The sequence below is a fragment of the Pituophis catenifer genome, unplaced genomic scaffold (assembly GCF_029215685.1).
Source record: "Pituophis catenifer annectens isolate HBS135680 unplaced genomic scaffold, rPitCat1.0.hap2 SCAF_5, whole genome shotgun sequence".
NCBI lineage: Eukaryota > Metazoa > Chordata > Lepidosauria > Squamata > Colubridae > Pituophis > Pituophis catenifer.
In genome coordinates this window covers 53669702-53741790 of record NW_027256885.1, presented here as the reverse complement: position 1 = coordinate 53741790, position 72089 = coordinate 53669702, and positions in this window count along the sequence as shown.

The following is a 72089-nucleotide window of genomic DNA, read 5'->3' as shown; positions in this document are numbered from 1 at the left end:
GACATGAATTCACATCCCCTATCTGTCATAATTTGTTTTATTCTGATATTGTGTTGTGTTTCTATGCGTTTGTAAAATTCCTTAAATTTTTGAAAGGTTTCATCTTTGTGTTTTAATGTATAAACAAACCCATAACGGCTATAATCGTCTACTATTGTCAGGAAGTAACGTTTTCTATAGGTGATTGATGGAGTTAATGGGCCAACTAAGTCCATGTGTACTAAGTCAAAAATTTTGTTAGTTGATCTAGTAGATTTTCTTGGCCTGGGACTAGTTTTTAGTTTTGTAGATTTACATACTGAGCATTCCAAATAGTTTTCACAATTTTTTATTTTGACACCTTCTGCGTGTTCAGTCATTTTTTGTACTACAGGAAAACTGGCATGTCCTAACTTCCTATGTAAGATGTGAGCACACTCATCATGAATTGGTTTACCTATTTTTGGTTTTTTTTCATTGTGTGCATCTGCGTGATCATGAGATATTTTACATTCATCATTGTCACTGTTACTAATATTTTCATCATCTGCTTCAATACAATCTTCCATATTTGAATCAATGTTATGCAACCATTTTTCCTTCGTTATCAGATAAGGTAGGCCTCCTTTAATCATCACAGTGCCTATATTTATTTTATTCTTCTCCAAAGTCGCTTTTCCCTTTGAGAAAACTATATTAATGTCAGAATCTCTACTTAGTTTTATGGCACTTAGTATGTTATGAGGTATTTCAGGTATTAACAATACCCCCTCTATTTTTCCTAGACCAGGCAAGGTTACATTTCCTCTGCCTAATACTTGAACCTTTTCTTGGTTAGCTACCTTTATTACAAATTTATCTTCTGTAAATGAAGACAATATATTTTTGTTATTAGTGGTGTGATTAGTTGCTCCAGAATCAATAAGCCAATTATTGTTCTCATTTTGCTGTATTTTAGTGTTGTCTTGTTTATTTAATCCATTCAGTGAACCAGATTTTCTATCCTTTGAATTATCTCTGCCCCCTCTATTCTCTTTGTAATTTGGTGGGCTTCTATATCTATGTCTATCTATGGAAGACTGTCTATAATTGTATTTGTTCCTATATTCTGACCTATGTCTTTCCTTTGAAATTTTGGGACAATCTCTTCTATTGTGTTCCCTGGATCCACAATTGTGACATTTGAATGTTTCATTATATTTTTCTTGGAAAGCTACTTTCCTATAAGGTTTGTGTTCTGTGTGATTGCTAGAACGATTTCTTCTTGAATTGTCTTCTGCTATCAATTTATTGGATAGACTTTCTATGGATAAATATCCTAGATTGATAGTGTCTAAATGTGACATAAAACTGTCCCATGACGAATCAAGTGAGTTGATAATAACACTTTTCATTGTTTGGTCTGAAATCACCTCCCCCCTCAAATGCAGCTCAGCTCTTATTTTGTTTAAAGATATTAAATGCTCACTTATGGAAACCCCTGGTTTCACTCTAGATGAAAAGAAATCCTTAGACATTCTTGTGGTGGTAGCCACACTATCGCTGTGAAACAAATTAAACATGCATTGAATAATTTCTGAAACAGTCAGATTAGGTTTGATGCTATGATACATTGCAGGAGACACACTAGATATTATTAAGAAAAATGCTCTATGGTGTAAACAATCTATTTTTAAAGTCCAAGGTCTTTTTGGGGGACTAGTGATAAAAAATAGTAAATTTTCCTTCATAAAGACAACCTGGAGCTGTTGATACCATTCTTGCAAATTAATGCCATCAACCCTTAGTTTTGGGAAGTCACTGGGTAAATTTCCGACATTATTTTGTCCATTACTTACGACCTGAGGTAGTCCGTGGTCTCGCAAGTGTAGAAAATTGCAAAACGGCATGGGGATGCTCGCAACGAGTCTGCGTGGTTCTCTCGCCAGTTCATGTCTTCCCGGACCGTCTGCGTAGTTTCGCGCATGCGCGTTGTCCATTTCTTCTTTGGAGTCGTCGTGGAAGGTTCTCTCCATTGCAGCTCGCTCGCTCTGCTCTGCTTCAGACGAGTCGGTCTCTGGTTCGACCTTGGGAGTTCTGACGACGGCGGCTGCTCTTCTTTTTCTTTTGGGGGCGTTGGCACTTGCTTCGGTCTGTGGTGTAGGGCGGAATCGACAAGGCTCTCTGGGTTCGGGCGTCGTCGCTTTCGAAGTCAGGATGGGAGCGGGCAGGTCCTGAGGCATCGGCTTGCTCGCTCGCTTCTTCGGTGGCTCTTTGGTAATTTTTAGTTTTGGCCCAAATGCAGCAAAAAGTGTTTTCATTGCTGATTTTATTTGAGATTTTGTTGAGTCATCTTCACTTTCTGATTCTGATTCTTCTGAGGAGTTCGAATCTTCTTTTTCATTTTCGTTGTCTGATAACGTTTTTTGCGCCAGAAATTTTGAATTGAGCATTTTGATTGGCTCTGCTTCGCTCACCTTGGAGGCCTGTTGAAACCAAGATGGCTGCCATTCAAAATTTCGCGCGGGATCACTGTTTTTCTTCTTCGTAATGACTTTCTCTGCAGTCATATCACTCACTGTTTTTGGGTCTTTAGACTTCTCATTAGTGATGTTTTTCTCTCTCGCTGCTCCGCTGTTCTTCAGCATTTCTTGGAGGTTCGCGATGAGGCTTTCATCATTCTTCTGGCTTTTTAATAGTTTTAATATCTCTGACCTGAGTTCGTTATTCTCTATTTCGATTTCCTTCTGGTCATCATTTTCGTCTATTATTTCTTCGTCTTCAGTGGTGTATTCTTCGGATTCTCTCGAAATTGCGTTTGTGGATTCGTTGATTATTTCTTGTTCTGTTTCCATTTCTTTGCTGTAGGCCCTGGTGTTGGGCCTATCTTTCTTAGACATTTTTTAAGTTTTTTTATTGAGTCAATTAACCATCCTCTGCTACCAGCTTGTTGCAATATTTTCAGGATCAGACTCAATAAAATTAGTGAGAGTTAAAGGTTTAAATATACTTCCTTTTATTTACAATAGGCATTCTATATTCACTGAATATTCACAGATAGAAGCGAGGAAAAGGGTGTAGGTGGCTCCTTATATATACAATGGGTGGAGCTATAAGTGGGAGTGGTGAATTATGAATACATTAAGAAGTGAAGAATAAGTTAACCCCTGATACCCCATTCATATACTATTTACATATTAGAGAATAAGGCATTTACATCTGACAGAAATAAAAATCTAGGTAAAACATTCATTTTAATTGCTGCAATTCTTCCCAATAAAGACAACTGTAATTTTTTCCAATTTTCTATATCCTTCTGTACCTTCTGCCAAAGTACCTCATAATTATTTTTGTATAATTTTGTATTTGAAGCTGCTATGTATACCCCTAGATATTTAACCTTTTTAACTATTTCAAAATCTGTTAATCTTGCTAGTTTATCTCTTTCAAGTATAGTCATATTTTTAACTATCATCTTTGTCTTATGTGAATTAACTTTAAATCCTGATACTTTCCCATATTGATCAATTATATCCAATATATATGGAGCCGACTCTATAGGTTGAGATAAAGTAATAACCAAGTCATCTGCAAAGGCTCTTAATCTATAATCTTGTTGTCTAATTACAATACCCTTCAATTTTTCTGAGTCACGTATCTTGTTCAATAGTACCTCCAAAGTCAAAATAAATAATAGTGGGGACAGAGGACACCCCTGCCTTGTTCCTTTCTCAATTTTAAAAGCCTCTGTTAAACCTCCATTAACTATGATTTGTGCTGTTTGCTGCTGGTATATCGCTCTAATTGATTGTGTAAAATATTCCCCAAAGTGCATTTTCTCTATTATTTTGAACAAAAATTGCCAGTTCAAACGATCAAATGCCTTCTCTGCATCCAGAAATATAAACGCTGCAGGGACTTGATTATTTTTCTCCAAATATTCCAGTAAGTTTACAATTTGTCTAACATTATATCTCATTTGTCTCCCTTTTATAAACCCTGATTGATCATTGTGAATTATTTGTTGCATAACTGGCATTAATCTATTAGCTAATATTTTAGCAAAAATCTTATAATCAGTATTCAGAAGTGAAATTGGCCTGAAATTCTCAGGTTTAATGGAATTTTGGTCCTCCTTTGGAATTAGTGAAACAAAGGCTGTTTTCCAAGAAGGTGGTACTCCTCCTCCTACTTGTATTTTATTAAATAGAATTTTTAGTGGTTCTAACATTTCAGATTGTAAATGTTTATAATAAACAGCTGTTAGTCCATCTGTTCCCGGAGCCTTACCTATTTTTAATTGTTTAATTGCCCCAACAATTTCCTCGGAAGTTATTGGCTGATTCAATCTCTCTCTCTGTTCCAGCGTTAATTCAGGAATCTCCATCTTTAAATATCTATCAATATCAGCATCTTGAATTGCATCTTTAGCATATAATTTTGTATAAAACTCCAAAAAAGCCTTTTTTATTAAATTCTGTTGATAAATCTCTTTACCTCTAAATTCTATCTTGTCTATAACACGTGATTTCTGTTTTTTCCTCATCGTGTAAGCCAACCATCTCCCAGGTTTATTAGCATTACAAAATGTGTTATGTCTGGCATATTGTATGCTGGTTGCTACTTGCCCAGCCATTAACATATTAAATTGCTCTCTTAAAATATTAATCATATCTTTTGCCTTTTTATCTCCCGGGTTAATTATAAGCAGTTGTTCTTTCTTTTTAATTTCCTCCTCTATCTCTTTCCGTCTATTTTGTTGTTTTAATCTATATTTATTATTCAAAAAAATTAATGTTCCTCTCATATATGCCTTACACGCATCCCATACCATCTCCATTGAAGTTCCTTTATTCATATTGTTAATAAAAAATTCTTTCATTTGTTTTTTAAGCTCACACAAGTTATCTTCATATCTAAATAAATTCTCATTTAACCTCCAAGACCTCCTTTCCCCTCTTTCCTGCTCTAGTTCCACCCAAACCGGGCTGTGATCAGTTAAAGTTCTTGGACATATCTTCGTACTCTTCACCCTAGAAAAAAGATCATTTGTAGTTAATATAAAATCAATCCTAGAAAAGGATTGATGCCTATCTGAAAAAAAAGTAAAATCGCTCTCCAATACGTTCCTTTCTCTCCAAATGTCTCTGAGCTCCATATCCTCCAAGATATCAAAAAAAGATTTAGGCAACTTAGCACGCATGGAAATTTTGGAAAGACTTTTTTTATCTTTCTGGGTATTTAATACCCCATTCCAATCACCCATTAAAAGTAAAGATCTATAGTCCCATTGTAATATTTTGGTATGTAAAAGTTTGTAAAATTTATCTTGTTGTTGATTAGGTGCGTATACTCCAATTACAAGCAGCTTCCCATTCTGTGTTGAAAAGTTTTTTATTTTTTATCAACATATTCAAATGTACAGCTTTTGTCCATCATTAATCGTTATTCATTCATCTTATTCTTTAATTTCCATTTGCTAATTAGTTGTTCGGGTCTGTTCTTCTACCATCTCCTTCCTTTATTTTAATACAACCTTTCCTTTTCTTCCCTTCTCTCTCCTCTTCTGTTTCTTTCTACTTTCCTCATTCCTCCTCTCCTTCCCTTTTCTACTTCCTCTCCTCTTTCCCCTCTCATCTCTTCTTCCTCCCTTTCTTACCCTCTCTCCTCCTCTTTCCCCCTTCTTTCTTCCCCTCCTTTTCCCATTCTTCTTTTCTTCTCTTCTCACCTCCCAACTCTCCTCCCTCCCCCTCTTTACTCCTCTCCCCTTTTCCACTCCCTTGTTGTTTCCTTTTTCAATTCAATCTGAGATGGTATTCGAGCAGCCCCAATTTCTATTCACATACATCTTCATTTCAAATTCCTTTTTTACTTTATAATTATATATCTTCTTACATTCCTGTACATTATTAATCAACCCATGTGTCATCTGGGTATAACATTTTTGTGCCCTCATTCTTCATAATTTATCATAATTTCTTCATACATACATTTGTCTTTCCTTTTTCATTTAATTTTAATATACTACAACTTAATCATCCCAAAGTTCTTATCTTTACCATGTTTATTGTCTATACTCATTTTCTATCCATTGATAAAATTTTCCCCATACAGTATGTTATAATACTCTGACTCTTCTTTCCCTTTAATTGCCAATGTCAACCTATTCATTTCTGCACATTCCAATATTTTCTTAATTACTTCTCCCTTTGTAGGAATTTTTTCTGCTTTCCAATTTTGTGCAAATACAATTCTCGCCGCCGTTATTACATGTATTATCAAATATGTGTGTTCTTTACTATACTTCTCTGAAAGAATACCCAACAGGAACAATTCTGGTTTTAAGTCAATATGTTGCTGTGTCATTTTCTCTAGCCATATTCTAATCTTTGCCCAATAGTTTCTCGCTTCTGGACATGTCCACCACATATGATAATATGATCCTGGCATCTGATGACATTTCCAACATTTAGCTGATTTATCTTTAAACATTTTTGCCAATCTTTCTGGTGGCATGTGCCATCTATAAAACATATTATATAGGTTCTCTTTATATGCTATGGCCATTGTTAATTTATAATTTCTTTCCCATAATTGCTGCCATTTATCTAACTCAATCGTATATCCAAAATTTTTTGCCCATGCTATCATTGTTTATTTGACTTGTTCTTCTTCTAACTTCACTTCAAGTAAATAACTGTACAATTTCCTAATCATTTTTCCTCAGTTCCTGTGAGTATCTCATCCAATATTGTCATTTCCAAGTAAAAACCATATAGCTTTACATCTTTTTCATATCTCGATTGTATTTGCAGCTGAGTATACCACTCCATTTCAATCCCTTGTTCATCTAATTCTTGTTTTGTTTTCCATTCCCCTGTTGCTGATAACATGTCTTTATATCTTATAATATTTCTCATCTTAATAAGATTTGGATGTACAAATGCTTCCATTTTCAAATAATGTTTCTCTCTAATTTTTTCCCATACTAGTAATAATACATTTCTTACATAGTGCCTTTGAAAATAGCTGTGCATCTTGTTCTTCCCATACCATAAAAAAGTGTGCTAACCTAGTTGTAGATCATGCCCCTCTAAAGTTAATAGTCTTGTATTTCTCAACAGAATCCATTCTTTTATCCAAGATAACGCTGCTGCTTGATAATATAGTTCCCAGTTTGGTAATCCAAATCCTCCTCTTAGTGTTGCATCTTGTAACATTTTCATATTAATTCTTGCTTTTTTCCCCTGCCATATAAATTTCAATATCATTTTATTCAAATTTTGAAATATTTCTTTTCCAATTTCATTGGTATTGTCTGAAATAAGAACAGCAGTCTAGGTAATATGTTCATCTTAATTACTGCTATTCTTCCCATTAATGAAAGTTGCAATTTTCCCCATTTTCCCAAATCTGTTTCGATTTGGCCTTTCAATTTATAATAATTATCTTCTTTGATCATTGCGCATTTTGCTGTTAATTGTATTCCCAAATATCTTACTTTTTTAGTAATCTGAATGTCTAATTTCTCCATTAATTATCTTTTCTGTTTCTATGTGATGTTTTTCACCAATATCTTTGTTTTATCTTTATTAATTTTCAATCCTGCCACTTCTCCATATTCCTCTATTTGTTCTATCAGTTTCGGTCCTACTTCTAACGGCTCCTCTAGAATAAACACTAAATCATCCGCAAATGATTGTAATTTATACTCTTCTTTTTTAATTTTTGTCCCTTTTATCTCCTCATTTTGTCTTATATTTCTATTTAACACCTCTAATGTCAGCACAAATAACAATGGTGATAGAGGACATCCTTGCCTTGTTCCTTTCATAAAATTTACTTTCTCTGTTATATCTCCATTTATTATTATTTTTGCAAATTGTTTGTTATAGATTGTCTCAATCATCTTTATAAATCTGCCCCCAAATTCCATAATCTGTAATTATTTTGTCATAAATTTCTAATTCACATTATCAAAAGCTTTTTGCGCATCTAAAACATCAATGCCATTTGTTTTTTTGGGTGTGCTTCATAGTATTCTAAAATATTTAGAATCATTCTCATGTTATCCCTAATTTGTCTTTTTGGTAGAAAGCCATTTTGATCTACATGTACAAAATCATTTAACAACCACTTTAGTCTATTCGCCATTATTGATGCAAATATTTTATAATCCGCATTTAGCAAAGAGATCGGTCTATAGTTTTTAGTTTGTTCTAAATCTGCATCCTCCTTCGGTATAAGAGCAATATATCCACGAGTCAGGTATTTTTGCATTTACTAAAAGGTCATTAAACACTTCCAGCATCATATTACTAAGCACATTCTGGAAAGTTTTATACAATTCTGCTGGTAATCCATCTGGACCTGGTGTTTTGCCATTCTTCTGTCTTTTAATGCTTTCTATCACTTCCATCATCGTTATTCTTCCTTCTAGAGCCTCTTTATATTCTTTTGGTATTTTTGGTAAATTAGACTTTTCTAAATATTGTATAATCTTCTCTTCTGATACTGTCTCTTGTTCATAAAGTCTCTTATAATATTTCTGTACCACTTTTTTTTCCCTCATTTTGGTAACATATCTGTCCTCCCTCATCTATTAGTTGATTAATTATTTTTTTTCTCCTTCTCCTTTCTCATTTTATATGCCAGCCATCTACCTGGCTTATTAGCATTTTCAAAAAAGTTGTGTTTAGACATCTTTATTTGATAAACCAAGTCTTCTTTTTCAATTAAGTTCATTTCATGTTTTTTCAAATCCATTTGGTTTTTAGTCCTCTTGCTTTCCGTATTTTTTTGTAATTCCATCTCCAGTTCTTTGTATTCTTCTTCCAATTTTTTCTCTGTTTGTCTTTTCTTTTTATTTCTTTTTCCCAAATAGGTCATTGCCAACCCTCGAATATATGCTTTAACTGTATCCCACACATTTTGCAATGAGGTGTCTTCCTTTCTGTTTTCCTTAAAAAAAGAAACCTAATTCTTTCTCTACAGATTGTTGAAACTCTTTTTCATGTAATGTTGTTTGATCCAATGTCCATCTTAATCTCTTTCTTTGTCCCTTCCATATAATTATAATCGGATTATGGTCCGCCCAAAAACTTGTTTCAATGCTTATATCTTGTACATTCGCTAATAAATCAGTTGACATCCACATCATATCTATTCTGGACCATGACTTGTGCCTGTTTGAATAAAAAGTATACTGCTTTTCTTTCAAATGTCTTTCTCTCCAAATATCTTTAATGCCTATTTCATCTACCATTGTGAGAAAGGACTTCGGGAGCGTTTTTCTAGGTTTCTTATTAACTTTTGTCATCTTATAGTCCCAATCTACTTCCCTTATCGCGTTAAAGTCTCCCATTATGCAAATATTGTCAAATTCAAATTCTATTATTTTCCTGTGCAATTTTCCATAGAATTCTTCTTGTTTATCATTTGGTGCATATATCGCCACCAACAATATTTGTTTATAGTTCATTGTTACTTCCACCATTAAAATCCTCCCTTCTTCATCAGCATATATTTGTTTAGGTTCTAGTCTCTTTTTAATGTATAATACTACACCTCTTTTGCTTTGATGTGTCAATGCGGTAAACAAATCGCCCAATTTTGGATACTCCAATAATTTTTTGTATTGCTTTCTAATATGAACTTCTTGTAGGCATACAATGTCCATTTTTAATTTCCCCAATTTATTAAAAGTTCTTTTCCTTTTTATCACCAAATTCAAACCATTAATATTTATTGATATTGCTTTGGTTTCTTCTTCCATATTTTACTTGTTACTAGTTTTTGTTGATCTTGTCGTTCTTATTTCTCTTTGATCCTCGGACTCTTTTGACCTTGCCCCCTCTCTTATTGCCTTTTCTTGTTCTTTTGTCGTCTCTCTTTTTTGATCTTCTTTTTCTTTCACCGCTTCATCTTGGACTTTAGTTTCTTTTTCCTCTCTCAATCTTTGTTCTTCTTGGGGCCCCAAATATTGGTCATAAAATAATTCCACTTTCTCTATCGAGTCCAGTCTATGTCTTTGCGCTTGCCAATAAACCAATATTCCTTCTGGTATTAACCATCTGAAATTTACTCCTTTTTGGATTACGAGTTTTGTCAGAAATTGATATTCTCTCCTCAGATCTCGCACTCTTCTGGGTATCTGTTTCAGCACCACAATCTCTTTGTCTTTATATTTTATTGGAGTATTTCTTGCTACCTGTAATATTTCTGTTTTTATTGCTTTCCTGGTAAATCTTACATGCACCTCTCTTGGCAGTTTATTTCTCATTGCATATCGAGTATGCACTCTGTATATCTCGTCAATCCCATTTAATATCTTTTCCTTGGGTTTCTCCACCACTTCTGCCAGTATCTCCACCATCACTTCTGCCAAGTTCTCTCCCTTCTCTTCTTCTATATTTTGAAATCTTAAATAGTACTCTGCTCTGTCCATTTTGAGAGAAATAATTTTTCCCCCCTGGTTTTTGTCAGCCATTATGAGTCTGTCATCCATTTCCTCCACTTTTTTTTCTGTTAAATCTGCCTTTTCCTCCACTTTCTGTATTCTTTCTTCATTCTTTCCCATCATCACCTTCACTCCTTTAAGTTCTCCTTCTACCTTCTCCGTTCTTTCTTTGAAGTCTTCATGAAAAACCTGTATCATATTTTTTAGTTCCAATTGCATGGCCATGGTATCTAGTGTCCTCTGCACTGCAGGGCTTGAAGCTGGTGTTGTGGAAGGTAACTGCGTTGTTGTCTTCTTCATCTTGTCTTGTCTTGTCTATTATAATCCACTGAATTTATAATCCAAATAACATTTAAATTTATAATCCAAATACCTAATCCACCCCGTTGAATGGATTGGTTAAAAATAGAAATCAAAAAGCTCAATCACACCCAGAAACACATATCAAAAGGTCAAAAAAAAGAAAAAAGAAGAAGAAAAAAAATGAAGAAGTAAAAAAACAAAAAAATCTGATTCTTCAGGTTCTTCTTACCTTAATCCAATTTTTTTATTTATTATCAAAATTTGAACACTCAAAAAACCAACCAGCCAAAAAAAAAAGAGGAGAAAAAAAAACATGGAAAGGAAAAAAGATACAAAACTCAATCCAGTCAGTGAAAATAGTTCAAGAAAAAAAAGAAAGAAAAAAGAGAAATCACTGTAAATGGTCAAATCCTAAGCCAAAAACGAGGAGTATAAAAGGAAATAAAATAAAATAAAATAAAAAGAAGCAAAAGAGCACAGTCACAAGAAAAAGAAAAAAGAAAAAGATTTCCAAACAGGGCTGTTTATATTGCTTCAGTTGTCTTGTTTTAGTTTCTGTTTTAAAATTTTCACAAGGCACACTATTTCAACTTCTATTAAGGCTATCTATCTCAATATGCAGTTCTTGCCAGACACAGCTGTTTCTTATCAGTCCAAGTCTACAATCTCAAGGCCAGTCCTCTCAATCAGTTTATTTAAAATAAAGTCTTTTTATTTGTGTCTCTAGATGGCGCTGTAAACCACTTTCACTCAGAAGTGGAAAAAAGATAAAAAAAATAGGAAAAGTTTTTTTTTTTTATTGCAAAAGTTTTACAATTACATTTTCACCCCTTTTTTTTCACCCCCCCACCTCCCTCCCCAAACTTCCCATCCTCCCTAACCCTCCCTAACCCTCCCCCCCCAGACTTCCCTATTATGTACTCATAACTAATAACACTGATATATAAACTTGAACCCATCCCTCCCCTTATATAATTTTTCCTCTTTGTCTCTTTACATTAAGATATTTCTAATACATTATTTTCAAATAAAAGCTATTTGATACTTTCTAGTTTGATATTTGTTCTGAACATATTCTATCCACCTTTTCCATTCCCATTCATAAGTCTCTTGTGAACAATCCTTTAAATATGCTGAAATCTTCGCCATCTCTGCAAAACTAGCCATCTTCAAAGTCCATTCCTCGATAGTAGGCAAAGCTTCATTCTTCCAATATTTACCTATCAACAATCTTGCTGCTGTTATCATATGCAATATTAGTTTTATTTCACCCCGTGTAAAACCCTTAACTATACCCAATAAAAACAGTTGTGGAGAGAATTGAATTTTTTTCTTCAAAACATTCTGCATGACCCACCATATTTTTATCCAAAAAGCCTTAACTTTCCTACAGGTCCACCAAACATGATAATACGTAGCATCCAAACATTCGCATCTCCAACATTTTGGCTGAACATTAGGGTACATACATGACAACTTTTTAGGATCTAAATGCCATCTATAAAACATTTTATAAAAATTTTCCCTCAGGTTCTGCGACTGTGTAAATTTAACATTCTGAACCCAAATTTTTTCCCATGTTTCCAACATCACTGGTTCTTCAAAATTTTGTGCCCACTTAATCATACAATCTTTAACTAATTCAGTTTCTGAATCCCTTTCTAGCAAAACATTATAAAGCCTTTTAATATGCATTGGACCTTTCTCTCTTATATGTCTAACCAATTCTTCCTCATGCAACATAATACCAGTTTTTTGGTCCTCTTTCCATCTCAATTGTAGTTGATTATATTGTAACCAAGTTAAATTAATTCCTTCATCCAACAGTATCTGTAGTGTCTTCAACTGCCATCTGCCCGCATCTGTGAAAATAACCTCTTTATATAAAAACCCCCCGAGTGACATTATATTTGTATTCCACATAGTATGACCAAGATCCAGCCATAACGGTATTTTGTAATCCCATTTGAGTCGGTGCTTCTTCCAAACTCTCATCAAAGAGTCTCTAAGTATATGACTTTTAAATACTTTATCTACTTTGTCATCATAAAATAAATAAGCATGCCATCCAAATTCAAGATCAAAACTTTCTGCATTCAGTATTCCAGTCTTTTTACTTCCAAACCAATCACTTGTTAAAGTTAAAGCTGCTGCATCATAATATAACTGTAGGTTTGGGAGTTTAAGGCCTCCTCTTTCTGGAACATCTTGCATAATTTTCAATTTCACTCTCGGCTTCTTCTCGTTCCAGACAAACTTATTCACACCCGACTGCCAAACTTTCAGTTGTTTATCACTTTTAAGCACCGGAATCATTTGAAACAAAAACAGAAATCTTGGCAAAATGTTCATCTTAACTGCTGCTATTCTTCCAAGTAAAGACAGTTGCAGCTTTTTCCAAGTCTCCATGTCTTTCTGGACCTCTCGCCACAACACCTCATAATTATTTTGAAACAATTTCATGTTTGATTCTGCAACCTGAACTCCAAGATATTTTACCTTAGGTACAATTTCAAAACCTGCCCTCCTTTCAAACTCATGTTTACGATCTTGTGTCATATTTTTAACTATCATTTTAGTCTTTTTTGAATTCAGTCTAAAACCTGAAACTCTACCATAGTCTTGTATAATGTCGTTCATCAGGATTGTTGATTCCATTGGTTGTGATAGGGTAACAACCAGATCATCTGCAAATGCCTTTATTCTATAATCCTCTTGCCTTATCATTATGCCTTTCAAAATTTTAGAGTCCCGTATTGTATTTAGCAAGACTTCCAATGTTAAAATAAATAAAAGTGGGGACAACGGACATCCCTGTCTTGTTCCTTTTTCAATTTTAAACTCTGTCGTCAAACTTCCATTAATAATAATCTGTGCTTTTTGCTCTTGATAAATTGCTGAGATCGCCTGTATAAATTGGTCCCCAAAGCCCATCTTTTTTAAAGTCTTTAGTAGAAAATTCCAATCCACTCTATCAAAGGCCTTCTCTGCATCCAAAAAAACCAGCACTGCAGGAATCTGTTTATTCTTATCAAGATATTCCAATAAGTCTATTACTTGCCTTACATTGTCCTTCATATATCTGCCCTCAATAAATCCCGCTTGGTCCTCATGAATCACCTTTTGGATTACTGGCATCAACCTGTTGGCTAATACCTTCGCATAAATTTTATAGTCTGTGTTCAAAAGAGATATTGGTCTATAATTCTCTGGTTTTTTAGGACCAACTTGTTCTTTTGGTATCAAAGATATATAAGCAGTTGTCCAAGATGGGGGTATTTTACCCCCTTGTTGAATATTGCAAAATAAATCTCTAAGTTGTCCCACCATTTCAGCTTGTAAAGTTTTGTAATACACTGCAGTCAAACCATCCGTGCCAGGAGCTTTGACTGTTTTTAGCTGTTTAATTGCTGCTGTTATCTCCTCCTCTGTTATAGGATAATTCATTCTTTCCTTTTGTTGATCAGTAATTTTTGTAACTCTCTTATCATTTAAATATTTTTCTATAAGTCCATTCTGCACCTCTTCTTTGGCATATAGTTTAGTATAATAGTCCACAAAAGCTTCTTTAATTAATTTTTGTTGAAAGATTTCTTTCCCTCCAATATCAATACTATCAATAATCCGTGCACTTTGTTTTTTCCTCAATGTGTAAGCCAACCATCTGCCCGGTTTATTAGCGTTGCAAAATGTGTTATGCTTCGCGTATTGTAGGCTTGTTGCAACTTGTTCCGCCATAAGCATTTGAAATTGGTCTTTCAAAAATTTTATAGCACTTCGTATTCTTTCATCTGTTGGGTTTTTAATAAGTAACTGTTCTTTATTCTTTATTTCCATTTCCAACTCAGATCTTTTCTTTTGTCGGAGCAGTCTATGTTTAGAATTCATATAGATAAGTACCCCTCTCATATAAGCTTTCCCAAACAATTTCAATTGGGGTACCTTTATTCAAATTTATTTCAAAAAATTCTTTCAAATGCTTTTTAAGTTCTATTGTATTTTTTTCATATCTAAACAAATTCTCATTTAATCTCCAAGAACGTCTCTCAACCTTATCCATCCCAATTTCTATCCATACAGGGCTATGGTCAGTCAAAGTTCTTGGAAAAATCTTTGTTCTTTTTGTCTTAACAAGTAGATCATTTGACAACAGGATAAAATCAATCCTAGAAAAGGATCTATGTCTATCAGAAAAGAAAGTGTAATCCAATTCATTTGGATTATGTATTCTCCAAACATCTTTTAGTTCCATATCTTCTTTCATATCAAAAAAAGTCTGTGGTAGTCTAATTCTAGACTTTGCCAAGCTCTTTTTATCTAGTTTAGAATCAATTACTCCATTCCAGTCTCCCATAATTAAAATAGATCTATAGTCCCATTGCAATATTTTAGTATGTAACATCTTATAAAAATAGTCCTGTTGTTGGTTGGGAGCATAAATTCCAATCAAAAGAATTTGGCCATTTGCTGTGAGCAATTCAATTGCTACAAACCTACCATCTTGATCTGCTTCTATAACTTTCGCTGTTAATTTTTTATTTACATAAATAACCACACCATTCTTTTTCTGCGAAGTTGAAGATATATAATGTGCTCCTAGTTTTGGGTTTATCAAATATTTTTGATCTTGAGTTGTGATATGCGTTTCTTGTAAACATATTATATCATTATTAAATTGTTTCAAATATGTAAATAATTTCTTCCTTTTCTGTGCTGAATTCAACCCATTAACATTCCAAGATAGACACTTAAAGGTCATCAGCCTCTTTCTGGAGCGCAGAGCAAAATATTTGAAGTTCATCCGAGAGCTTCGATCTCGCTCCTCCCATAGCGCCACTCTCTTGTACGGTACTCTTAACTGCCTTCTTGTCTTGTCTTTCCTGTTGTTGTTGCTTTTGTTTAAGTAGCTTGGATTGAGCTCTAGTTATACGTTGATCTTTAACTTCAGTCAACTGAATCAAATCCAAAATTGGAGAAGAATCCAACAAGGGCTCACTCAGAAAACCTCCTTCTGCACCTTGCACTATTTCTAATTCCTGCTTAGACTGTTCTTTCAATTGCCTCTCTTCACTCTCCTTAATCTCCAAAACTGTAGATGTACGTGGAGATGGTGTTCTTTCCTTAAGAATAGTACTGTAAAAGTGTTGTGCCTTCTCCACGGTATTCAACCGATATCCTTCTCCCTTATATCTAAAAATTATCCCAGCTGGTGCGTCCCACCGGAAGGGTATCTGTAAATTTTTCAATTCCTTAACAAGAAAACCAAATTCTTTTCTAGCTTTCAACATTTTAGGAGGTAATTCTTTAAAAATTTCAAGTCGTGAACCCCCCACTTGTACAGAAGTATGAAAAGATTTTTGCAGGATATCATTTCTAATTTCTCTGTCAGTAAAGTATATGACCACATCTCTGGGCAGTTGTCTTTGTCTGGCCACCCAAGAGTTCACTCTGTAAATTTTATCTATTTTATGAAATACCAAATCAGGATTAGCTTGTAAAATCTTAGCCAAGGCTTCAGAGCAAACTTGTCTCAAATCCTGTCTCTCCTCCTCTCGAATTCCCCGAAGCCGTATGGCGAATTCCATCGCCCGGAATTGTATCATAACAATCTCATCTTCAATTCTCTGCATTTTATTGTCAACTTCATCAGTTTTATAATCATTGTCTTTCATCTTAACATTAACTTCTGATTTAAATTCTTCAACTTTAAAATCAACTTTCCCAATAAATTCTGCCAGGCCAGACGCCACTTCTGATATTTTTTTGGTCACCTTATTTTGATTCTGTTTCACCATGTCTTTAACTTCATTAATTTCCTGCATAAATTCCTGATGTGATTTTTGAAGTTTATCATCTATCTCCTGTTGAGATTTTTGAAATTTATCATCCAAAGTTTTAGAAATAAATTCTTTTAAATCTCCCACATCAAATTCTTTTTTCTGAGTTTGTAGCTGTTGAGCAGGGGGAAGTTGCGTTTCATGTTTGTGTGTGGGGGATCCCCCCCCTAATGCCTTCCCTTCCTGCTTCTTTGAAGCCATCCTGGCTCGTGATCTAGTTTTTCTAAAGAGGGAAGTTCCTTTTCCTTTCCCTCCTGCACAAAGACTTCTAAAAAAGTCCCCCAGATTTGATCAAATAAGGGTTAAAATAAAGCAAAGTCCAATATTAAAAAGGGAAAAATTTCCCAGTTGTTTCTCTTATAACAAGCAAGGCAACTTTGTAGCAACTTGGAAACTTTGTAACAAAGCAAAGTAACTTCACCAATCCACACTCGCTGGCTCGTTAACTATGAGGCTAGGCGCCATGTTTTTTCAAAGCACTTTCACTCACTCGCATTTTCTCAGATTGAAAAGTCAACAAAGTGCTAATACTTGCGTTTCCAAATTTCAGGATTCAGTAGTTTCGCTGTTTATTAAAGCTGGTTCTTTCGCTTTAAGTTTCCTGCAGCCGGCTTGTTCTGCAAAAGCAGAATCGTCCCACGTCGCCTGGAGTTTCAGCAGGTTGGGAGGGAGCCACGCCTGTTCTCTCCCCAGAAACTTCCCTGGGGGGTTACAGGGGCTCAACCTGTGCCCTGCGATCTCTCCTTCTTCAATCCTGTGGATTTAGAAGTTTTCGAGCCGCTTCTTCGTCTCGAAGCGGCTCTACAGGCGGCGGGGCTGGCGGAGCTTCAAAGAGCGCCGCCGTCGCCGAAGACAAGGAAACCGGAAGCCAATAGGAAAAGTTTTATAATTATTTCTTTCCACTCAGTCTCATTAATTTTGCATAAATCCACAAATCCAAAATTTACAAGTATTCAATCAGGCTTCCTGTTCTTATTTTCTTGCTCCCCGAAGTAATTTTGTTACTTCATTCAATTCATTTCTTCTGCTTGGGTCAATCCACTTTCTTCGCCGCTAAACAGCTGAGGGTAGAGAGCTGACACATGCCCCGCTCTCCCCTCTTCTCTTTGCCCCCTTCACTTTCCTTCAAGTTGTTTCCCGGGGTTTATGCAAAGAAAACTTCAAATCAGAAAACAAAAAGAGAAGTCAGCTTTCTCACCCAGATGAATCCACATCCGTTGCCTCTCCGGTCCTGCTGTGACCGCCCCGGCTTTGTTGCAGCTCATTCAATGGCCACTTTCTAGATTGTCTGGTTGAAGGGCTGCTTCTGACTAACCAGGGAATTGCGATTTCCCTGCATTAGCCAGTCTGTGCCCTTCTTGCTCACCGTCCCTCCAAGACAGTTTTCAGTCAATAAAGACCCAAAACGACTTCGATATCAATGTTTTCTCGGGAGCATCCGAGAAAAGTGTTGTGCCATCAGGCACTGACCACGCCTCCCCTCTCCTCTTGCCATTCTGCCTCACCTTGAGTCCGGTGTGGTTTAGTGGGGGAGCAGGCCATAGCTCCAATTTCCTTCAGCTCACTCCCGTGGTTGGACATTGGATGCTTGGTCCCCACAGTAGACTACTGTCTCCTGGTTGACCATTAAAGCAGAGCTTGCTTAATGTCAAGGCTGCCTCTGTTCAATTCCTAGGAAAGAGAAATCCTTGGCTCCATAGATTTAGAGAAAAGTACTTTTACTTGGAACAAACTAAATGTAAACAGTTTAAAGCAAGCTCTGAGGCACAGAGCAGGTGTCGAGCGTCAAGAAGCACTCGACATCATGTCCATGCACCGGCAGAACATGGATACCCGGCTGGAAGGGGGGGGTTGAGCCACATGGGTGATGGTGGTGGAATAGGCTTCCGAGTAGGCGTTTATGTGCACGGGTGCCTTATGGGGTCGCGTGGGGTTAGCTTACTACTCTGAGAACACTCTAGAAAAGTGACGGCATCCCAGTACGTCCGAAGGAAATGAGGAAGTACGAGACCTTCCAGCTGAATGTAATCTGGAAGGAACTATATAAGGACTCGCTTGCAAGGGCGTGACAGCTGCGTCTTTGTTTTGCTAGCTTTGCATTCCGGTTTCTGTAAGCGCTGATTGCCACGATTAAATGAAGATACACCAGCTTGGCTTTAAGTGTGTTCTTTGAGCGTGGACACGGTCCTAGGGGAGCCGAGAGGAAGACGCAGCTCTCCCTTTTCACAAGCCGTTTTGGAGCCGCCCCCCCCCCCCGTGAAGGAAGGAACGGGATGGCAGAGGGCGTAGCGGCCGACGTGCTGCCGGAGGATACAGCGGAGACCGTGGGTGAAGCGGAGGAGGAGGTTGACGCCGGGATGGATGGGGCGGCCAGCCCGCCGGTGGTGCGGCCGAAACAGCATGAGCCCGGGGTCGACGGCGCCCCTAGTGAACGAAAGGAACGCGAACGCAACGCCCGGGGGACGCCCGGCCCAGAGACAGGTGGGATGCGTCTTCAAACCCCGCCCTATGCCGGTTCCCAGTTCCAGGATTGGAGGGAACGGCGATGGCTGGAAGACGAGGAAGGGGACTGGAGCCACTCCACTGGCCTGGGGCCTTCCACCCTAGAGATCCTACGCGACCGTTTTGGCGAGGCGAGCTTTCGCGACGCGCCCTCCTGGCAGCCATGGGCGCCCAGTATGGAGGGAGCCACCTCCTGGTCGGGAGGCGGTACGGCGGGTGGGAGTTCTGACAGCAAATTCCGCCTTGCCAGCCCGAAGCTGAAGTTGGAGGGGCGTGAACAACGCTGGGTGAGTGGAGAGCGGAGACAGGCTGTACATTCATACGGTGGGGGCGAGGGCAGCCACGCAACTTCCGGTGCCGCTACACAGCCCGGGAGAGAGAGGAGAGTAGATCCCGTGAGAGACGCCCCTCGACAGCTACCCGGCACAGGAGATAGGCCACCACAACAGCGTTACAGAGACCCGCTACCGGCATGGGGCCACGGTCCCTGGGCACCCCCCCTCCAGCAACATCCCTGGGGATTACCGCCTGTGCAGGCTGCATTTGATGGAACTGCAGGAAAGGTGGCACTGTTCCTGAGTCAGGTAATAAGCCATATGGACCTTTATGGCAGATTATATCCTTCGCAGTGGTCCATGGTCGTGGCGGTCACAGCAGTGCTCACGGGGGAGGCAGCTGAATGGGTTGCCGATTTACATAGTGAACACGCCCGCGAGTTAACAGATCTGGGCCTGTTCCTTGACAAAGGAACAGCACTTTGAAATACAGTATACAGCCCAGCCCCCTTGTAGATAGGCAACCAGAGGCCACTGCATACCAGAGCCAACTGACTTGGCCTTGAAGATAACCACAGTTGCAAAGCTGCAATGTAAATTTCTCCACAGTTCCCTCCCCCCTATTTTATGGCAGCAAGCAACAGGCTGGCTGACATCAAATGTTTGAGCTTATGCCCACAGAAGACCCAAACTATATATGTATCAAATGTAAATCATATGAATTACTAGAAGAAAAAGGGTCTAGAAGCAACTCTACCTACTCTGAAACTCAATGAACAAAGTGAGAATCCCCAAAGTAAACAAGAAGACTACAGCAAAATAAAATACAATAAGGAGCAAACAGCTTCTTTAAAAATTGACCCCATATATGAACAAAAAGAAGAACACCGATACACCCAAACTGAACACAAGAGGGAACAAACAGTTTTCGAAAAAACCGACTATATATATCAGGGCTGTCAAACTCCTGGCCCATGGGCTGGATGCATCACACGCTGGCCATGCCCATGCCTGGTTTAGCGAAGGGGGGAAAAGTCCTGATACATCACATGACGCCGCCGTGGCGATGTGAGTTTGACACCCCTGCTATATATGAACCTAAAGAGGAAGACCAATGGAAACATGTTGCTTTTAGAAGAAAACAGCAACCAAGAGCAAAGCCGCTACTATCTAACCTAGCCCACTCCAATGAAGCCCCTCTGGAACGGAACAATTGCTTTCATAGCCTCCCCCTGGAAGAAAATGTGCAGACACCTACAGTATAAAAGAGCAGCCATCAATAGTTTCTAAAAAGGAGATACAACCCAGCATTCCTGTGACAGGAAGAGTAGTATCCCAGACTTCCCTAAGGGGAAAAAAAGGCAAATATTGGTTATAGGAGATTCAATTCTTTGGGGAACAGAAACTATAGTCTGCAGACTGAACAGACAATCTAAGCAGGTATATTTTCTCCCTGGAGAAAAAAAATCAAAGATGTAACTGAGTACCTTACTAAAACAATCAAACCCCTTTCTTCTCCTACACGTGGAGACCAATGACACAACAATGAATCTAAAAACAATAACAAGAGATTACGTACAGCTAGGGAATTAAATTAAAGAATTAGGAGCTCAAGTGGTGTTTTCATCTATACTTCCAACAAAAGGCCAACATCCAATGAGGGAGCAAAGGATTGTAGAAATGAACCACAGGCTTAAAAACTGGTGTTGTCAAGAAAACTTTGGTTTCCTTTTTTTTTTTTTTAAGGAGGAGGGCGGAGCTGATGTCACGATGGTACGATGGACGATCTTGGCGCTCCAAGATCGCCGTCGATAACTCCGCCGCTGGATGGTCCAGTTTGGACCTCACCGTCCCGTAGAGATGGTGATAGTGGAGGGCACATCCTGCTGATCCCAGGGACACCACAAAGTCCTTGGTTGAGCCAGGAGAAGCCCTTTTTTCCAGCAGTGAAGAGGCAGCCATTAAGCTGCTGAAATTGGGACAGCTCCGGAACGGAACAGAATGAGAGAAAGTGTGTCAGCTTGGTGAGAGAGCTTTTAAATAGACTAATTGAAAGAACACCCTCAGGTGAAAAGATAAATTAAAATTGAAGACAGAAGTTAAGCGGTGGAATTGAGCCTGAGTCTAAGGTAGTTTTTCCTATTTTGCAATTTATTTTTATTTGTGGATGTCTATGGAGGATTCTATTTTTTTTAAATTGGACTGGACTGGATTGGATGGGAGATTTCCTTTTTACTTGCCTAATTGCTAATTTTTTAGTGCCTTTTTAGTTTAATACTATTTTTGTTTAGTTTTGCTATTTTTCTCTTCTCTCCATTTTTTATTTTGTTTTATTGTCTATTGGATATAGAGGGAAAGTGGAGGAAATAAGTAACACTGCCATCTAGTGGATTGGAACATTGTATTTTTTTTTTTTTACTGGCAAAAGAAAGTAGCAACTGTGTTACATTTCAAGGACTCTGAGCCTGTTGATAGATAAGATAGTGAGAAGAGCATCAAAGACTGTCTGCAGGATTGTTTACTCAGGTGCTCTTCTGGGAAACTATTATTGGCAGGCGGCTGAGATTTGAAAGAAGATTGCAGTGACTCTGGAAAGAGAGCTGTAAATATTAGGTGAGATCTACAAAAGAACTTTTGGATACACAGTTGTGGATTTTTCTTTTAGACAGAAAGTTTATCTTTTCTTTTTTTGGGGGGAGGGTATCATTTTTCTATTTCTCCACTTCTCCCCCCTTTAATTATTTTTAACCGGATTGTGGGTTGTTGTTGTTTTTTTGGAAGACTTCTAAATTTTTGATATATATTTTTCTTTCTTTTCTCTCCTCTTTTGATGGGAGATTATTAATGTATCCAATATCCCTTTGTTTAATTGGAATAAGGCATACAAGAGCCTGAAGAAATTTTTTCCTTCCTTTCTTTGATTGGAGATTGTTAATTTGGTCAATATCTTTTTATTCAATTGGATTAAGGCATACAAGACCCTGAATATTTTTTTTTCCTTTGGATTTTCCTTTTTCTTATTATTATTTGGGATAATATCTGTCCTCCATAAAAACGGATTAAGGTATAGAAGAACTTGAAGATTTTTTGATTGTTTGAATATTTTGTAACCATTTTATAGAAATGAGTAAAAAGGCAACAGCTATTAGTTCCTCTACATCGACTCCCTCTCCTTCACCATCGGGAGGACAATGATCAATACAGATGATGTTGCAACAGGAAAAAGAGAGGGAACGTGAGAAGGAAAAGGATGTGACAATGCAGATGATTTTGCAAGGAATACAAAACATACAATTAAGAATAGAGATTATTGAACAGAGAGCAGAAAAAATTGAACAAAGAACAGGAAAAACAGATGAAAAAGTGGAAAATATACAACAAATGATGAAGAAATATGAGGACAGACTTCAAAAAACTGAAGAAAAGGAAGAACAAAGAGACAAAAAAATTAGAGATATGGATAATAGATTGGACGAGGTTGAACGAGATAAGAGTGGAATAGGATGGGAGATGGACAAATCAGAATTTTACTTAAGATTCCAAAATATAGAAGAAGAAAAGGGAGAAAACTTGGCAGAAAAAATGATAGAAATTTTAGTAGAAGCATTAGAAATTACTAAAGAAAAGATGATGGATGGAATAGATGAGATATTTCGAGTATATACAAGATATGCAATGAGAAATAAGCTACCAAGAGAAGTTCATATAAGATTCACCAAGAAATCAATTAAAACGCAAATATTGCAGATTACAAAAGAGAAAACATTGAAATACAAGGGCAAGGAAATTGTAGTTCTGAAGCAAATACCGAGAAGAGTGAGGGAGACGAGAAGAGAATATCAATTCCTGATGAAAATATTGCTTCAGAAAGGTGTGAACTATAGATGGCTGATACAAGAAGGCCTGGTGTTTACATAGCAATTGCAAAGATTTAAAATAGACTCGATTGATAAAGCCAAAGCATTTTATGCTGAATACCTTAGAGAGAAAGAAGTAGAGACAAGAAGGGAAGAGTCACTGATTGAACTTCAAGAGGAATGCCTAGCAACGATTGTACAGGAAGAAGGCGCAGTAGGGGGCATCATAGAATATAAAGAACAATGTGAACTGAGATCTACAGTACTAGAGCAATAAACCCTTCATATAAAATATGAATATGGAAGAGAAAAAATTGATTACAATGAACATAAATGGACTTAATTTACCAATTAAAAGAAGAAAGGTATTTCATAAATTAGAGAAATTAAAGTTGGATATAATTTGCTTACAAGAAGTGCATATTAAAAAACAACATGAACAAATGTTGGTACAGCCAAAATTAGGGAAATTATTTGCTTCATTGCCGCAGTGCAAGAAAAGAGGAGTTGTTTTATATATTAGAGACACAATACCAGCAGAGAAAATTTATACAGATGATGAGGGAAGAATTTTGATGGTGGAAATAATAGATAACAACAGGAAAATACTATAAATAGCAATATATGCTCCAAATGACAATCAAGAAGATTTTTATAGAAAATTACATACGAAACTAATTGAATTGGACTATGATGATATTTGTATGATGGGAGACTTCAATGGCATAGTAGATGAGAAAATGGACTATAATACACAGAAGGCAATAAAGCAAAGTAGAAAAATTCTGCTGAAATCCTTCTTTAAGATGATAGAGGAAACAAATTTAAAAGATGCACGGAGAGAAAGGAATGCAAAAAATAGACAATATACTTTTTATTCTAACAGACATTCATTATGGTCTAGACGCAGCTGAGGTCTATATCGAGTGCTATGGGCACCTTTACCCATTCCCCAGAGCCCTAGTCAATGCCATTTCAGAAGGGCTGGAGGGAGAAGCAAAGACTTGGTCATCAGCCCTCTACAAGAATAGAGCCCCCCAACTGCAAGATGCAGATGATTTCTTGCAACTACTGCGGGCGAGGTTCGAGGAAGCAGGGGAGGACCCATATGTGGAAGACAAACTCAGAAGCCTAATGCAGAGAGGGAAGCCCATCAAGGAGCACATTCGTGAGTTCTGAAGAGTCGTGGGCACCTTGCCTCCCCTACCAGAGCGACTGCTTATCGGGACATCCCAAACCGACTCTCCAAATGGTTCCACATGGCGATGCAAGTGGAAAGGGGACTGCGCGCCAACGACATGCTAAAGCAACCAGAGGCCAGGGAAAGATACCAATCGGACCTGAGGCCACATACCAGACGGGGAACCACGGCACTACGGACTACCCAAAAACCTTTCATTCCGCGGAGCCCAATGAGGTGCTACAGATGTGGAGGAATGGGCCATCTAGCAGCAGCGTGTGGAACCCTGGGCCCGAGGCCAAACCCTCAGCCAAAGGCACGACGGGAACGGGGCCCCAAGCGAGCCACCGATGCGCCACAAAGTCTCCCCCCAGGCACAGAGGTCTTTGCCCACCTGACTGAGACAAGGGGAGTCCCGGATGATGGAGACCAATCCCCCGACTCGTATGACAGTGAGGACGAGAGTGAAGATGACCCAATGGTGAGTGGACCCATCCACCCTTTCCTTTTCCCTATATGCCTAACAGCCCCAAAAACAGGTACCCAAGAGACTTTCCAGGCCCTGATAGATTCGGGCTACACCAGGTGCCTGATTAATCTACCCACAGTCCTAAAATTGGGGATCCGAGCTAAGAAACTCAACCACCCAATTCGATTTGAGCAAGTTGATGGGACCCTAGTAGGGGGAGCCTACGCCACACACCTGACCGAGCCAGTGAAGCTAGAACTAGGGGATCACTGGGAGATGATACGGTTCATAATAGCCCCCAAGATGGCCGATTCAGTCATACTGGGACTTTCCTGGCTAGACAAGTGGGGTCCAATTATCTGGTGGCAAGAGGGGACCCGCAGATTGAGGATAGCCAAAGGGCCCCAACCTCTGCCGTTCCAACCAGAACAAACACCCCCCACACTCGAGCCCCAACGTCTCCCGCCTGAACAAAAGAAGATAGCACCGACACAAGGGCCCCTCCCGAAGGGCACCGTGAAGCAGCTGGGGCCCACATCCAACAGCACCCATGAAGCAGAGCAGATTCCAAAAGACTACCAAGTCTGTACCAAGTACAGGTGGTCATGTAGAACTTCGTTTATCAAGGTCAGTCTTGTCCGCATCGAGTCATGATCCGGTTGCTGTGCTCGAATAAAGAGAAGATTTCCTTAAAGATTGGCAGTTTGGAAATTCATTTATTCTGAGATAGCATCGAAGTCTGACAGACGGACAAGACTGACCTTTTGCCCCCCAATCCCTCCCTTTCCGATCCCCAATTATTTGCTTCTCATTGGCTATCTTCCAAGTCATTCTCCTGACTTCTTGTCTCGTCATTTCACAGGAATGTCCCCCTCCCCCCCTTCATTTCCACGGAGACCGAGCTTCAAAGGGATTTAGCAGGCAAAAGTCCAGGGCTTATCTTCCTTTCTATGTCAGCAGTGAGACGCTGACAGATATGATATGGATGACAATGGAATTGATTTCTAATATAGAAGAAATTGATATAGAAGCTAATACCTGGGCAGACCATAATCCAATGACAGTGAGATGGAAAGGACAAAGGAGAAGGTCTAGATGGACTTTAAATAATACAGTATTAAAAGAAAAGGACTTTGTACAGAAAATGGAGAAAGAATTGGCTTTCTTTTTCAAAGAAAATAGAAAAGAGGACACAGCAATGCAAAATCTTTGGGACACTATGAAAGTTTATGCCAGAGGTCTGATAATTGACTATACAAGGAAAAGAAATATTAAGAAAAGGCAAGTTTATAAAACACTAGAGGATGATTATAAGAAATTTGAAAAAGAACTACAGAATTTCCCACAAAAAAAGGACATTAAAGTGAAAATGGACATAATTAAACATAAAATGGGATTAATGGAAAAAGAAGACTTAGCACAAAAAATTAGAAGTGCTAAACAGAATTATTTTGAAGATGCTAATAAACCAGGTAGATGGCTAGCATATAAACTGAAAAAAGAGAGAGAATCAAGGAAAATAATACAGTTAGTGGATGACCAAGGACAAATTAGATTTGGAAATGAAGAGAAGAAAAATATCATACAAGATTATTATAAAAAATTATGTGAAAAAGAGAATATAGAGGAGGAAAGTGTTAAACAATACTTACACAAGGCGAATTTACCCCAGATTTCTAAAGACACTGAAATGATGCTAGAAGGAAACATAACATAACATGGCATGCCGCAAAGAGGGGGTTGCGGGGTTTTTTAAAATTGTCCTTGTTTAAACTTTTAAGGGGTTCTGGGAGGGGGGAGGGGGGTGGGATTGGAATTAGGATTGTGGGTTTGGGGGATAACCCACTAGGGGGAGAGTCGGGCTTGGCCAGGACGTTCGGCGGGGGTGGTGGGGGATCCGGAGGGGGTCGAGCTGGTCCAGACTATGCTTTCACCATCGGTACTGTGTGTGGGAGGGGTAGATATGGCGGGAGCAGGGGGCCATATCATGTTAAGGGAGCACGCACCCGCTGTCTTCAAGCGGTAGAGTGCTCCGGCCCCCAAGGCTCCACCCGTTCTCCAGGTAGTACAGACCTTCAGGGCCCGGGCCTTCGTCTGATGTTGTGCAACGCCAGGTCTGTAGTAAATAAAGCCCCCCTCATCTGTGATCTTGTTTACGAGGGGGGAGCGGACCTGGCGGGTATTACGGAGACCTGGTTGGGCCCAGAGGGAGGGGTCCCTCTGGTAGAAATGTGCCCACCAGGTTTCCACGCATTCCATCAGCCAAGGTCACAGGGGAGGGGCGGGGGAGTAGCGGTTATTATTAAAGAAGGCCTTAGGCCGAGGGAGACCACTGTACCTCAGACAGCTGGTTGTGAGTCCCTCCTTGTGAAGTGGGGCCACGGGGTTCAGATGGGTTTGCTGATCACATACCTGGCTCCCTGCCACGTGGCGGCAGCCCTGCCCGAGCTACTCAACGTTATTGCCGCGGTGGCGGTTGATACCCCCAGACTTATGGTCATGGGGGATTTCAACCTGCCATCCGTGGGTGAGGCGTCTGAGGTGGCTCGGGAGTTCATGGCTTCCATGACGGCCATGGACCTGACCCAACTAATTCATGGCCCTACGCACACCGGGGGAAACACACTGGACTTGGTTTTTGTCTCTGGACAGTGGTTGAGTGATCTCGAGATAGGGGATATAGTCATCGAGCCCTTGTCATGGTCAGATCACTCGCTCCTTCGCCTTGACCTTCGAACCGCAGCACCCCGCCGCAGGGAGGCGGAACCGGTAAGATGGTACCGCCCCAGGCGCCTGATGGAACCTGATAGGTTCCAGATGGAGCTTGGGCCAATCCCGGAGGTTCTGGCTCACGCCTCATCTGGGGACCTAGTGGCCGCCTGGGATAGGGCGGCGGCTGGAGCCCTGGATCGAGTCGTGCCTTTGCGGCCTCTGACCCGGCGCCGATCTCGCCTGGCTCCTTGGTTCACCGAGGAGCTGAGGGAGATGAAGCGCCGGAAAAGACGCCTAGAGAGCTGTTGGAGGGCTAGTCTTTCTGAATCTGACCGAACACTGGTAAGATCTCATATTAGGAGTTACCTAGTGGCGATAAAAGCAGCAAAGTGTACTCACTTTACTGCTCTTATTGCGTCATCAGATAATCGCCCGGCCACCCTGTTTAGGGTGACCCGCTCCCTGCTCCACCAGGAAGCGCGGGAGGACCCCTTGGAGGGAAGAGCCGAGGATTTTGTTCAGTATCTGTATGACAAAATCACTCAGATTCGGGCAGGTCTGGACTCCGACGGGATAGATCCAGCGAGGGTGACGGAGACAGGTCTTGAGACTGTTATCTGGGATGAGTTTGATCCTGTGACCCCAGATGATGTGGACAGGATTCTGGGTAGATTGAACGCGACCACATGTTTGTTGGACCCGTGTCCCTCCTGGTTAGTGCTGGCTTCCCGGGAGGTGACGCGAGGCTGGCTCCAGGGGATTATAAATGCTTCGTTGGGTGAGGGTGTCTTTCCCGCCGCCTTGAAAGAGGCGGTGGTAAGGCCTCTCCTCAAGAAGCCTTCCCTGGACCCGGCAGTATTGGCTAATTATCGTCCAGTCTCCAACCTTTGCTTCGTTGCGAAGGTTGTTGAGAGTGTGGTTGCGCGACAGCTACCCCAGTACCTGGATGAAGCGTCGTATCTAGATCCGTTCCAGTCGGGCTTCAGGCCTGGGTACAGCACGGAAACGGCATTGGTCGCGTTGGTTGATGATCTCTGGAGGGCTCGGGACAGGGGTTGTTCCTCTGTCCTGGTCCTGTTAGACCTCTCAGCGGCTTTTGATACCATCGACCATGGTATCATGCTGCACCGGCTGGAAGGGTTGGGGGTGGGAGGCACCGTTTTACGGTGGTTCTCCTCCTTTCTCTCTGACCGGTCGCAGTCTGTGTTGACAGGGGGGCAGAGATCGACCCCGAGGCCCCTTATATGTGGGGTGCCGCAGGGATCGGTTCTCTCGCCCCTTCTGTTCAACATTTATGTAAAGCCGCTGGGCGAGATCATCCGTGGTTTCGGGGTGAAGTACCATCTGTACGCTGATGACACCCAGCTGTACATCTCCACCCCGGACCACCCCAACGATGCCCTTGAAGTGATGTCCCAGTGCCTGGAGGCCATACGGATCTGGATGGGGAGAAACGGGCTCAGGCTCAACCCATCCAAGACCGAGTGGCTGTGGTTTCCGACGTCCCGATATAGTCAGCTGGTGCCATCGCTGGCTATTGGGGGCGAATCATTGGCCCCCACGGAAAGGGCTCGTAACTTGGGCGTCCTCTTGGACTCACGGCTGTCTTTAGAAGAGCACTTGACGGCCGTGACCGGGAGGATTTTTCATCAGGTTCGCCTGATTCGCCAGTTGCGTCCCTTTCTAGATCGGGACTCGTTACGCACAGTCACTCATGCCCTCGTCACCTCTCGTCTGGACTATTGTAATGCTCTCTACATGGGGCTCCCCTTGAGGTGCACCCGGAGGCTCCAACTGGCGCAGAGTGCGGCCGCGCGGGTGGTTATGGGAGCAACATGGAGCTCCCATGTAACACCTCTCCTGCGCGAGCTGCACTGGCTCCCGGTGGTCTTCCGGGTGCGCTTCAAGGTTCTGGTTACCACCTTTAAAGCGCTCCATGGCTTGGGACCTGGTTATTTACGGGACCGCCTACTACCATCATCAGCCTCCCACCGACCAGTACGCTCCCACAGAGAGGGGCTCCTCCAGGTGCCGTCGGCCAAACAATGTCGGCTGTCGGCCCCTAGGGGGAGAGCCTTCTCTGTGGGGGCACCGACGATCTGGAATGAGCTCCCCCCAGAGATACGGAGGATTCCGGATCTGCGCACCTTCCGCCGCGAGTTGAAGACGCTTTTATTTCATCAAGCTGGCCTCGCCTAAATCTTCTCCCTTTTAAATGTAAATTCTAAATTTTAATGGATTTTAAAATGGGTATTTTTAAATGGGTATTAATTCAGCCAAATTTATTTAATCCGTTTTATTCGATTTTAAATTTTGTATATTTATGTGTTTTACTTCATGGCTGTGCACCGCCCTGAGTCCTTCGGGAGTAGGGCGGTATAGAAATTCAATAAAATAAATAAATAAATAAAATAATAACGATGATGGAATTAACTGAAGCACTTAAAAAACAAAAAAATGGGAAGGCACCAGGCCCAGACGGACTTCCAGTGGAATACTGTAAGACTTTACAGGAATCATTGAATCTTCCATTGTTAGAAGTTATGAACGAAGTAATGTCAAAGATGGAAATACCCAAATCATGGTCAGAAGCATATATCACACTTGTCCCAAAGGAGGATACTGACCCACAACAAATCAAGAATTATAGGCCTATATCCCTGCTAAATTCAGACTATAAAATCTTCGCTTCAATACTGGCAGAAAGACTTAAAAGATATTTAAATAATTTTATACATTCTGATCAAAATGGGTTTCTGCCAAAAAAAAAGATTAGAGATAATTTGAGGATAATTCTGGACACTTTGGAATACTATGAGGCACATCCAGAGAAGCAAATGGCTTTGATATTTCTAGATGCACAGAAAGCCTTTGACAATGTGAATTGGCAATTTATGCTATTACAGCTGAAACAGATGGGCTTTGGAAGAAAATTTATCCAAGCCATAGAAGCCATATACCATAAACAAACAGCCAAAGTAATGATAAATGGAGAATTGACAGAGTCTATTGAAATACAAAAAGGAACGAGACAAGGTTGTCCACTGTCACCTGACTGGTCACAGGTCAATGACTGCCCAAGCGAACCTCAGAGCCTTCTCTTGCCCTGCTCTCCATCCCGGAGGGCCATGTATCTCCCCCCCCACCAATCCTCCATACAAACCGCCCACCCTGTTTCTGCAAAGGCAGAGCCCCCCCCGGCAGGGTGATCGAAAGAGGGGAGGGGGATGCTGCAGAAAAGGCCGCTTTCCACCCGGGCCTCTTCCTGCAGCCAAACACACCCAGCCATGTGTGCCCTTTCCTCAAATAGGCTGTGCATGGGGCGCTTGGAGAGAGAGAGAGCAAGAGAGCTCTCCAACCTCTTTTTTTGTGTGTGTGAGGGAGGGAGGGAGTGATCTGAAGCCGAGGCACCCAAACCCAGGGGCAGGAATGATTCCCATGGACCCTGCCGCTGCTTGAGCAGGGAGGATGACAGTGAGGAGGAGAAAAAATGTGAGGTTTTGCGCCAGGTGGCTGGCCCTGCAGTGGCGGCTTGAATGGCCCAACTAAAATTGTGCTCACTGGTGAATGTTGGCGTGGGGGCCTCGGCTGCAGCACTGCTCCAACCAGCCAGCCCAAGCCCAATCTGGGCTGGCTGCTCCGTCCCCAACAGCAGCTGGGTGATGCTGCGTGCAGGGCATTGAGCAGTTGTCGGCCGCATGGCTCTTTGCCAGTGGCCAGCCTGGTGAGGAAGCGCACAGCCTTGGCTCTGTACTTGGGGAAGCGAGGGGGAGTGGCGTGACAGTGGCTTCCCTGCTCAGCCCCGACAAGCGATGCATCCATGGTGTCCGCACCAGCGTCCCGAGAGAAGCATAGAAGATCACCACTTGCAAGCAGACAAGCAGAGGTAGCAAGCATACGCCATGCTGTGGGGAAAATGAGAGGCCCTGTTGTCCTGCAGAGCCTGCCTCTGCTTGAGTGGGGGTGGGAGCGAGGAGAACAGCAAGACTCAGGGAGTAGGTCAGATGGAGCTGGCTGACTCAGGGCTCCTCAGAAGCCGCCCCTGCCGCTGCCAGAAGTTTGGGTGCCTCGGCTTCAGATTGCTCTCTCCCTCCCTCACAGACACACAAAAACAGAGGTTGCAGAGTTCTCTTGCTCTCTCTCTCTCCAAGCGCCCCATGCACAGCCCATTTGAGGAAAGGGCATGCATGGCTGGGTGCGTTTGGCTGCAGGAGGAGGCACAATGGGGTTGTTTTGTTCACCACGGTGGTGCTTCGGGAGGGCAGGCAGACGTCTGCAGCTGACAACTATAATAAATATGTCTGCCTGCCCTCCCGAAGCACCACCGCCGCTGTTTGCTTTCATTTCGCAGTGGGAGAAGGAAGAAAGTGAATGGTGCCACTGCAGCAGTGCTCCAGGAGGGCAGGCAGATGTCTGCAACCAGGTGGGGAGGAAGGGCAGCGAGAGTGGCGGAGGTGGCCCCTTCCAAGTGCAGTGCACAGAGGCGGTGGGCAAGGCAGCCCCGGCGTGCCTGTTGAGCGAGCGACTGGGCGGGCGGGGGCGGGGCCACCAGGGATGATTGCTACCGGTTCAGTGAACCAATGCCAATCTTCACTACCGGTTCGCCCGAACTGGTCCGAACCGGTAGGATTTCAACCCTGGTAGGGAGTAAAGAGAAAGAAGAAGTGTTCCAATATCTCAGGGGCTGCCACAAAGAAGAGGGAGTCAAGCTATTCTCCAAAGCACCTGAGGGTAGGACAAGAAGCAATGGGTGGAAACTAATCAAGGAGAGAAGCAACTTAGAACTAAGCAGAAATTTCCTGACATTTAGAACAATTAGTCAGTGGAACAACTTGCCCCCAGAAGTTGTGAATGCTCCAACACTGGAAGTTTTTAAGAAGATATTGGATAACCATTTGTCTGAAGTGGTGTAGGGTTTCCTGCCTAAGCAGGGGGTTGGACTAGAAGACCTCCAAGGTCCCTTCCAACTCTGTTATTCTATTCTAAGAAGAAGAAAAAAAGGAAATGTTACTTATTTTCGAGGATCTGGCCCAATAACTCCAGCACACAAAACCGATGTTGGATCAGCAAGTATTTATTTACAACATGTCTATCTATGACAGGTGGTCAGCTGGAACTGGACTCCAGACCGCATGGATAGAGCTTATATACCTTGGAGGCAGAGTTAAGGTGAGGAGGGGTCCAGAGGTGAAGGGACTTGTGGGAGTTAACCCTCACAGGTCTTTGCCTCGTGGTGTGGGCATATGGGTTTATTTATTTATTTATTTATTAGATTTCTATACCGCCCTACTCCCGAAGGACTCAGGGCGGTGCACAGCCAGACAATAAAAACACATACAATACAGAATTTAAAAAATAGAATAAAATCGAATTAAATAATTTTGGCCCCGACAAATTTAAAACCCCAAACTTTTAAAACCAATTTAAAATTGAATATATAAATACTAAAAGATATTTAAAATTTTAAAAATCTTTTATAAAAGAGGGGGAAAATTAGGCCAGGCTGGCCTGGTGAAATAGTAAGGTCTTTAAGGCGCGGCGAAAGGTGCGCAGATCTGGGATCCTCCGTATCTCTGGGGGGAGCTCGTTCCAGATAGTAGGTGCCCCCACAGAGAAGGCTCTCCCCCTGGGGGCCGCCAGTCGGCATTGTTTGGCTGACGGCACCCGGAGGAGCCCCTCTCTATGGGAGCGTACCGGCCGGTGGGAGGCTATTGGTGGTAGTAGGCGGTCCCGCAAGTACCCGGGTCCTAAGCCATGGAGCGCTTTAAAGGTGGTAACCAGAACCTTGAAGCGCACCCGGAAGACCACCGGGAGGCAGTGCAGCTCGCGCAGGAGAGGTGTTACATGGGAACGCCATGTCGCTCCCATTACCACCCGCGCGGCCGCACTCTGCGCCAGTTGGAGCCTCCGGGTGCTCCTCAAGGGGAGCCCCATGTAGAGAGCGTTGCAATAGTCCAGGCGGGAGGTGACAAGGGCATGAGTGACCGTGCGTAAAGAGTCCCGATCCAGAAAGGGACGCAACTGGCGAATCAGGCGAACCTGATGAAAAATCCTCCCGGTCACGGCCGTCAAGTGCTCTTCTAAAGACAGCCGTGAATCCAGGAGGACGCCCAAGTTGCGAGCCCTCTCCGTGGGGGCCAATGATTCGCCCCCAATAGTCAGTGATGGCGTCAACTGACTATATCGGGACGTCGGAAACCACAGCCACTCAGTCTTGGATGGGTTGAGCCCGAGCCTGTTCCTCCCCATCCAGATCCGTACGGCCTCCAGGCACCGGGACATCACTTCAAGGGCATCGTTGGGGTGATCCGGGGTGGAGATGTACAGCTGGGTGTCGTCAGCGTACTGATGGTACTCCACCCCGAAACCACGGATGATCTCGCCCAGCGGCTTCACATAAATGTTGAACAGGAGAGGCGAGAGGACCGACCCTTGCGGCACCCCACATATGAGGGGCCTCGGGGTCGACCTCTGTCCCCCTGTCAACACAGACTGCGACCGGTCAGAGAGAAAGGAGGAGAACCACCGCAACACAGTGCCTCCCACCCCCAACTCTTCCAACCGGTGCAGCATGATACCATGGTTGATGGTATCAAAAGCCGCTGAGAGATCTAACAGGACCACGACAGAGGAGCACCCCCTGTCCCGAGCCCTCCAGAGCTCATCAACCAACGCGACCAATGCCGTTTCCGTGCTGTACCCGGGCCTGAAGCCCGACTGGAACGGATCCAGATACGTCGTTTCATCCAGGTGCTGGGGGAGCTGTTGCGCGACCACACTCTCAACAACCTTCGCAACAAAGCGAAGATTGGAGACCGGACGATAATTTACCAACATTGCCGGGTCCAGGGAAGGCTTCTTGAGGAGAGGCCTCACCACCGCCTCTTTCAAGGCGGCGGGAAAGTCACCCTCACTCAGCGAAGCGTTTATAATCCCCTGGAGCCAGCCTCGTGTTAGGGTTAGGCATTTATATGTGACAAAACCCCCTCTAAATGCCTGACTGAGATTTTAGGGTGAGTTAGTTGTGCGGGGAAAGCACTACATGTGGACACCCAACTTTGACGTTAAGTAAGTGTGTTGTTTGTTTTGTAGTGGCTTAGTGAGTATGTCTGCTGTTTGCTCCTCGGTTTCGCAATGTGTGGTTTTGATGAACCCAATACTTGAAAGCTGCCTGACATGCTTGTGTTTAATGTCAATGTGTCTCGATCTCTTGCCTACTGCGTCTGCCTTAGATATTTCGATGGCTGCTCTATTGTCCTCGTGGATGATGATTGGGTATGTAGGTTCAGCCCAAACATTGGAGAGCAAGTCATCGAACCAAATTAAGTTGTTGGCGGCCTTGGACAAGCATATGAATTCAGCTTCAGTGGTGGATGTGGCTACCAAGTTTTGTTTGCCCGTGTACCAATGCACGGGGCTGTTATTGAGGAAAAATATGTACCCAGACGTGGTCTTCCTGCTTTTTTACGTCCCCTGCCCAGTCAGCATCAGCGTAGCACGTCAGCATTGGCCCTTTGGAGATTTCTGGCTCCAGACATAGGCAAGCATTTGAGCTGTATTTCAAGTATCTGAGTATTCTCTTGGTGGCTTCCCAGTGGTATGTGGTGGGCTTGCCAACGTGCCTGGATAGGAGATTTACGGGTAAAGCGATGTCGGGCTTTGTCCAGTTTGCAATATACAGTAGTGAGCCTATGGTGGACCTGTAAAGAGTGTTATCGTTGAATGTTTCTGCTTCGTTATACATGTTCTTCAAGAAGTCTGGTTGCATTGGGGTTTCACTGGGCTTGGCATCAAACATGTTACATTTATATAGGAGCTCTAGAATTTTCTCCTTTTGTGATAGCCGAAAACCTTTGTCGGTTTTGGTGATTTGTACTCCTAGGTACTTGTCTACCTTTCCTAATATTTTCAGGGAGAAGTGTTTCCCTAGTTCATCAGCAAAGTTATCTCATTTGCGTGTCTGGTTACCAATGTATAATATGTCATCCACATAAACGAGGACATATTCAATGGAGTCACCTTCTCTCTTGATGAAGAAGCAGCTGTCTGCTGATGTGGCGGAGAAGCCCATTGATCTGAGGATTTTGGCTAGGCATTCGTACCACCCTTTCCCTGACTGCTTTAGCCCATATAGGCTTCTGTTCAGAAGCCATGTTTCCCCCTTTTGTGTACCTTTGCCGGGTGGGGCCTTGACGTAAATTTTCTTGTCAAGTTCCGCATGTAGGTATGCTGTCTGCACATCAAATTGGTGCACCTCGAAACCTAGGATGGATGCTATCACTAAGGCACACTTGATGCTCTCAGCTCTGACTGTGGGGGAATATGTGTCTGTGTAATCTTCTGGGTATTTTTGTGCGAACCCCTGTGCCACTAATCTAGCTTTGTATAACACTTTATTGCCTTCTAATGTCTTGATCTTGTAAATCCACCTGGTTCCAATTGGGGTCTTGTCATTTGGTACCTTGTCTGGGGTGTACACATTTAACTCCCAGAGGCTACTCATTTCCCTCTCCATGGCTTGCTTCCATTTGGTCCTTTCCTCCTGGGGTAGGTTTAGTACTTCTTCATAGGTGTTTGGGGTTAAGTTGTTAGTTTGTATGGATAGGACATAGTCCTCGAGTCTTTTGGGAGTCTTGTTCCTGTTTGTTCTAACTGGCCTGTTTGGTGGCGTTTCTGCCTCGTGTAAGTATCTGGCTTCCTTTTCTGTGAGTGTGTCTAGCTTTATGTTTGGGTGATTTTCATTCCACTCCCTGATTTCTACTTCCTGGTGTTTTGGTTTGATTTTCCCCTGTCCCCTGTTCTCCCTTGTGACTTGACCTGCCTCATCTTGTTTGCTATTGGGTTGTTCCTTTTTGGGGAATACCTCGTTTAGGTGTATCTTTGACCAGTTGGAATGTTCATGGAAAACTGCTGTTCGGGACACTATGAATTTATTGTGGTTATCTATGAACCTAAGCCCCTTGGTCCCTGGTTCGTACCCCATAAACCTCAACCTTCTCAATACTTTGTCCCCCTTGCGCCGTAGCTGTTTGGGAATGTGTACGTCTGCTGTGACCCCGAATATGTGTAAGTGTGCTATTTGTGGTTTCCTCCTGTACATTAACTCGTATGGGGTCTTGTCTATCACGCTAGACCACAGTCTGTTCAATGTGTAGTTAGAGTAAATAAGTGCCTCTGACCAAAAGGATTGTCCTAACCCTTTGTCCTCTAAGGCACATCTCATCATGGTTTGTAGGGTGCCGTTTCTGCGTTCTACCACCCCGTTTTGAAAAGCGGAAAACAGCGAGGAAGTGAAGTGTAATACCCCACGTGTCTTTAGCCAATGTGAAAAATCCCCTGATAGGAACTCAGACCCCCGGTCTGTCATTATCTGCTTGATTTTGGTGTTGTGTTGAACCTCTACCCTCTTGTAGAATTCTTTGAACTTCTGGTATACCTCGTTCTTATGGTTGAGAGTGTATACAAACCCGTAGCGACTAAAGTCATCTACAATAGTCAGGAAGAACCTTTTTTTGTATTTGATGGATGGTCTTAGGGGTCCTACCAAATCCATGTGCACTAATTGGAAAACTGAGTCAGTGGTGCGTACTGACTTTTTTGGTCTGGGTTTGGCCTTGAGTTTGGAACATTTACACACAGAACACTCAAGATAGTTCTCACAATTCTTTACTTTCAGGCCTTCAGAACAGTTAACCATCTTTTGTATGACGGGGAAACTAATGTGTCCCAACTTTCTATGCAGGAGGTGCGCGCAGTTGTCATGGATGGGCTTGCCTATCGAGGGCTTCTCCCTGTCAGATGGTTCATGAACGTGTATATCACCAGGGGTGAGTTCACGACTAACCCCCTCTATTTCCTCATTGTCACCCTTTTCGCTTTTGGTGGGTACGGGGCTCACCTTGGTGCTTAGATTGGCGATGTTCTGTCCCCATACCACACATGCACCCCCACAGACAGCCCGGAGTTAATAAGCCACATGACAAAACTCTTTGAAGATAAAGCTGGCAGCAACCCAGTGGCTAGCTGCCAATTCAGACTTTACTCACACAAAACAAAGATTAGACTGCAAGCATTCCGATAAAACAGGCAGAGTTTCAACAATACAAGGATTAATCCAAATGCAGTCCGATAAAGCAGGCAAAGTCCAGTAACGCAGAGATCATGGATTATTTCCAGTTTTTGCTCATCACAAACTGAACCGGCCACCACACCCACATTTATACCCTGTGGGGTGTGGTCCAGTGACTCAGCTAATCTCTGGCACGCCTTCCCCTCTGCTGCGCACGCTTCTCCCTGCGCCTCTGCCGAGGGTCCAGCCAGCACTTATCTTCCTCGTCGCTGTCCACCTGTGGCTGCGGGGACATGCTTGGCTCTGAGCCTATCGTTTGGCCTTCGGTGTCCTCCGGAGGCATTGCCAGAGAGGAGGGTCCTGGAGAGGGAGGCCTTGCCAACTCCTCTCCCTCACTCTCAGAGTCTGCATCTGTCGATAGCCCAGGCTCAGGCAACGGAGCCACAACAGGCGTTTACTCTTGGTTGATCATCACTGTCTGGGTGGAAGTACGGTAGTCCTCCACTGACTATGGTTCTTCCTACATTCTTACCGTCCCTAGTCATGTGTACCTTTCCTTCCTTGAATGTGATCTCAATGCCGGTGTCCGTGCTTAGTTTCAAGGTGGCAAGTATGTTGTAGGGTATTTCAGGTACAAGTAACACCCCCTCTATCTCTCCTACTCCCGGTATGTACATGTTCCCTTTTCCCGTTACCAAAACGTTGTCTTGGTTTGCCACCTTGATTATGAAGTTCTCTTTTGTGAAGGATGAGAGTAATTTTGGGTTGTATGTGGTGTGGTTAGTGGCCCCTGAGTCTATGAGCCAAATATTTTCTCTCTTGGCTTGGTTGATGGCGTGTCCCTGATCCCCAAGGCCATATAGTAAGCCTGTTTGGCTTTCTCTAGAGCTGTCCCTGTATCCTCTTCTGTCTCTTGGGTTGGGGGAGTCTCTGCACCTGTGTCTGCTGTCTGGGGAGTGCCTGTCTGGGAATCTTGGCCTGTGGTCTAGTCTGTCCCTGTGATAGGTGCAGTCCCTATCTCTTGCGTTTCTGGGACAGTCCCTCTTATAATGGTTTCTGGAACCACACAGGAAGCATTCGGGTGTATTGTGGTTTCTGCCTTGGAACTCTATCTCAGCTCCTTGTCCCATACGGCACGGAGACAGCAATAAAACACAGCCGGGCACATCAACTGTATGGTGAATGCTGGCTTAATGCTTTCGTCAGATACGAGACAACGCCAAGCTACAAAGTCTTTCAAAGTTGGCGCTACGAGCATCCGCCTCGTAACGCTTTATATCTCCACGCCCCACCCCTCATTACCCCTCTTCGTAATGATCGGGTGTTGTCCCTCAGCTGCGCCAGTGTAGTTTGGGATTGCGCTTCCGGCGTTCCTCCTAACGTCCGTAGTTATCCTAACCCAATGCCCTTCCACCCCTTCGTGTGTCGCCTTGCTTATACCCCGTGCCACCTCCACCGCCTTGCTGCTTCGCCGTAGAAAGTTGTGAGTAATATCCTCCACCGGTCCTCCACCATTTCTCCTTCCCGCCCCCTCCGTATGCCGAGCACGCCGGGCTCGACAGGCGGCTCCCCTTCACCAGGGTCCTCTCTGGAAAACACAAAGTAGATATATCAGTATTGCCCGATGGTTTCCATGGGTATTTTTTATGGAACCGGCGTATTAACCGATCAGCTGCGGTGTCTGTCACTAGAACTCAGGTGGCTTCCTCTAGTGGATATCCCTTCCACCTCACTAGGTATTGTAGTCTACCACGGTGGATTCGGGAATCTAGGCTATCCTCCACCTCATAATGTTCCCCGTGTACAGGTGGGGGTGGGGTTGGTGTGGATCTCACAGCAGTTACAGGTTTAAGGAGACTGCTGTGAAACACCGGATGGATTTTCCCTAGCAGGGGCGGAAGTTTCAGACTTTTCGATGGGGAAGAGACCTAGGTACTTGGGTCCTAATTTTCGATTAGGTACTCGGAGTTTGATATATTTAGTGGACAGGTAAACCATATCCCCGATTTTAAAGGGTTTTGAGATGGCTCGTTTCTTGTCGGCCTGGACTTTATATTCGGCTGCCGCTTTATCAAGGGCAGATCTTACTTGCGGCCATAGAGTTCGTATTTTCTCCGCCCACTGGCTAGGTGCTATTTTTGGTTGTGTAGGCCTAAGCTCTGGAATGGCAACGAAGTCTTGTCCACTAACTATTTGGAATGGCGTGTATCCAGTGCTGCGATGTACCACATTGTTATACGCCACTTCGGTGAAAGGTAAGAGGGCGGCCCAGTCTGTCTGTTGGTACGAAACATAGCTCCTTAAATAGTGTTCCACCATTGCATTAGTCCTTTCGACAGCGCTATTGGTACTGGGGTGAAACGCTGAACTAAGCCCTTGGGTGGAACCTATTAATTGAAGGAAGTTCTGCCAAAACCATGTTGTAAATTGTACCACTCTATCTGAAATAATTCTACAGGGTACCCCATGAAGTCGATAGATGTGCTGGACAAACAGTTTAGTTAATCTTCGGGCTGATGGGAGTCCAGCGCAGGGTATAAAATGGGCCTGTTTGGAAAAGAGATCGATAACAGTCCAGATAACATTACAGCCATTGCTTTGTGGCAGCTCCACTATGAAGTCCATAGCTATTTCTTCCCAGGGTCTCGTCAGCTTAGCCACAGTTTGTAATAGACCGAGAGGATTTCCAGGTCTGGTTTTCGCTTTGGCGCAGATGTTACAGCTATTGACATATCCTTCTATTTCCTGTCTCATTCGAGGCCACCAGAACTGCCATCTGGCCAAATGCAACGTTTTCAGAAACCCGAAATGCCCAGCGGGCTTGATATCATAGCATTGTTGCAGTACGTCATTTCTCAGTACTCTGAGAATGTATAGTTTTTCGTCTTTCCATGCATACCCATTCCTCAAGATGACTAATTGGCGATGTGATGCTACCCAATCATTGGTGTGTAAAGCTTCTTGAAGCTTGGTTTTCCACCCTCGTGTGTATTCGCTCGGTGCCCTATTTCCGGTGGCTATATGTTTGGCGGGTATCATGGCTTGTACAACTTCATCCCTTTGGCTGTGATATTGTGGCATTCGCGATAGGGCATCTGCCAAAAAGTTTTTCCCCACTGGAACATATTTTAAGGAGAAGTTGAACTGTTGAAAATACTGAGCCCACCGCACCTGTTTAGGTGATAACTTCTGAGGGGTTTGCAGGGACATCAGGTTTCGATGGTCGGTCCACACTTCGAATGGAACTTTCGACCCCTCCAGGAGATGCCGCCAGGTAAGAAGTGCCCACCTAACTGCGAATGCCTCTTTTCCCAAATAACCCATCCGCGCTCCGTTGGGGTGAATTTTTTCGATGTATAGGCACAGGGTTGTAATTGGCCTTGTTTGTTTGGTTGTAGCAATACAGCGCCCACCGCTACTTCGCTGGCATCGGTTTGTACTATAAATGGCTTATCCTGGTTGGGGTGTTGCAAAATTGGCTCCTTGGCGAATAATGCCTTCAAAGTATTGGAGGCTTTTTGACATTCGGTAGTCCAGATGACCTGTTGGCTTGGTTTTGGGGGGAGCCACTCCCTTTTGTCCGTAGAAGGTTGGTAAGTGGTAACGCTATATGTGCAAAGGCTGGAATAAATTGACGGTAGAAACTAGCGAACCCGAGGAAACTTTGTACTTGTTTCCTCGTCTTTGGCGCTTGCCACTCCATAACCGCCATCACCTTTTTGGGATCCATTTGCAAACCCCCCTTCGAGATTCTGTACCCTAAATAGTCCAACTCGGTGCAATGGAACTCGCATTTGGATACTTTGACGAAAGGTTTGGCGGCTAACAGTTTTTCGAGTACTTGGCGGACCAAATGTATATGCTCCTCTATAGTGTTGGTGTAGATGAGTATGTCATCCAAATATACTAAGACTCCCCGATAGAGATGTTCATGCAATACTTCATTGATGAGCTGCATGAACACGGCGGGAGCTCCTTGTAATCCAAAGGGCATCACTTTGAATTTATAGCTCCCAAGGGGGCAGTTGAATGTGGTTTTCCACTCGTCCCCCTCTTTGATGCGGATTCGATAGTAAGCCTCCCTTAGATCCAATTTAGTGAATATTCGGCCGTGGCCAATGTTGCTAAGAGGTCTTTTATTAATGGCAACGGATATAGGGGTTCGACGCTTATGGCGTTCAGGCCACGGAAATCCACGCATAATCGAAGCTCGCCATCTTTCTTTTCCCGAAAAAGGACGGGCGCTGCCATAGGAGCCCGGCTTGGTGCTATAAAACCCCGAGCTATGTTACTGTTGATATACTTCCGCAACTCTTCTACCTCCTTGGGAGTCATCGCATACATGCGGGGTTTCGGTAGTTTAGCTCCTGGGATCAATTCTATTGCACAATCGGTAGCCCGATGTGGTGGGAGGGTGTCACAATGGTCTTCGCTAAAAACGTCAGACAGGTCTACGTACGCTTCGGGGACACCTGGTACCCGGGTGTCATCTATTCGAGGTTTTGTTTGTGGGTGAACACCCCGGGTCTGATCGGTCGGCCTTTCCTCCCTTGGCTCAGGGCCTAGCTCTAGGCAAAATTTTCTATATCTGTCCTCCCACCATATGGTAGGCCTCCATTTGTCCAACCAGGCCAGACCTAATATAAGGGGTTCTATGATGCTCTCTACTACCACGAACCGGATGAGCTCCCAATGCTCCCCTATCTCTAATCTTACTGGTTCTGTCACTTGGGTCGCCGGAGATCGTCCAAGAACTGACCCGTCCATTTGCTCAAAACGAATGGGGACTTTTAACGGGGTCAATCGCAATCCCAGCTCTTTGGCCAGAGAGGCTCGGATTAGGCACCTAGTGCATCCAGAGTCTATTAGTGACCCTTGGCAAACCATGGTATCAGTGTGGGGATGCTGGAGACCAACTTGAATAATGAAGGGACGGATGGGGGCACTCACCATTGGGTCACGGTTGTCCTCCTCGTCGCTATCGCCCAGCACCACCGGTAAGTCACCAGGTCCTGTGGGGGTGCCCTCCTCCTTAACGGGGCTATCGCTATCCATTGCCACGGCCTGCGAGGCCACCCGGGACCACTCGGGTGTTATCCGTCTTCCGTCTCTGCCTCCAGGCCGATCAGGTGTGCGTCCCGTCGATGATTGATGGGGAGGAAACGGGCAATCGGCAGCTCGATGTCCAGCCTGGTTGCATCAGAAACACCAAAAAGGTGCCCTTCGCAGGGACCCAGGGGTTGAGGTGGGCCTCCCCGAATCTCGGGAAGTGGATGGCCTATCGGGTGGTCTTCGCTCCAACATGGTCCTGGCGGTCCCTCGAAGTCAGAATTCCCTCAATCCCAAATCCAGGTCAATGGCTGCCTTGAACCACTCCGTCAAATGGGGAGGTAACCCCTGATATACACAAGCCTGCCACAATTCCCTATCCAGGCCAAGGTGGAACTGGTGAACTAACATCCACTCCGGCCACGCCTGCAGCCGTCCTGCAATGGAGCAGAACTCTTTCACGTACTCTCTAGCCGGGCGACCTCTGCCATAAGGCCACCAATTCTCCTTCAGCTTGCTGGATGCGGGAGTCATCTTCAAAACGGGCCCAAAGGCCCTCTAGGAACAGACCCACATCTGTCAACTCCCGAGCGTGGTCACTGTGGAGGTTGGCCACCCAATCGGCTGCCTCTCCTTGCAGCACTGTGGTAACCGCCACCACCATGGACCATTGGGTAGGGTAAAACTGCCCGTACAGGTCGAAATAGCTGAGGACTTGACTTAAGAAGATAGCCACCCTGTCTGCGCTGCCATCAAATGATGCTTGTAGTGGGGGCGGGCCCCACATTGGTTGAGGCTGCCACGGACCCTGGCCGGGAGGTCCTGCATATCCAGGAGCGGGGTGAGCCTGAGGTGGGGGCGGCTGCTGCACCCGCTGGTGTTGACCGTCCGGAACTCGCCCCGTGCTGGCTTGTCGATTATCCCCTTGGAAAGACTGCGGGGCGGGGGCGTGTCCTCCGCCTTGGCCGACAGATCCCGGATCAGGTCCCGTAGGACGAGGATGGGTCTCTGGTTTTTCCCATTCCAGGCTTCGTGTTCTGCCTGCAGATGTACCCAAGCGCAATTTGGGGCTAGCCAGCCGGAACCGGGTCGATCTGGACATACCTGAACTGTGCCACATTTCCGCCCCTTCAGCCCATGGTTGCCACGATGGAGCGTCTCTGAAACTACTCTCCCCAAACCGCTCCCTCAGGATCTCCAGAGTAGAAGAGCCGAGGCCAGTGGAATAGCTCCATTCGCCCCCTTCGTCGTCATCCACCCAATGTCTTTCTCTCCAATGCCTAAAAGGCTCAGCCGAGGGGGTGATGGTAGGGGCTTTCCCGCCAGCCACCGCTGGGCTGCGTCACCAGTCTCCGGATGAAGGATGCCTCTCTGTTGGCTTCGTTTCAACTTCACCCGCTCCTCCGCCCTCCTCGTCTTGGCTTGTGGGCCGTTCCTTCGGCCTCACCACTGGCTGCGTCTCATCCGAGACCGCCGGTCGTGTGCTCGCCTCCTCCGCCAGAGTCTCTGCCAACACCTCCACCTCGGGGTCCGTCCCTTCTGCCATGCCAGACATCCAAACGTACCTCGAGTGTGAAACTAGAGCAAATGGAGCGCCAACTTTCTCTCAGCTCCTTGTCCCATACGGCACGGAGACAGCAATAAAACACAGCTGGGCAGATCAACTGTATGGTGAATGCTGGCTTAATGCTTTCGTCAGATACGAGACAACGCCAAGCTACAAAGTCTTTCAAAGTTGGCTCTATGAGCATCCGCCTCGTAATGCTTTATATCTCCGCGCCCCACCCCTCATTACCCCTCTTTGTAATGATCGGGCGTTGTCCCTCAGCTGCACCAGTGTAGTTTGGGATTGCGCTTCCGGCGTTCCTCCTAGCGTCCGTAGTTATCCTAACCCAACGCCCTTCCACCCCCTCGTGTGTCGCCTTGCTTATACCCCGTGCCACCTCCACCACTACAACATCTTGCTGCTTCACCGTAGAAAGTTGTGAGTAATATCCTCCACCGGTCCTCCACCATTTCTCCTTCCCGTCCCCTCCGTATGCCAAGCACGCCGGGCTCGACACTACTCTTTTGGCTGGTTTATGATCTCTGCGATTTAAGGAGCGGTCCTTCCTTAGGTTGTCCTCAGCTATCAATTTATTGGTTAGTGTTTCTAAAGTGAGGTGTTCCAAGCTAAGGCTGTCCAGCTGTGCAATGAAGTTGTCCCAACTGGAGTCTAGGGAGTTAATAATAATGCTTTTCATGCTCCCCTCAGTTATGACTTCCCCCCTCTGTATTAGCTCGGCCCTAGTGGCATTTAAGGTTAGTAGGTGCTCGCTCATGGAGGTCCCTGTCTTGTGTCTGGCTGAGTGGAAGTCTCTAGAAATTCTGGTGGTGGTGGCCATGCTCTTGCTGTAGAACAGACTAAACATTTTTTGTATCAGTTATGGAACAGTTAGGTGATGATTGATGCTGGGATATATACTGGGTGAAATGCTAGCTATCAACATGTAATATGCTTTATGGTGCAGACAGTCTAATTCAAATGTCCATGGCCTTTCAGGAGGGTCAGTGATCAGGAATAGCAAGTTCTCCCTTAAGAAGATAAACTGGAGTTGTTGGTTCCACTCTAGGAGAATTGTCCCATCTAATCTTAACTTAGGGAAGTCAATTGGCGATGTCCCTGTGCTGTGTGTGAGGCTACTTACAGGCTGTCGCTGTCCGTGGTTTTGGATGTAAGGGAACTCGCAATATGGCACGGGTATGCTTGCTGTTAGTCTGTACTGACTTGCTTCTATGTTTTTTCCTTCTCTCTTTGTGGGCGGATTCTGCGCATGCTCCGGATTCATTTTCGTCCAGGAATCACCGGGGAAGGAGCTTGTGGCCGTAGCTCCTGGATGGAGGCCCCATTCGATTGGATGGGTCCCCAGCTCGGTCTTGAGCAGTCTTAGGTGGTCGACGGGCACTCGGGACGTCGTCTGGATCACCGGGGTGCTCCTTGGATCGTTCTGGAGACTCGGATGGCCCGCGGTAGCCAGGTAAAGGTCTAGGTGGCCTGGTCCGGCGTGGTAGCTGCAGGCTGGGGCCGGGCTGAAATCCACGCCCGTCGAATGTTCCAGGTGCCTCGGTTGGGGTCGCTGGATTGGTGAGTGACTGATTTGTCCCCTGGGTTCTGGAGTGGGTCTCAGTGGCGGCATGGGGAGGTCCCCGGTGGGTCGCGGCTGGAGCGGCACCCATGTTCTCGTGGTCGCGTCCCCTGGGTAGTTTTCGGCGATGGCCTCTTGCGCGTCGGCTGCTTCTTCGGGCCCCTCCGGGGTGTCTGGGTGCGGGCCCAGTAGCCTTATTTTTGGGCCGAAGGCTGCGGTTAACACCCATATGGCCTTATCGATGTCGAGCTCGGTAGGCGAGCTTATTAGGTTAGATTCTCGCTCATCCCCATCTTTGTGGTTGTTTTCCCTAATTGCTCGCGAGTAGGCCTCGGCTCCTGCCTTGTATTTTAAATCTTGGGAGCCCATTGGTGGTTGGTCGGCCATCTTTGGTGACATCACTATCCAAGATGGCCACCACAAAAAAGAGGCTCTTTCGGCGGGGGTATGGTAAGGATGCATATTTCCTACCATGTCGGTGTTTGTGTGGTTCGGTCCAGCTTCATCCTCTCCGGTCGCTGCTCCGCAGTCCTCGATCAGGCCTCGGAGGTTCGCGATGAGATCCTGGTTGGTAGGAGCTGACTCTATCAGTTTCAGCAGTTTTCTCCTGAAGTCGCCTTCCTTGCTTGTGGTGGCCTCGGAGTCGTTTTCTTTTTCGGTTTGTTCTCCCTCGATTTTGGCTGGGGTGCCTGGGCTGGAGATCTGTTTGTTCATGTCCAGCGTCTCTCTTTGGTATGGCTCCCGCAGGCGATAGCTGTGCTGCCATTTTCTTCGCAAAGGCTCAGGTGTTTGCTCTTCCCTTTGCTTCAGGCAGTTTGGGGGTTCCCGACATATCTTAGAGTAATTGGGCTAGTTAACCATCCTCTGCTACCATTTTGTTACTTATTTTCGAGGATCTGGCCCAATAACTCCAGCACACAAAACAGATGTTGGATCAGCAAGTATTTATTTACAACATGTCTATCTATTACAGGTGGTCAGCTGGAACTGGACTCCAGACCACATGGATAGAGCTTATATACCTTGGAGGCGGAGTTAAGGTGAGGAGGGGTCAAAAGGTGAAGGGGCCTGTGGGAGTTAACCCTCACAGGTCTTTGCCTCATGGTGTGGGCATATGGGTTAGGCATTTATATGTGACAGGAAAAACACAATAGAAATTGATGGAAAGGATGGAAAACCCAGTTACAAAGCAGGAGATATCAGAAACATATCCAAAACCCATAAAGGACTCAAATGCCTATACGCTAATGCTCAAACTTTAGGGAACAAAGAGGGTGAACCTGAAGTACTAGTACATGAAAGCAGTTATGATATAGTTGCCATTACCAAAACCTGGTGGGATGAAACTCATGACTGGAATGTACTGATGGAAGGATACAAGCTATTCAGAAGAAACAGACCTAACAAAAGAGGAGGTGGAGTTGCATTATATATAAAAGATCACTACATCTCTACAGAAATACACAAAACCAAGGATGAAAACCTCCTAGAATCCATATGGGTCAATATAAAAGGAAAAAAGAATGACATTGCTACAGCCCACCCAACCAAGCAGAAAAAATAGATGAACTCTTTGCTAATCAATTAACAAATGTAGGAAACATACCACAGTAGTAATGGGAGACTTTAACTACCCTGATATCAACTGGGAGACAAACTCTGCAGTGGGAGATCTAACAGATTCCTAACCAACCTAGCTGACAACCACTGAAAAAGAAAAACAAGAAATCCAAGAAGAAACCAGCATGGTTGCACAAAGATCTCGCTGATAAACTGGAAGACTAAAAGGACAACTACAAAAAAATGGAAAGAGGGACACATAACTAAGGCAGAGTATCAGCAGATAGCCCAAATCTGCAAAGGTGAAGTCAGGAAAGCAAAGGTTCAGAATGAACAAACGCTTGCAATAAAAGTCAAAGATAATAAAATGTTTCTTTCAACATATAAATGACAAGAAAAAAGTCAAGAAAGCAGTCGGTCCACTAAAGAAAGAAGATGGCAAGGAAGTAACAGGCAGCAGAGAAAAAGCAGACCTGCTTAACTCATTCTTTGCATCAGTCTTCACAGAAAAAGAAACTATAGCCCAACCTACCAAAAACTTAACCGTAAAATACAGACTACAAATAAAAATTAAAATAAGTAAGAAAATGGTAAGAGAACACCTAGCTGATCTTGACAAATATAAATCACTGGGACCTTTTTCCCCCTGCTAAGATGGTACCGCTGATGGCAGCCTTGGTGAAATGCTCTCTGATAGTTCTGCTGTTTTTTTATCATTCTCTGTGATTCACTACAGATTTCATATTCAAGAGACCAACTGCTAAGCATCAAGCAATGTTTCTTTGATGGGCAGCTTTCTGCGACTTCACACACACACACACACACACACACACACACACACACACACACACACGGTCTTTACAAATGCAGAAGAGATTCTAACACAGGAAGAAGCAACTTCCTCTGAACAATGGATAAACAAAAACAAATGGAAGAGATGCCAGAGGCGAAGAAGGGGTAAGCGAGCGGGAATTTTGAATAGACTAAGGAAAAGTGGGATAAAAAACCCTCTCCCATCACTCTTTCTGACTAATTTACGTTCACTCGCTAATAAGATGGATGAAATACTTCTTTTAAATAGATGCAACTCTGATTTTTACAACTCAGCAGCTCTCTGCTTCACTGAAAACTGAGTAAATGAGTCGATTGATAATAGCAGCTTGCATATCTCAGGGTTTCAGATACAAAGAGCAGACAGAATTGCAGAAACATCAGGTAAAAAGAAGGGAGGAGGACTATCTTTATATATTAACAGCCGCTGGTGCCAAAATATAACTATACTAAAAAAGTTCTGTGATGTGGATTTAGAGACATTAATTATCAATTGCAAACCATTTATTCTCCACAAGAGTTCTCCTCATTTCTCCTAATTGCTGTGTATGTTTCTCCACAAGCTTGTGTGGATGCATTATGAACTCTAGCTGACCAGATTATGTGGGCTGAAGTTAAATACCCAGATTCACTTCCCATTTAGGAGATTTTAACAAAGCTAATTTAAGGAAAGAGCTACCAAAATATTTTCAGCATTTCAATTGTCTCACAAGAGGCAAGAATACTTTAGACCATTGCTACACAATTTTAAAAGATGCTTATCAGTCTTTACCACAAGCAGCTGTGGGACACTCTGATCATTGCATGATTCATCTTGTACCTGCTTACAGACAAAGACTTAAAACCATGAAACCAACAATTAAATCAGTGAGGACCTGGACTGAGGCAAAGCTAAAGCTACAGGCTTGCCTTGACTGCACTGATTGGAATGTTTTCGAAGATATCTCTGCAGACTTGGATGATCTCAAAGATACTGTAACATCATATTTTGACTGGTTCAGAGAACTGGTAGGGAAAAATTTGATTGGCCCCACCCACCTGCCCCCCTCCTCTCACCTCTCCTATATTCTGTTGTTTATTAGCTCAGCAGCTGATTCGCGCAGCAGAGTGGATTGCCCCACCTCAGCTGAGCTAAGTAACAGCTGATGGTCGGTCTTAGTCTCATTTGCCCTCAACGGAAGTAAGAAACAGCTGATGGTCAGTGTTTGTCTGATTTGCGCCTGCATGTTTGGCATGCCTCAGCATCAGTAAGAAACAGCTGATGGTCGTTGGAGCGGTGGTAAGAAACAGCTGATGGTCGGTGTTTGGGGGGGGATGTCACCTTAAGCGCTGGGTCTCCAAGGGAATCTCTCTCTTGTTTGCACCTTTTCCAAGACTGCTCAACTCACTTCAATTGGAGTTTTTTGCTTTTGTTTTGATGCTCGAGGATACCTCATGTGTTTTGGCAACATCCTGCTTGCTTTTCGTTGTTTCGTTTTGGGTGTGCGTGTGTGTGCTTAAGGGGTTTTCACTGTGTCAGAAGATTTACCTTGGTGCCCCCCACCTGGGCGAAGCTCCCATATTTTTATCATATTTTTGACCATATTTTTATTCCCATAACACCAGAAAAGCAAGCAAACACAATAAAATAATAAACTGACACTTTTTGCCGCTTTTTTCCTTTCCCTCCAGCAGCAGGGCAAAGCTCTTAACTAGCTTAAATGAGATGTCTGGGCATTCAGCCAAGAGCAATTATCACCTCGTAAAATGTTGCAAAGCTGCAAACCAGCTGAGCGCTTGCCTGAAGGAAGCCATTAAGAAACTCAGACAATATAGCCTGTAGAAACTCCCTGCCTTACCCCAGAGGTTTGTTTTTGTTAGAAGTGTTCACGGATCAGGCCCAATAACTCCATCATACAAGATAGTTACTTAATCAAGAATCTTTATAGCATATCTTCTCCTTACAGATGCTCAACTGGAACTGCACCTGGACCGCATGGCTGGACCTTAAGTACCTGTGGGGCGGAGCTAAGGTAAGGAGGGGTCAATGGGCAAGGGTGGTCCCTGGGAGTTAACCTCAGCAGCTCCCTGCCCCCTGGCATGGGCATGTGGTCAGGCATTTATATGTGACAAAACCCCCTCTAAATGCCTGACCTGGGTGATGATGTGGAGTGGTTACATGTAGAGATATCTATAGATGAACGCCCAGTTTTGAAATTAGATACGCATGTTGTTTGCTTTGTAGGGGTTTTGTTAGTATGTCGGCTGTCTGTTCTTTGGTTTCACAATGTATGGTTTCTATGAACCCGATATTTGAGAACTGCCTGACATGCTTATGTTTAATGTCGATGTGTCTCGACCTCTGACCCACTGCATCTGCTTTCGATATCTCAATGGCAGCTCTATTGTCCTCATGGATAGTGATTGGATAAGTAGGCTCGGCCCAAACATTGGTAAGTAGGTCATCAAACCAGACCAAGTTGTTAGCAGCTTTAGATAGGCATATGTACTCGGCTTCTGTAGGAGAGGTGGCTACCAAGTTTTGCTTACCCGTGTACCAATGTACTGGGCTGTTGTTGAGGAAGAACACGTATCCTGATGTGCTCTTCCTACTCTTTACGTCTCCAGCCCAATCAGCGTCGGCGTAGCAAGTTAATGTGGGTTTTATGGATGTCTCTGGCTCCAAAAATAGGTAAGCATCAGTGCTGTATTTCAGATACCTCAGTATTTTCTTGATAGCCTCCCAGTGGTACATGGTGGGTTTGCCTACATGCCGGGATAGTAAGTTGACAGGCAAGGCGATGTCGGGCCTTGTCCAGTTTGCAATATACAATAATGAACCTATGGTGGATCTGTAAAGTGTGTTATCTTTGAATGCTTCCATTTCATTATACATGTTTTTTAGAAAGTCCGGCTGCATTGGGGTCTCACAAGGTTTGGCATCAAACATGTTACATTTCTGTAAGAGTTCTAGGATTTTGTCCTTTTGTGATAGCCGGAAGCCCTTGTTGGTTTTTGTGATTTGTACCCCTAGGTATTTGTCCACCTTTCCTAATATTTTCAGTGAAAAATGTTTTCCTAACTCATCAGCAAAATCATTGCATTTGCTTGTCTGATCACCAATGTACTGTCGAACCTGCTCGACACCGCTAACGCGTGTTGAAAGCATCGAGGGACATATACATACTTGGTGGTGGTGGCACTGGGTGCAGGCGGCCGTATGCGGGGCGAGGGGAGGTGGTATCGGGTGCGATGGGCTTAGGACATCTCCAGATGACGCTGCAACCAGCACCTTCGAGAACAAGCTGAGGACACTTACGCACTAACAAGGGTATGGTAATAAACAGGGGCGCGGTTTAAAAGGGTTAATAAGAAGGAAGGGCTATATAAACGCCCGTCTCTAGTACACTGTAGCGCCAATTTCATTCGTCTTTACGAGTCACAGCGTGTAGCCGTCCACGGATGCGAATAAACCAGTGTGCCAAAAAGAGCTGAAAGGGGTGCTGCTGTGTTTTGATTGCGTCTCGCACGGTCAACCTGAGAGGAAATCGGCGTTGCTCTTACTACTTGCTTCAGCGGGATGGCAGAGGGGGTGGACCCGACCGTCGCTGCAACGCCGCCCTCAGAGGTGGAGGACTTGCCAGCATCGGGAGAAAGCCCAGCTGAGAATCCACCTTCGGTTTGTCCGAAAGAGCGCTGCTGAAGTCGCAGCCAGGGAGAGGAGGGGAAGAATGCTGTCACGGCAAAGAGGAGGCCCCCTTCCCCGACGGAGTTGGGGGAGTGGTGGCAGAGTCCTGCCTTGGCAGCCCCGACAGGAGCCCCGAAGGGCCAAGCATCGCCCCCTTACAGCGAACGTTTCCACCGCTGGAAAGAGCGTTGTTGGGTGGATGATGACGATGGGGAGTGGAGTTACTCAACAGGTTTGGGCCACTCAACTATAGAAGTCCTTCGAGAGCAGTTTGGGGAAGCTAGCTTCTGGGATGCGCAGTCCTGGCAACCATGGATGACGGGGGCGGAGCCCAACCCAAGCTGGCCAGCGTCTTCCACAGGGACAGAGACTAGGTTTCGATTGGCTAGCCCCAAGCTATGGTTGGGTCCCTCTCAAAGCAATACCCGACCCCCAGCTACGCATTCTGCTACAACTCAGTCATTTGGGCCATTGGGAGGCATGGCTACGGGGACAGCGTCTGTATCACTGTGGGGCCCTTCAGGCCCGGGTATGGCTCCGACCGCTGGACCAATGGCTTATCCAGCTGTGCCGGTTGGGCAGGCTGGGGTGTGGGGGCCCCAACCGGTCTGGGGACCGCCCCCCTTGCAGACCATGTTCGATGGCAACCCAGACTGTGTGGCCCTTTTCCTGAGCCAGGTACTTAGCTACCTTGACCTATATGGGCGTTTGTATCCAACACAGTGGTCCATGGTAGTCGCCATAACAACAACCTTAACAGGGGAAGCTGCTGACTGGGTAGCGGACCTTCACAATGATCACGCTCGAGAGTGCACTGATGTTGGTTTGTTCCTGGAAGGACTCAGGGTACGGTTTGAGGATGATACACGAACCCAGGTGGCTGAGGGGGAGCTCGTAGCCCTGAAACAACGGGGATGTCCAGCAAAGGAATATGTAAAGGAGTTCCATCAGCTCGCAGGGAGGGTGAGGGGTTGGCCTGAACGCATGCTTGTTCATCAATTCCATCTTGGCTTGGATCGTGAACTAAGACAAGCCTGCGTATATCGGGGCATGCCACCCCGCCTGTCCAAGTGGTGTAAAGCAGCTATTGACCTAGACGTGGGATTGAGAGAGTTTCGGGTGAAGGGTGCTGTGAGCGCGATCCCCATCCGACGCCAGCCAGACCGACCGGGTCCCGTCAGAGCAGTAGGGAGAGGGGAGCTCGATCCCCATGTGGCTGACTCCACACGCCGAACATTACGCTGTTCCCGATGCAACCAGCCTGGCCATAGGGCTCTGGAGTGCCCGTTGCCACCGGTTCAACCACCTGGGCCAAACGTTCTGACAACCAGTGGGAAACTCCATGGGCGACCAACTCCGGAGAAAACCAGGGCCCTGTCACAGTAAGGACAGAGTCCCACTGGAACCAACACAGGGGGACCGGGTCCTGCTATACTCCCTGGTGTAGTCCCCGTGGTAGTGGCTGATAGCGATGAGGAAGAGGATACCAGTGACCCGATGGTAAGTGAGCCCATTTGTCCATTCCTCATACCCATCACACTGATCCCGTTAAAGGGGGCGGGACGGGTACAACATGAGGCCCTTATCGATTCTGGATGTACACGATGCTTGATGAGACGTACTGTAGCCAGCCGTTTGGGTAACTGGTTACGATCACTAAAACCCCCGATAACGTTCGAGCAAATGGATGGGTCCACGTTAGGGGGGGCCCCCAGTAACCCAGGTCACGGAGTTGGTAAGGATGGAAATAGGGGCCCATTGGGAGTATATACGGTTTGTGGTGGTGGATACGATGATCGAGCCCGTAATTCTGGGTCTGGCCTGGCTAGACAAATGGAAACCCACGATCTGGTGGGAGGGGGAACTCAGGAAACTCCGTTTGCCGCTAGGTCCAAATCCGGATATCCAGAAGATCCCAAAAGAGCAAGGGGTGGCTTTGGGGATAGATAGCAATACATGTCCTGTTGGTGTACCTGCCATTTATGGGGACTTAGCAGCAGTGTTTGATGAGAAAGAGTGTGACTCGCTACCCCCACACCGGCCCACTGATTGTGCTATCGAACTAATACCCGGGGTGAAGCTCCCAAAGCCACGCATGTACGCCATGACTCCACGGGAGGTGGAAGAGTTACGGAGATACATCAATAAAAACTTAGCTCGGGGATTCATACAGCCCAGTCGGTCACGTATGGCTGCTCCAGTTCTGTTCAGGGAGAAGAAGGATGGGGGCCTTTGTTTATGTGTAGACTACCAGGGTTTAAACAACGTGAGTATAGAACTGGTGTATCCGTTACCTTTAATGAAAGATCTACTCGCTGCTTTGGCGACCGGCAAATATTTTACAAAATTGGACTTGCGGGAGGCCTACTATAGGGTACGAGTGAAACAAGGCGATGAGTGGAAGACCACATTTAACTGCCCGTTGGGTAGTTATAAGTTTTGTGTTATGCCTTTTGGGTTACAAGGCGCTCCCGCAGTCTTTATGCAACTAATCAATGAGGTGTTACACAGGGAGTTGGCCGGAGGGGAAGTGATAATTATCCATCTTGCTCTTCCCTGGGGTCTCTCCCTCCCCCATTTTTTGTCGCCCCCCCCCAGACTGTTGCCTGCCTGGTTCGGCCTGTTTGTTTTACTCATCTTCAGTTGTCTGTTGGGACTTTTGTCATCTCCCCTCTTTGAACTGCTATCTGACTCCTGGCTCCTCTCACACCGTAAAGTGTTACATCTTATCTTTTCACCCCTATTACTGCCTTATTGGTCTCATTGTATTGGACAGAGTTATGGAGTTACAGACTGATGAACTATGAATCCTGGTGGACTGCTGCTGCATCATGTTCCTAGGAACTGCTCTATGACTCCGCCGGTGGATGTTCCCCACCTAGTCACCGTGAGAGGGTGGCTGCGGCTGATTCCGCGGGACTCATTCTTTGCAGCCTTGGATTCTCCACCGCTGTGAGAGAGCGGTGGTTATGCCGGCCTGGGTTGACTCCTATTTTACCATCATTATCCCTCTTGTTTATCATCTCGGTTTCCTGTTGCTATTTTCCATCCACTTCTCATATTTATTATGGCTTACACTTCGGCGACCCTCCTTGCTCTGCGAGATGCCCCCCTCTCGCAGACATGGCCTTCGAATTTATCGAAGGCCTACCTCAAGGACGGGTTTTGGAACCCCGAGTGGTGGTATGCTTCTAAGCGTGGTTTGAGGGGTTTTTTAATTAATGTTTTTAATCAAATTTTAAGGGGACCCGGGAGGCGGGTGGTAAGGGTTGAGCCGGGGGCGGCTCCTACGGTTTAGCAATTGGGCCCATCGGATGGTTGTGGGGGGAGGGAGGGAGGGAGGAGGAGGGAACAAAGAGGCTCAGTGGAGAGAGGGTCTTCCAATCCTTGTGACAGTTGGGAGACGCAGAGGTCGGGAGAGGGGGGGCTAGGAGGGCGCTGCCGCTTCGTTCAAGCGGTGGCGCCCTCCTGCCCCCTCAGCTCATCCTGCTCCCCTGACGGCGACAGAGTGTGGAGCCCTGGACTCCGACTGGTGTACTTAAATGCCAGGTCCGTGGTGAACAAGACACTCCTCGTCCGAGATCTTATAGACGAGGAGGACGCGGACCTGGCTTGTATCACTGAGACCTGGCTAGGGCTGGAGGGCGGTGTCCCTCTCGTGGATTTGTGTCCCCCAGGTTTCCGGATACTACACCAGCCACGACTCCAGGGGAGGGGCGGAGGAGTGGCGGTAGTTATTAAGGAAAGTCTTAGGCCTAGGGAGGTCACTGTTCCTCAGGTTGGCGGGTGTGAATCCCTCCTTTTGAAATGGGACCCTGGAGTTCAGTCTGGGCTGTTGATCACGTACCTCTCCCCCAGCGGCGTGGCCTCAGCCCTGCCCGCACTACTAGATGTCTTAGCCGAATTGACGGTGGAACTCCCCAACCTTTTGGTTGTGGGAGATTTCAATCTGCCATCGGCTGGTGAGTCATCTGAGTTGGTGCGGGAGTTCATGACCTCCATGACGGCCATTGGACCTGACTCAGATTGTACAGGGCCCAACTCATATTGGAGGACACACACTCGACCTTATTTTTCTCTCTGGACAGTGGATTAATGATCGTGGGGAAGGGACTCTATCTATTGACCCTCTGTCATGGACCGATCATTCCCTCCTTAGACTCGACTTTTCCTCCGCCATCCCCTGTCGCAGGGGTGCGGAACCAGTAAGATGGTTCTGCCCCAGGCGCCTGATGGAACCCGAAAGTTTCCTGATGGAGCTTGGGTCATTTCCCTCCTCCTTAGCCCACGATTCATCTGAGACCCTTGTCGCGGCCTGGGAACAGGCTGCGGTGGGGGCCCTGGATCGAATCGCGCCTTTGTGGCCTCTGATCCGACGCAGATCCCGGGCGGCTCCTTGGTTTACCGCGGAGCTCAGGGAAATGAAGCGTCGGAAAAGACGCCTGGAGGGTGGTTGGAGATCCTCCCGATCCGAGTCCGACCGAACACAACTAAGAACCCATATTAGGTCTTATCTTGTGGCGATGGAAGTAGTGAAACGTAACTATTTTGCCACTCTCATTGCATCTGCAGAAAATCGCCCAGCAGCCCTGTTTAGAGTGACCCGCTCCCTCCTTAATCAGGGAGCGAGGGAGGACCCCTTACAGGGCCGTGCTGAGGACTTTGCACAGTTTCTGCAAGATAACATCACTCAGATTCGAACCGGGTTGGACTCCGACTGGACAGAGTCCGTTGAGGTGACAGGGCCTAGTCTCGGTGGAGACATCTGGGTTGAGTTTGAGCCTGTTTCATTGGATGACGTGGACAGGATTATGAGTAGGCTGGGGTCTTCCACATGTTTACTGGACCCTTGTCCCTCCTGGCTTGTTTCGGCAGCCAGGGAGGTGACTGGAGACTGGATCCAGGCTATTGTCAACGCTTCACTAAAGGAAGGAGTCTTTCCCGCTGCGCTTAAAGAGGCGGTGGTTCGACCCCTCCTTAAGAAGCCTAACCTGGATCCTGACGTACTTAACAACTACCGTCCAGTCTCCAACCTTCGCTTTTTAGCGAAGGTTGTTGAGTCCGTGGTGGCACAGCAATTCCCTCAATTCCTGGAGGAAACTGACTACCTGGATCCTTACCAATCTGGTTTCAGGCGTGGCCACAGCACGGAAACGGCATTTGTCGCCCTAGTAAATGATCTCTGGCAGGCCAGGGATGGGGGTTGCTCCTCCATCCTGGTCCTTCTTGACCTCTCAACGGCGTTCGATACCATCGACCATGGTATCCTGCTGCAGCGGCTCAGGGGGATAGGGTTAGGAGGCACAGTTTTACAGTGGTTCTCCTCCTATCTCTCGGGCCGTCTGCAGTCTGTTTGGGCGGGGGGTCAGGGATCCTCCCAGAGGCCTCTCACTTGTGGGGTGCCTCAGGGCTCGGTTCTCTCTCCTCTGCTCTTTAATATCTATATGAAACCGCTGGGTGAGATCATCCGTGGTTTTGGGGTGAGGTATCATCAATATGCTGATGATACCCAGCTTTACATTTCCACCCCTGACCACCCTAGGGATGCCCTTTACGTGATGTCCCACTGCCTGGAAGCGGTGCGGGTTTGGATGGGGAGGAACAGGCTTAGACTCAACCCTTCCAAGACTGAGTGGCTGTGGATGCCGGCATCCTGGGATCTGGAGGTTCCATCCTTAATGATCGGAGGTGAAACCCTTGCTCCCTCCGATAGGGTCCGCAACTTGGGTGTCCTCCTGGATTCTCGGCTGTCTTTAGATGACCATCTGATGGCCGTAACCAGGGGGGCCTTCGCACAGGTCCGTCTTGTGCGCCAGTTGCGCCCGTTCCTAGACCGGGATGCCCTCGCCACGGTCACTCACACCCTTGTTACCTCTAGGTTGGACTACTGTAACACCCTCTACATGGGGCTGCCCTTGGGATGTGTCCAGAGGCTTCAGCTAGTCCAAAATGCAGCCACGTGGGTAGTTACGGGGGCGTCTAGATACTCCCGTGTAACACCTCTCCTGCGTGAGCTGCACTGGCTACCGGTGGCACTCCGGATACGTTTCAAGGTGCTGGTGCTCACCTATAAAGCCCTTCATGGCTTAGGCCCGGGGTACTTGCAGGACCATCTCCAGCCGTTCTCCCATCGTCCTGTGCGCTCTCACAGAGTCGGCCTCCTCAGGGTGCCGTCGGCCAAACAATGTCGGCTGACGACCCCCAGGGGGAGGGCATTCTCTGTGGAAGCCCCGACCCTCTGGAATGGATTGCCCACTGAGCTCAGGACAGCCCCCGACCTTCTTTCCTTCCGTCACGAGCTGAAGACGTGGCTCTTCTGCCAATTAAACTGATCCGTTTGGGGGTACACTGGTATAATTTTAAATCGTTTTTTAATTGGGTTACTGATTTTAATTTGGTATTGTATTGTGATTTGTATTGACGTTGTCATTTTGTAAGCCGCCTTGAGTCCCTAGGGAGAAAGGCGGCATATAAATCGCAATAAATAAATAAATAAATAAATAAATAAATAAATAAATAATTTATACCAAGGGGTATTGGTGTATTTAGACGATATTTTGATATACACCAAGTCTATGGAGGAACATATCGTGTTGGTCCGTCAGGTGTTGGAACGGTTGTTACAAGCTCATCTGTACGTTAAGGTATCCAAGTGCGAATTCCATCGCACAGAACTAGACTATTTGGGATATAGAATATCTAAGGATGGCATAGCTATGGATCCTGCAAAAGTAAAAACAGTATTAGACTGGGTGGCCCCGACGACTAGAAGGCAATTACAAAGCTTCCTTGGCTTCACCAACTTTTATCGTCAGTTCATACCAACATTCACGCAAATCGCTTTGCCCTTAACAAACTTACTATGGACAAAGGGGGAGGGGCCTCAGCGACCGGGCCGTCGTTTGGATTGGACAATGGAGTGCCAAACGGCGTTCGAAACCCTGAAGTGCCAGTTCGCAGAGGCACCCATATTACAGCATCCTGACCAAGCGAAACAATTCATAGTACAAGTAGACGCCAGCGACGTTGTGCTAGGTGCCGTGTTACTGCAGACTGATGTCCAAGGTCAGTTACACCCTTGTGCATACACCTCCAAAAAGTTCAGTTCCACAGAGAGGGGCTGGGCTATCTGGGAAAAGGAGGTGTTTGCTGTCCATTGGGCTCTCCTCACCTGGAGACATCTGTTGGAGGGAGCGCAGGTGCTGTTTGAGGTGTGGACGGATCACCGCAACCTTATAGCATTGCAAACACCCAGAAGACTGTCCCCCAAACAGGTCCATTGGGCTCATCACTTTCAGCAGTTCCAGTTCACATTAAAACACGTGCCCGGAGGCAAGAATTTCTTGGCCGATGCTCTGTCTCGAATGCCCCAGTTCCAAAGCAAAAGGGACGAGGTAGTGCAAGCTATGATACCTGGCAAGGATAAGGGGACTGTAGCAGCCGTAACAACAGAGTCTTCGACAGATTGGAAAGAGTTGATGCAAAGACAGTTAAATACTGATAAGTGGTTTGGAGAAAACAAACATCTGCTCATGCACAGAGACGGGGTATCATGGAAAGGGGACAAGATATATGTGCCTGAGGGGGTTCGGGGCTTAGTGTTACACATGACAATAAAATGGCTGGCCATTATGGTTTCCTTAAAACACTACACTTAACAAGGCGTCAGTTTTGGTGGCCCCATATGAGGAAAGATATAGAAACATATACACAGAACTGTTCTGTGTGTGCCAAAGCCAAGTCCTGCCCTGGAAAACCATTAGGGTTGTTACAGACTGTAGCCACCCCTACCCAACCGTGGGAGGAAATAGGGATGGATTTTATAGTTGACCTACCAGACAGCAATGGGAACACGGTTAGCTGGACTGTTATTGATTTGTTCTCTAAACAAGCTCATTTCATTCCTTGCTGGGGGTTGCCGTCAGCTCGTAGGTTATCTAAATTGTTTGTACAGCACATATACCGGCTACATGGGGTGCCCCGCCGTATCATATCTGATAGAGGGGTGCAGTTTACGACTCGCTTTTGGAGAAACTTCCTCTCAGCTATCAGGTCAACACAAGGACTTAGTTCGGCGTTCCACCCCAGTACCAACAGGGCTGTAGAAAGAGCAAACGCAATGATAGAGCGATACCTCCGTTGCTATGTTTCATATCAACAGACCGAGTGGTCGTCACTCTTGCCCTTTGCAGAGGTCGCCTATAACAACACGGTTCATAGCAGTACGGGTCTTACCCCTTTCCGGGTGGCAATGGGACGAGACTTCGTAGCGATACCTGAATTGAGTCATTCATCAACGGCTACCACAATGCCCCAAGAGTGGTCCGACAGAATAAGGACAGTATGGCCCCAGGTCAGGGAAGCATTGGATAAATCTGTTATCACATATAGAACCCAGGCAGATAAAAAACATGCACCATTCCAACCTTTTCAGGTGGGGGACATGGTATATCTCTCCACCAAGTACATCAAACTACGACTGCCTAGTAGGAAACTGGGACCAAAATATTTAGGCCCGTTCCCAGTGGTGAGGACAATAAATCCTGTGACTGTGGTTTTAAAGTTACCTCCGTTACTGGGGAAGATTCACCCCGTGTTTCATAGTAGTCTTCTCAAACCCGCCACCCATACCCAAACATTTGAATGTCCTGGTCCGATTACAGAGGGTCATTACGAGGTTGATGACATCCTAGACTCTAGATGGAAACGGGGGGTTCTCCATTACCTGGTTAAATGGAAGGGCTATCCAATAGAGGAGGCTTCCTGGATACCGCAGAGCAATATGAAAGTGAGTCGTATAATTCGACGATTTCATAAACTATATCCTCACAAACCACAACAATCTGATAATATATGTAATTTGTCTCTTACAGAAGGACACTTGGTGAAAGGGGAGCCGCCTGTCGAGCCTAGCAACCTGCTCGACACCGCTAATATATTGAGATGTACAATATATCGTCCACATAAACCAGAACGTACTCGATGGAATCACCTACTTTCTTAATAAAGAAACAGTTGTCTGCAGATGTTGCCGAGAATCCCATTGATCTCAAAATTTTGGCTAAACACTCGTACCACCTTTTTCCTGATTGTTTCAATCCGTACAGGCTTCTGTTTAGGATCCAGGTTTCTCCCTTTGTTGTGTTCCTGCTGGGGGGAGCCCTGACATAAATTTCCTTGTCTAGCTCCGCGTGTAGATACGCGGTTTGTACATCGAATTGGTGGACTTCTAGGCCTAGGATGGACGCTATCACCAGTGCGCACTTGATACTCTCGGCCCTGACTGTGGGGGAGTAGGTTTTGGTGTAGTCTTCTGGGTATTTTTGTGCGAACCCCTGCGCTACTAGCTTGGCTTTGTATAGCACTTTGTTGCCCTCTAATGCCTTGATCTTGTAAACCCACCTGGTGCCAATTGGGGTCTTATCCTTTGGTACTTCGGACGGGGTGTACACACTTAGTTCCCTGAGATTACTCATCTCCCGCTCCATGGCTTGCTCCCACTTAGATCTTTCTTCCGCTGGTAGCTTTAACACATCCTTGTACATGTTAGGGGTTAAGTGGTTAGTGTGCATGGATAGGACATAGTCCTCTAGTCTCTTTGGTACCTTGCTCCTATTTGCCCTGTAACCCCGAATACGTGTAGGTGCGCTATCTGTGGCTTTCTCTTATACATTAGTTTGTATGGAGTCTTGTCTAGTACACTGGACCACACTCTATTTAAGGTGTAATTTGAGTATATGAGTGCTTCTGACCAAAAGTGTTGTCCTAGCCCCGCGTCCTCTAGGGCACACCTCATCATGGTTTGCAAGGTTCCGTTTTTTCGTTCTACAACGCCATTCTGGAAGGCGGAGAATGGCGAAGACGTGTAGTGTAATACCCCATGTGTTTTTAGCCAGTGTGAGAAATCCCTTGACAGAAATTCAGATCCCCGGTCTGTCATTATCTGCTTGATTCTAGTGTTGTGTTGTGTTTCTACCCTTTTATAAAATTCCTTGAATTTTTGGTACACCTCATTTTTATGTTTGAGGGTGTACACGAACCCATAAAGACTGAAGTCGTCAATGATGTTCAGAAAAAAATCTCTTCTTGTATTTAATGGATGGCCTTAGGGGTCCCACTAGGTCCATATGTACTAGTTGAAAAATGGAATTGGTGGTACGTACTGATTTCTTTGGTCTGAGTTTTGTCTTGAGTTTAGAACATTTGCACACAGAGCACTCGAGATAGTTCTCACAGTTTTTTAATTTTAGGCCTTCAGAACAGTTAACCATTTTCTGTATAACTGGAAAGCTAATATGACCCAACTTCCTATGCAATAAGTGTGCACAGTTATCGTGGATGGGTTTCCCTATCGATGGCTTCCCCCTATCATGTGACTCATGACCGCTCAGGTCATCAGGTGTGTGTTTGTGGCTAACCCCCTCTATTTCCTCGTTGTTGTCCTCTTTGTCTCCGCTGGCTGCAGTATCTGGCTTGGCTTTGAGGTTGGCATTTACCCTTGGGTGGGTATCACTATTTGGATGAAAGTATGGTAGGCCTCCCCTAACTACAGTCCTTCCTACGCTTTTGCCTTCCCTAGTTATGTGCACCTCTCCTTTCTTGAATGTAATTTCAACGTTGTTGTCCCTGCTTAGCTTCAATGTGGCAAGTATGTTATATGGTATTTTTGGTACGAGTAGTACCCCCTCTATTACTCCTATCCCTGGTATGTATGTGTTCCCTTTTCCGGTTACCTGAACATTATTTTGGTTTGCCACTTTGATTATGAAGCTCTCTTTGGTAAATGATGTGAGTGATTTCTGATTGTAGGTGGTATGGTTTGTGGCCCCTGAATCTAAAAGCCACGTGCCCTCTTTCTTGCCTTGGCCAATAGTGTGTTCCTGGTCCCCAAGTCAATGACCCTGTCTGACTATCTCTGGAACTATCCCGGTGTCCCCTTCTGTCTCTAGGGTTGGGGGAATCCCTATGCCTGTGTCTGCTGTCAGGTGAATGTCTGTCTGAAAACCTTGTCTTATGGTCTGGCCTGTCCCTGTGATGGTGTCTATCCCTATCTCTCATATTTCTGGGGCAGTCCCTCTTATACTGGTTTCTGGAACCACACAGAAAGCACTCGGTTACGTTGTGGTTCCTGTTTTGGAACTCTACCCTTTTTACTGATTTCTGTTCCCTGCGGCATAGTGAACGGTCCTTTTTAGACTATCCTCAGCAATGAGTTTGTTGGTCAATGTTTCTAACGTGAGTCGCTCTAGGCTGAGGCTATCTAATTGAGTAATGAAATTGTCCCAGCTGGGGTCCAGTGAATTGATGATGATGATGATCATGCTCCCTTCACTTATAATCTCCCCCCTTTGTGTTAGTTCAGCCCTAGTGGCATTTAATGTCAGTAAGTGTTCGCTCATGGAGGTTCCTGCCTTAAGCCTGGCCGAGTGAAACTCCCTGGAAATCCTAGTGGTAGTTGCTATGCTCTTACTGTAGAGTAGGCTGTACATTTTGTGTATCAATTCTGAAACTGTTAGGTGATGGCTGATGCTGGGGTAAATACTGGGTGAAATACTGACAATTAATATGTAATACGCCTTATGGTGCATACAATCTAAATCAAAAGTCCATGGCTTTTCAGGGGGATCAGTAACCAGAAATAACAAATTCTCCTTTAGGAGGATGACTTGGAGTTGCTGATTCCACTCCAAGAATTTAGTCCCATCTAATCTTAATTTTGGAAAGTCAGTTGGCAGTGTCCCTGAATTGTAAGTTAAATTACTTACAGGATGTCACTGTCCATGGTTTTGCGCATAAGGGAACTCACAATATGGCAGGGGAATGATTGGTGCGAGTCTGTACTGACTTGCTTCTATGGTCTTTTCTTTTCTCTTCGCAGGTGGATTCTGCGCATGCTCGGGATCCATTCTTGTCCAGCAGTTGTCAGGGAAGGAACTTGTTTCTGCAGCTCCCGGGTGAAGGCCCCATTCGTCCAGATGGGCCTTCGGCTCGTTCTTGGGTGGCCTCGCATGGTCGAAGGTTCCTCGGATCGTCGTCTGGATAGCCGGGAAGCCTTGCGAGACAGCTGGGAAGATCAGGAGTCCTGCGGAGGTCGCGTGGAGGTGCGGATGGCCCGGTCTGGCGTGGAGACTGTATCCGGGGATCGGGCCGAATCCTACGTTCGTCGGTGGCTCCAGGAGTCTCGGCTGTGGACGTCGGGCTGGTGAGTAGTCGTATTGTTCCTGGCGTTCCGGTGTGGGCCTCAGTGTGGGCATGGGAAGGTTCTCGGCGGGTCGCGGCTGGTGTTGTGCCCATGTCGCGGTGGTTGCTCTCCCTGGGTAGGCGTCGGTGGCTGTCCCTCTCGAGTTAGCGGTTCCTTCGGGTCCCTCCGGGATGTTGGAGTGCGTGCCCGGTAGTTTTATTTTTGCCCCGAAGGCCGCGGTCAGTAGTTGTATAGCCTTATCGATCTTGAGCTCGGTAGGTGAGCTCACGGGTTTTGGTTTAGGGTTGTCCCAGTCGCTGCCATTGTTTTGCATGTTTACTTCAGAGTAGGCCCTGATTCCCGCCATAATCTCGGGAATCTATTGGCTGTTGGTCGGCCATCTCTGGTGATGTCACCATCCAAGATGGCCACCGCAAAAAGGGCGCAAATTCGTTTTCGGCCTTTTCGGTGGGTCTCTGGCAGGGGCAATCATTTCCTACCATGTCTTCAGTTGTGTAGTCTGGCTCGGCCTCATCTTCCTCAGTCGCTGCTCCGCAATCCTCAACTAGGGTTCGGAGTTCCGCGATGAGGTCCATGTTGGTCAGGGCCGAGTCTATCAGCCTGAGAAGCTTTCTTCTGAGATCACTTTCTTTGTATGCGGTGATTTCGGAGTTGTTTTCTTCCTCGGGTCTTCCTTCGTTGGTTCTGGTCGGGGTGCCTGGGCTGGAGATCTGATCGTTCGCCTCCGGCATCTCTCTCTGCATGGTTCCCGCCGACAGTAGCTGTTCTGCCATTTTCTTCGTAAATGCCCTGGTATTCACTCTGCTCATTGCTTCTGTCGGTTTGGAGTTCCTTGGCATATCCTGGAGTAGTTTGGGCTATTTAACCATCCTCTGCTACCATTTTGTTAGAAGTGTTCAAGGATCAGACCCAATAACTCCATCACACAAGATAGTTACTTAATCAAGAATCTTTATTTATAGCATATCTTCTCCTTACAGATGCTCAACTGGAACTGCACCTGGACCGCATGGCTGGACCTTAAGTACCTGTGGGGCAGAGCTAAGGTAAGGAGGGTCAATGGGCAAGGGTGGTCCCTTGGAGTTAACCTCAGCAGCTCCCTGCCCCCTGGCATGGGCATGTGGTCAGGCATTTATATGTGACAGTTTTGCTGGAAGGGTGAGTTTGAATTGTGTAAGGATTGCCTCTCCCTCTATCTTAAGAAAGTGAAGACTCTTGAAACAGAGTATTTCAAAAGGAACCTTTTATTAAGCAGAAGTGACAGCAATGGATTCAAAGCAACATCTGAATACCCTTAGGCAAGACAAGTAGAATTAAAGCAATAGAGACCCCTCCCGTTAGCCAAAATGCAGATTTTAGCCAATACACAAGTGTGAAGATGTTTCCTTTACCAGCTGCCCTGAGAACCGGATAAGCATGCATTCCCATTGCTATCTTCTGTTATCCATTAAAGTGAAACATTTCCACATGGCCGTCATAAACATTCTTCAAAGGTAAGGAGATCACAGGGCACTTTGGTGCCAGGATCTAGGTTGTAAAATATCAGTTGACACAGGCAATGCTAATAAATCAAATCCAAGCCCCCCCACTTCTCCCAATTGAATGGCAGTATCACTTTTAGGAATCTGACATGCTGCCTTCCTTAGAAGAAGAAAGGATCCACCTGTGAAAAGATATAAAAAAAAAAAAAAAATCCAGTATAGAATATTAACAAATTTTGTTAGGGTATTGAGAGTGGAATTTTTTCAGTAAGTTAGGAGCCCTAACATGGTGTTTAGCGACCCATTCGTTTTGGGATGAGGGTAAATGTTTCCAAGCAACTAAGTATTGGATTTTCCCTCTGTGGATCCTAGAGTCAAGGATTTCCTTGATTTCAAAGTGTTGTTCACCTTCTATCATGATGGGAACAGATGGTGTAGATGCAGGTGGTCTGAGTGACGAGATTACCTCTTGTTTGAGTAAACTAATGTGAAATACTGGGTGGACTTGCCTGAGTGTCTTTGGAAGGAGTAGTTCAACTGTTACTGGATTGATGACCCTAGTGATAGGGAAAGGTCCAATGAAATTTGGCCCTAATTTCTTTGATGGCTGTAATGATTTCAGGAATTTTGTAGATAAGTATACTCTATCTCCAACATGGAAAGGTTTGGGTTCCATTCTTTTCTTGTCAGCTTGAATTTTAAAAGCCTCTCTAGCTTCCTTTAAAGCTAATCTAACTACTGACCATGTGTTTTGTAAAGTATCCATCCATTCCTTAAGTGAGGGGATAGTGGGTTCTTCTGTGGGTAGTTCAGGCATGGGGCTGAAATCCTGGCCTGTTGCTACTCTAAAAGGGGTAAAACCAGTACTTGAGTGTACAGAGTTATTAAATGCAACTTCAGCAAAAGGTAAAAGTTCAGTCCAGTTATCCTGTTGAAAATTAATAAAACATCTTAGATATTGTTCTAGCACTGAGTTTGTCCTCTCACAATTTCCGTTAGTACATGTGTGATGCGATGAGCTCAACCCTGGGCGGTGCCAAATAAGCTCAAAAATGCCCTCCAAAATTTGGAGGTGAATTGAACCCCTCTGTCGGAAATGATTCTTTGTGGAGCTCCATGAAGCCGATAAATGTGTATTAGGAATAATTTGGCTAAAGCTTTAACAGTTGGGATCTTTTGGCAAGGTATAAAATGTGCCTGTTTTGAAAACAGGTCTGTCACGACCCAAATGACAGTATTCCCCGCACTTTCTGGCAGTTCTACAATAAAATCCATAGCAATCTCTCTCCAGGGCTCTGAAGATTCGGTTACCTTCTGTGAGAGTCCTGGGGTTTTCCCCAGACGTCTTTTTGCTGCTGCACAAATGGGGCAGCTAGCTACATAGCTTTCTATGTCCTTTTTCAGTGATGGCCACCAAAATTGTCTTTTAATTAAGCGTAAAGTTTTCACAAAACCAAAGTGTTCAGCTAATTTGGAGTTGTGGCACCTTGCCATTAAGTGTAGTCTTTGGCTGGCTGGAACATACAACTTCCCTCCCACCCACGCTAAGTCATCTTTCATCAGACAGCTGGATTTGTGGCTCAAGAACCATTCATCGGTGGCCAATGCTTGTTTAAAAGTTGGGTTGGTGTCATTGTCCATCAATGTTTCTTGTTTTGCCTGGGATCTGGTGATTACTTTAGCGGCCAGTTGATTGTTTTGTACTATGGGTTTGATTACGTCTGACTTCGCACTATTGTATTGCAGTTTTCTGGATAGTGCATCTGCCAGAAAGTTTTTTCCCCATGGGAGGTATTTGAGAGTAAAATCAAATCATTTAAAGTACTGAGCCCATCGTACTTGTTTTGGGGAGAGTTTCCTTGGGGTCTTTAGGGCTTCTAAATTTTTGTGATCAGTCCAGACTTCAAAAGAAATCTTACTCCCCTCTAGGAAATGCCCCCAGGTTAAAAGTGCCCAATGAACTGCATAAGCCTCTTTCTCCCAAATGGCCCACCTTTGCTCCGTCTCATTCAACTTTTTGGATGTGTAAGCACATGGTTGTAGTTGGTCTTGCTCATTTTTCTGAAGCAGGACCGCCCCTATTGTCATGTCACTGGCATCTGCTTGTATGATGAATGGTTTCTCTGTGTTCAGGTGCTTTAGAATTGGTTCTGCTGAGAACAGCCTTTTAAGTTTTTCAAATGCAGCTTGGCATTCCATTGTCCAGTTCAAAGGCTGCTTCAGTTTTGGGTTGCCCTCCCCCTTCATTTTTAAGAGCTTGGTAATGGGGAGGGCAATCTGAGCAAAAGTGGGGATAAACTGGCGGTAAAAGTTGGCGAATCCCAGGAAGCTTTGTAACTGTTTACACGTGCGGGATGGTTCCCAATCAAGTACAGCCTGTGCTTTTTGAGGGTCCATTTCTTTTTTTTTTTAAATGATTTTTATTGAATTACATTACAGTACATTGCAAGTAAAATCGGTTAGACAGTGGTATTTTCTATACAGATTAAGTTCATTCTTTTGCTATAGTTCATCCTAATTTACCTATTCATCCTAATATTTACACTATATCTTATCCCTTCTTTATTCGATTATCCATCCATTTATACCAAAGTTCCCACACCGTATAGTATTCCAACTCCTCTTTCTCATTTAACTCAAACGTCAGTTTGCTCATCTCGGCACACTCTAAAATTTTCTGAATTGTATGTTCTTCCAGTGGCATTCCCTTTCCTTTCCAATGTTGTGCGTATGTTATTCTTGCTGCTGTAGTAATATGTACAATTAGATATCTCTTCCTTTTCTCATACTTCCCCTTTAGTACTCCCAGGAGAAATGTTTCGGGTGCCAATTCAATTTCTTCTTCAGTTACTTCCTGTATCCAATTTTGGATTATTTTCCAATACTTCATCACTTCAGGGCATGACCACCACATATGAAAGAAGGTACCCTGGTGGTGATCACATTTCCAACATTTGGGACTTATGTTTGGGTATATTTTAGCTAGTCTTGCGGGAGCTAAATGCCATCTATATAGCATTTTGTATTGATTTTCCTTGAATGAAGCTGCTTTTGTCAGTTTATATTTTTTGTTCCAGATTGTCTCCCACTCATCCAAATTTATATTGTGTCCAATGTTTTTTGCCCACGCAATCATCGGTTCTTTTACCACCTCTTCTACCCTATCGTATTCTAATAAATAATTATATAATCTAGCTAGTATTCTTTTTTCTGGGCCTATCAATAACTTATCAAATCTATTTGTTTCCACCTCTATTCCAAATTCCTCCTTATCTTTTTGGTGCCTGGATTTGATCTGCAAATAAGGCCACCAGTCAATATGGATGCCCTGTTTTCCTAATTCCTGATTGGTCTTGAGGTTTCCTCGGCTATCTAAGAGCTCTTTATATCTAAACATTTTATCTACTTCTAGTGTGTTAGGGTATATCATAGCTTCCATTGTTGAAAACCAGTTCGGAACCTTCATATATTGTTTGTATCTTATTTCTTCCCAGGTTTGTATTAACGTGTCTCTTATCTTATGTTTGTGAAAGTATGTTTTTTTTTTCCTTTTCTTGTCCCATAAGTAGGCATGCCATCCTCTTTGTAGGTCATGCCCTTCCAGAATTAAGATTCTTTTATTTGTTAAAGTGATCCATTCCCTTATCCAGACTAAATTTGCCGCTTTGTAATATATCTCCCACGCTGGGAGTCCAAAGCCTCCCCTACCTCTATTATCCTGTAGTGAGCGAAGTGAGATTCTTGTTTTTTTGCCACCCCAGATGAATTTCCTGGTAATTTGATTAAGCTCTACAAAGAATCTTTTATCTAAAGTGACTGGAATGTTTTGAAATAAGAATAATAATATGGGCAGGATATTCATCTTTATTGATGCTATCCTGCCCAGAAGTGATAGTTGCAATTTCCCCCATTTTTCCAGATCTTGTTTAATTTTCTTAATCAAGGGTGTATAATTGTCTTCTTTCAGGGCCAAGCATCTTGCTGTTATCCAAATTCCTAGGTATTTAATTTTTTTAACAATTTGTAAGTCCAATTTCTTCTCTAATTCTTCCTTTTGCCATTCAGTCTGATGACACTCAGCTGTACATCTCCACCCCAGACCACCCCAATGATGCCCTTGATGTGATGTCTCGCTGCCTGGAGGCCGTACGGGTCTGGATGGGGAGAAATAGGCTCAGACTCAACCCTTCCAAGACTGAGTGGCTGTGGCTACCGGCGTCCCGGTATAGTCAGCTGACGCCATCGCTGTGTATAGGGGGTGAATCTTTAGCCCCCACAGAGAATAATGTCAGGGCATTTATTAATCCCATGTTTGGCTCTGGGACTAATTACCCTGGTTTAGAGGAGATGTATCGTGGCTTAATCCAAGTTGCAACAATCTGAAAAGAAACGCGAGGAAAAGGTTTCTAATAAAACTCATTTATTTGTTATAAAGAAAATAAAACACCTCACTAACTAAGAAAAGTTAATTGTTACATTTTGGCAAGCAAGGTCTCCTGCCGGTCCAAGCTGGACCTTGCTGGCAGGAGAACAAAGGAAAGAGTGTGAAGGAATGTGGGTGGATACGGAAACACGTAGCTTACTGATAAGAAGTTGGCAAAGCTACGGAGAGTCTGACAGTCCAGAAATAATGAGCTCAGCTGGTAAATAAAATAACGCAGTGACATTCCCCTTCTTTGCCAGTTGAGCGAATATCAGTTCATCATCAAATAAGGCACATCTTCTCACGCAGATACTCGTGTTGAGCTGCTGGAAGTGGTTTGTTGAGCATATCAGCAATTTGATCATGTGTAGATACATATTGCATTTTGACAAAACCTTCTTTCACTAAATGCTTTATGTTTTGATAACGGATGTCAATGTGTCTGGACCTAGAACCTGTGAAATGTGATTCAGAAATATAAACCACCGATTCATTGTCTTCCATCACGGTGATCGGCCAGATCGGGTGTGTCCAGATATCTGTGACTAAAGCATCAAACCAAGTTAGGGAATTACATGCATCTGAAACACAAGCATATTCAGCTTCAGTAGATGAACAAGAAACAAAATTCTGTTTACGTACTTGCCAATAAACAGGACATCCATTTAAGAACATCATATAACCTGAAGTACTTTTGCGTGATTTCTTATCACTTGCCCATTCAGAATCTGCATAACAACATAATTCTGCATAATCAGTATGTGTTGGTTCTAACAATAACTTCAAATGTTTGGTGTATTTTAGGTATCTCAATAATTTCTTAACACATGTCCAATGAAACTGTTTTGCTTTCCCTACGTGTCAAGATAAGAGATTAACACTAAGTGCAATGTCGGGTCTGGTCCAACTACTAATGTATAACAGTGACCCAATGACTGAACGATAAAGTGTTTGATCCTCGAACTCAGGACTTTCTTCTTGTGTCAAGTTGTGAAAATCTGTTTGCATGGGTGTCTTTGTCGTGTTAGCATCCTTCATGTTGCAATGATGCAAAATGTGTTCAATTTTATCTTCTTGTGAAAGACTAAACCCCTTCTGTGTTTTTTCAATCTGAACACCTAAATAAGTGCTAATATGACCTAATGATTTCAATGTGAAGTATCTCTGCAAAGCTTTGGCAAAAATTTCACTCATTTGCTTATTTGGACCAATATAAACAATATCATCAACATAAACAAGAACTATCTCATATGCATTGTTAGATCTTTTTGTGAACACGCACTCATCAGTTTCGGACTTAATAAAGCCCATTGAATTTAGTTTGTCAGTAAGACATAAGTACCACATTAAACCAGATTGTTTCAGACCATAAAGACTTTTGTTTAGGAACCAGGTATCCCCTTCTTGCTGTCGGAATCCTGGAGGACTTCTCACGTAGATCTCTTCGTCTAGGTCTGCATGTAGATAAGCTGTGTCAACATCAAACTGGAAAACTTCTAAACCAAGGATAGTTGCAGTTGCTAAAGCAATTTTTACACTCTCAGTTCTGACTGTCGGTGAGTAAGTATTTGTGTAGTCCTCAGGATAACGTTGAGCGAAACCCTGAGCTACAAGTCTGGCTTTGTACAATGACTCACCATTTGGTTTCTTTTTGATTCTGTAGACCCATCGAGTGCCAATGACCTTTTTGTTTGCTGGAGGTTTTGCAGGTGTAAATACTTTAAGTTTCTTTAGACTGTCCATTTCAGCCTGCATTGCATCATACCATTTGTCTTGCTCTGAATCAGGGAGCTGCTTGATTTGTGTGAAATTATCAGGTGGAAGTGTAACATTGCAAATCAAAGGCAAGGGTGCTTTTGTCAGTTGCCAAGAATATCGTTGTGGAGGGATTCCTTTTGTGGCCCTCTTGGAACGTCTCGGAACAACTGTCCAGTCTTCTTCTGCTTCATCCTCGTCCTCACTTTCGTCGCTAGCATCAGCATCCGCGGCTTGCGAAGACGGAACATTGGGTTGAGAAGAATCAGTGGAATCTTGATCATCAATCTGCGTAGGATCAGCAGTATCATCTCTGGGAAAATAAACTCCAGGATCATTGGAATGAATCCTGGACCAGTCAATATCTTCTTCAAA